General features: G+C 42.5%; 1 protein-coding gene and 2 pseudogenes across 1 annotated transcript; 1 reads left to right on the top strand and 2 right to left on the bottom strand.

The window, feature by feature from the left end:
* Positions 1 to 36,039: 36,039 nt before the first annotated feature.
* LOC147441666 (F-box/kelch-repeat protein At1g22040-like) lies at positions 36,040 to 37,442 on the bottom strand. Its single transcript, XM_086483774.1, has one exon. It carries the CDS (start codon positions 37,408 to 37,410, stop codon positions 36,166 to 36,168), a length of 1,245 nt encoding a protein of 414 aa, XP_086339900.1. The 5' UTR covers positions 37,411 to 37,442; the 3' UTR covers positions 36,040 to 36,165.
* A 25,490-nt stretch (positions 37,443 to 62,932) lies between these two features.
* Positions 62,933 to 64,170, bottom strand: LOC147441665 (histone H2B.6-like; annotated as a pseudogene).
* An 839-nt stretch (positions 64,171 to 65,009) lies between these two features.
* Positions 65,010 to 65,289, top strand: LOC147441664 (small ribosomal subunit protein uS11y pseudogene; annotated as a pseudogene).
* The last annotated feature ends 6,800 nt before the right edge of the window (positions 65,290 to 72,089 follow it).

Genomic DNA, 72,089 nt, shown 5'->3' with positions numbered 1-72,089 from the left:
TCCACTATCCTTATTTGATGATAGCCACTCTTAAGGTCAATCCTACTGAAGTAGGTAGAGCCTTGTAGCTTATCAAACAGATCTTCTACCCGAGGTACGGGAAATCTGTTTTTAATAGTGATATGGTTTAGTGCTCGATAGTCCACACACATAAGGTATGTACCATCTTTCTTTTGCACTAAAAGGACTGGAGAACAAAAGGGAGAGGAACTAGGCCTCACCATCCCTTTGTCTACCAGCTCTTGTACTTGCCTCATGATCTCCTCTTGTTGAGCTTGTGAGACTCGATAAGGAGGTTTGTTAGGCGGTGAGCTTCCTGGAAGGAGCTCAATACGATGGTCATCATCCCCTCGTTTTGGAGGTAGGTCCATAGGGATATCATCGATGAACACATCTTGGAATCCTTTTAGAAAAGTAGACAAGTCTAACTCTTCTTGATTCCTATCATTTTCATTTGATGAAACATTATTAGCTTTTAGAGACTCTTTGACATAAATCATGTACGCAGAAACTGAGCTCTTCATTGATTTATCAAAAGAAAGAGGATTTACAAGTGGAATAGTGCGACCACGCTCACTAGCATCTACATACATGTTCTTTCCCCTGTAGGTGAAGTAAATTCTCCTTTCAGGGAACTTCATGTTGGCAGCCATGCGATCAAACCATGGTGCCCCTAGGATAACATCGTGATGTTGGAGGGGAGAGATGAAGAAGTCTTCTTTGTCGACATAGCTTTGGACATGAAGCCTCAACTTCCCAATCAAGGGAGTAACGGAGGCTTGTTGTCCCTTGAAAGCTGCATCAGCTGTTACTATATCTCCCATCTCAAAAGCTTGAATGCCCAACTTGGTGGCCAACTCTATTGATATGAAGTTGAGAGTAGAGCCAGGGTCAAACAAGATGAAGGCATCATGCTCTCGTACCTTTCCCCAAGCATAGGAGAGTGATGATCCTTTGCAATGAGCATCCTCTTTTGGAGCTTCGATGGTGGAAGCCCTAGGAGTCTCATTGCGAGTATTCTTCTTGGGGCAAGAACGATAGCCATGTCCTTGCTCCCCACACTTGAAACACTTATGGTCCTTGCGAAAAGCTTCAAGCTCTTCAGGAGAGAGTTTGTTTTTACCTTTGTAAACTCCCTTCTCCTTGGACCGATTGTTGTTGTTGTTGTTGGAAGTGCCTTGGGAATTATTTTGAGCATTGAATTTCCCCTTTGCATCATTTTTATCTTTGTTTTCCATGGGCTTGACATTACGTCTAGCCCCTTGATGAAAATTGATGCGTGAAGCAACCATGGTGTGGTGGATTACTTCGGTAATAGTACCGGGCCGTTGAGAGTTGATATATTCAGCCATCTCTTCAGGTAATCCCGCACAGAATTGCTGTCTTTGCTTGGCAAAGTCTATCTTTTGAAAGACAGTAGCTTTGAGATGTAAATCCCAAAACTTATCTACATACTTGTTGATAGACTCATGAGAGAGGAGCTTCAAGCCGCGCCATTCGGTAAGAACTTTATCTTTAGTATCGCTTGGAAGAAATTGCTTCATGATGGAAACTCGTAGAGTTTTCCATGTCTTTGGGGCTTCTCCATTGCCACGAAGGCTAGCCCACCATTGACGAGCTGATTTTTGGAAGTGCATAGCTACATGGCGTAGCTTGGAGGACTCTGTGAAGCCCTCGTCCCCAAAGGCCGCATCAAATTGCTGGATGAAGGCCAACACTTTGTCGGTAGCACCAAAGGTGCCATCGTAGGTGAGAAAAGAGATACTCTTTCCTCCCTCCTTGAACTTCTTTAGCTTTTGTGACCTTCGCCATGCAGGAAATGATTTGCGATGCCCTCCCCTCTTGTATTCTCTAGGAGAATAGCCATAACTTTCATCGGCAGAGAAGGAAGGTGAAGAAGAAGGAGAAGAGGGTGACCTCTTCCTAGCCCTTTTCTTCCTTTGTTTCCTCTCTTGCCTTTGAGAGTGATGAGGAGAAGGACTATGGGTTGCTCTTTTCCTCTTGGGAGGAGTAGGCGATCGTCTAGACCGCCTTCTTCGTGGAGCCACATCTTCAGAAGAACTTAGACTTTCATTGCTTTCTTTCTCTTTGGATTCCTCCTCTCGAATGGGAGAGAGTCTTCTTTTGGGGGTCTCTTCAAGAGGCCTCCTAAGCTCTCTCTCCTCTTGGAGAGGAAGGGAAATTCCATAGGCACGAAGTTGTTGAGTAACTTCGGCTTGCAAGGTAGGGTTGCCCATAGCTTGTTGCAACCTAGTCACAAGATAATTCACAAACATGGGAGCATCATCATTAGCACCTTCATGTGAAAAATCAAAGCTATCAATGTTCATTCTACTCTCTTGATTATTGTCAGCCATGTTAACAAAATTTTATGTATGTACTTAGTGTATGCTTTGGCAATTCAAAACCTTAGTTGCCACTCCTCTTAGCCTTTGAAAATCGGCTCTTAAGTATCTACACCCACGGCTCAAAGTGGTTAATTATAGAGAGTAGAGGAGTAGGTCTAACATAGCAGAGTTGCCAAGGGCTAGCTCCTTTCGGACTTCTTATGGCTCAATAATGGTAAAGCCGTAGGCAAGTCTAAAAAGACTCCATTATTAAGTCCAAAGCTCTCGAGGTGTGCACCATCCCCCACATAGTGGGCTTAACAAAACCGGTATTAGATCCCAGTTCCACTTACTCTATTATAATTAACAACATCAACCATTTATAGGCTACTTAAGGACCTCTCTTCTTAAGCAAGAAAAGAGAAACCAAATGCTCTGATACCAATGTAATGGAATTTGCCTATTCAATTTGAGAATAGCGGAATTTAATGAGAGTACTTTCAAGAAATGATTTTGTGAGCATAGCGGGTAGACATAATTGAAGATAGCAACATAATCATAGCAATTAGTTAACTTGGCATAGACAATACTTTTGCAAGAGAGAGAGTTTAGAGAACATGACAACAATTGAGGACCGGATTTATGTGGAGCCGGTCCCCCCTCCAATAGGCATTTGTATTATGATTTCTCCCATAAAGAGAGACTTGTTACAATACAGTCTTTGTGTTCCTTGTGACCTAGGTGATGCCATGAAGATGGAAGGCTTCATGCACCACAAACATAACATAAACTTGAAGAAATATTTAACTATCCCAAGCCTCAGTCCCAAGACCTCAAACACCTTCGAAGGTGGAGAGAGCTAGCAGGGAATGAGGGTAGGGAAGAGGAAGAAGAAACATTTCGTAGGAGAAAGAATTAGTTCCTCACTTATCATACTCTTGTTGCTAGCATACATAATAGCATAGTAATGAAGAAGAAGGATATGGCAAGCTTAAGCATTGAAGCATGGCTCTAAGTTGGATTTGCACTCCATAGCCAAGAGTGTTGGTGTAGGCTCTCAACCTCTACTTGCTTGGAGAGGGAGCTCTTGCACTTTGCATATCACACAATGAGAGTGCTTGTGAGTGTGTGTGGGTGAGTATACCCCCTAGGCACCCCCCTAGCTTGCTTGGGTCGACCCCCCCTTGTAGCTCATGCCTGAAGCTCATTGGACCCCTCCAGGCCTAGCCAATCACAAGCAAGAGCCATTACAAGCAACATGGGTAGCCTTGGGACAAGTGTCCCCCTTTCACCTTTGAGAGAGAGGACTTGATAAATGCTAAAACAATTAGATAATTCATGTAATTTATCATTGGACCCCTTTGAAGCCTAGCCAATAGGCTTCAAGCAACACATGAAGGTAACATGGGTAGGGGCCTGACATGTGTCCTTGCTGCCTCTTCAAGTTGGGCTTCCCTTGTGTGTGTGAGTGGGTGTTCTCTCTCTAGCCCCTAGGAAAAGGGCTCGCCCCCCCTCTTGTAGGAATGCTTTTGACTTTTAGGTGATCAAGCACCTTACTCACCAAGCATGACAAAGCACTTGAACTAGGGGGTGTTCCCACAAGCATCGCAGGCAAGCTTCTCAAGGCACCTCAAGTACTTTAATCATGCAGCAAGTCAAGCACCTCAAGCATGGAGCCAGTCAAGCACCTCAAGCATCTTAATCAAGCACCTCAAGCATGAAAAACACCTCAAGCATGACAAGCACCTCGAGCTTGGGCCGGGTTCCCACCTCAAGCTCAGCCCTAGCTTACTTAAGGTCAAAGGACTTTTACACACATTTATTGGAGGTCTTCAATGAAGCTAACCCTAAGGTCTTATGCTCCATTGGTTAGCCTTGCTCTTTGATAGACCATCTCCCTTTTGGGCCCCTTTACCATTGGCCCCGTGTTGAGATAGATCTATAAGCACATACCTATATCTTAACACTTGTTCCCGTTTATTCTCCCACATTAAGTGATCAATTTAATATGAGAAAATCATTTGGGTTAGTTAGATATTAGATTTTATGACAAACCGAGCGGGAGACGAGGGCCCGTAAAGGTAAGGAGAAAGTGTACGAAGGCAAGGAGCAACCGGCAACTAGCAAGAAGAGGAGACATCGCAAAATCAAGCAAGCAGACTTTCAGCTAGGGCGCGGCTACCCCGAATACGACCTGGTAAGTGATGTTCAAAATCAAAAGGCTAACATTACCTTTGGTCAGTAGTTGGATTTAAATCCCAAGCTACGAAGACAATGGTCTACAAGTGTCAACACGAGGCTTCCAGAGGCTAAGGGAAATGTGCATGCAATATAAAACATGGCATTGAGAGTGGGTAGCCTGACGGATGTCCTTCCTCTAGTGGATGCGGTCATTGAAAAGAGGATGCAGGTTCAGGCCTATATAGATGGTGGAGCACAAGTTTGCGTCATGACGGAAGCTGCTATGAAGGAAACAGGGGTCAAAGCAGTAGCTAAATCAAATGTACGCATGAGGATGGCTAACCATACCAAAGCGAGGTGTTTGGACGTGGCTCAAGACGTAAGAGTGAAGGTGATGGGCATTGAGTGCCTAATTGATTTCTTTGTGATGAAGGCGGGTGACAATGCTTATCCAATAATATTGGGTAGGCCATGGCTACTTGCAATAGGGGCTAAGCAGGATTGGGAGAGCAGGGTGTTCACCTTGCCTGACAAGGAGAGAGGGAGACAGGTGGTGCTTGATTTGAAGACCAAAGAGAGCCGTTTTCACCCTATGGGCAGAAAAAGACAAAGATGATACAACAAGCTATGAGTATGAGACCGAGATGGCCTATGATGAGGGCTACACAGATACTGAGGAAGAGGAAAGTGAGGATGATATGCTAAAGATAGACGCCGACTTGTTTGGGTCACTATTGAAGGCTCCCATGCAAAAGGGGTGGTGCAGCCACCACAGGATCATGGCTAGGTGTGGAGGAGGTAACTGCTATGCTAAGCAAAGATTTGACCAAGAAAGAGAGAGAAGGTTATGTTGAGTTGTGTGCCTCTTTTCTGAATTTATTTGCGACAAAATACGAGGATTTACGAGGAGCGAAGGGTGCAGAGCACAAGATAGTTCTTAAAGAAGGGTGCAAACCAAAGGTGCAGAAGCTAAGGAGGTTAGGGGAGATTCAGAAGGAGGCTCTTTGGCAGGAGATTAACCAATAGTTAGATGTAGGTATCATATACCCCGTGAAGGAATCGGAGTGGGTTTCCCCAGTGGTTATCACCCCTAAGAAGAATGGAAAATGGCGGGTGTGCGTCGATTACAAGCCATTGAATGCAGAGACCAAGAGAAAACACTACCGGTTGCCGTTCCAAGATGAAATCTTAAAGCAGGTGGCAGGTCATGAGAGGTACTCTATTATGGATGGATTTTCAGGGTACTTTTAGATAGGGATTGCTCTTGAAGACCAGCTGAAGATGACATTTATCTCTCCATGGGGGTGCTTTGCCTATCGCAAGATGCCGTTTGGTTTAGTGAATGCCTACGCCACCTTCCAAGACTGGATGAATAGGGTGTTTGGTCCCTACTTGGGCAGATTCATTAGGGTTTTCATGGATGACATTGGGTGCTATAGCTCAAGGGAGGATCATTTGTCAAAGCTCCGGCTATGTTTTCAAAGGCTGGACGAAGAAGGAGGTTAATTAAACCCTAAGAAGTGCAAGCTAGCACAACCTCGAGCGCAATTGCTAGGTCATGTGGTGTCTCAGAATGGAATTGAGGTGGATCCGGAAAAGGTCAAGGTGCTAGTCTTGATGGAGCCTCCCTCTAGTGCCCAAGGCTTGGCGTCCTTTGTACATAAGCTAAAGTACTTGTCGCGTTTTTTCTGGATGCTGTCACAGTATGTGTATCCTCTCCAAAAAAAAGGTCAGCAGGTGCATGGATTTCAATGGGATGAAGATGCTCAAGAAGCTTTTGACAGGGTGAAAGAGATTTTGTGTCAGCTACCAACTGTGTGCCCTCCAAGCCAAGAGGATGATTTCTATGTGTCAATGATGGTAGGTACCGTGGCTATTGGGGTGGTGTTACTGCAGAAGGTAGGAAGGAGCTATAAGCCTATCTACTTTGAAAGCAGGGTGATAAGTCCTGGAGAAGTGGCTTACACTGAAGCGGAGTAGTGGGTCATGGCATTGGTTTTTGCTTGTAGAAAGTTCAAAGTGCACCTCATTGTGCGTAAGTTTTATGTGTTGACGGCTAACAATCTATTGCCGAAAATAGTGTTACACTTAAAACCAGGGAAGTGGATCATGAAGTGGGTGATAGAGTTGCAGGAATTTGAGTTTGAGTTCAAAATTGACCATACAGGTCGGTCCCATTTGGCGGACATTTTGGTTAGCAAGGCCATAGATTTGCCAATTTATCCAAGAGTGGTGCGAGATGAAGCCAAAGAGGAGCCCGACCTGATGGGAGATTTTACCATGTGGTTTGATGGTGCATATAGGAGGGTGATAAAGAAAGCTAAGGGAGGTGTGGTAAAGAAAGCTAAGAAAGACCTTGCAGGAGAGGCAGCCAGCAAAGGCTACGAAGGGAAAAAGCCGCTATCAAGACGAAGGCAGGGGTGATTTTTTTTGTCGAGGCGTGTGTCGATGGAGTCGAGCTTCGAGGGAGGTGTATTTCCCTCTATACGGATGGGTGATAGCCATGGTGTGGTCAAGAGCAGGCCATGTGGATCATGTACATGAGTTGTCTTTTTTGAAGGAGAAGCTATCATTGCCGTTTTTTGGCGTCGTCTCTTCCCCCTTTCTTCTTTTCTCATCTCCCAGGTGTGTGGTGCCGGTGTGTGTGAGCGTGTGCGCCCCCCGGGCCCCCTATGTGTGTGAGAGAGAAAGAGAGAGAGGTGTTGAATTGTGGAAGTGCAAGAAGTGGGCAAGATCGGTGTGGTAGCTGTCCGAGGATTGGGCAAAGTGTGTGTGCATTGGGCGAAGTGCAGGCGAGGCCATGCTAGTGTGAGTTGCTTATTTTGAAGGTGTTTTCGAGAGGACAGGGTGCTGTGAATACCCTGAGCTATATAGGGGTCATTGTGTGTGTGTCGGGTGTGTTCCCCATTCCCCCTCTCAAACGTGCTCAAACAGACACCAAACAAAATGTGCAAGCAATAAACAAATCCCTGCACGGGGAGTAAAACCGCTCTCAAAAGAGCTCAAGCACTATCAAAAGTGCCAAAACAATGACTCCCACTGAAATTTGTGTTGATGCTAAACACTACAACCTGTAAGAAACTTGGATGTCCTGTATGTATGCAAGAACCTGTGAGGAGATGGATGCTTGAAAAATGCGAGACAATGTCGATGCCGAAAGGTGCTCCTAATCAGCCCATAAACACTGTCTCAATAGCACATAATAGCCATAAAACGGCTATATACCATCCCAAATTAGTCTCTGAACAACCTACACCTGTGTCTTGTACCTGTACCTGTAGTTGTAGCAAAAGTGGAGTTGAAAAATACAACTCCTGAAGCGTAGCTTGGATGAAGATTTCGACTGCACGAACAACTTCAAAAGGGGGGTAAAACTGCAGGACACATGTTGAAAACGCTCTCGGAATGCTTATTTTGACGATGCTTAAATTGGGAACCTGTTTGCACTTTTGAAAGTACGGCTGCGCGGACGCAAAAATGGCAAGCACAAACCTTGCTCTGATACCAGTTGAAGGTGCCGTGGGAAGCGTGTGCGAGTGCAAGTGCAAGAGTAGAGAGAAAGATAGACCTGCTTTGGGTAGAGCGCACAGAGAAACGTTATCCTGTTGTATTAAAGAATAAGTGTATAATGGTTAAATTAGTAGATGGGTTAGTAGTAAGTGGGATGTTCGGCCAGTTGGCCTGAATCCCAACAGTCACCTTTGGTTAAACCTAAAATAGAGTTTGAGGGGTCAAATGGCTCTGTATTTATAATATCTGGAAGTGCCATTGCACCCCGGCTTCTGCTACTAGACTACCTACTTATTACAAATGATGTTTATGACCATAATTTGTAGCATTCCATAACTCTCAGACAATAAGGCTTTGTTGAGTTATGTCGTGTTGTTGACCCAACCGTCAATAGCTTGTCAAATGTGGATTCATAAACCCTATTGAGCACTCAGAATGGGTGTCTCCAATAGTTATTGTGCCAAAAAAGAATGGGAAACTCAAAGTGTGCATGGATCTCAAGAAGGTCAATGATGCCACTAGGAGAGACCATTACCCCTTGCCATGTATCAAAACATGTGCTTGAAAGAGTTGTAGCAGGGAAGGAAGCTTATAGCTTTTTGGATGGGTACTCTGGCTACAATCAAATCTCAATTACAGAGGACCAAGCTAAAACTGCTTTTATAACCAAATTGGGAGTGTTCGCATTTCGTGTTATGGCTTTTGGCTTAACCAATGCCCCTACTGCCTTCCAAATATTAATAAACATTGCTTTTAGGGGATATTTGAGGGAGTTTTGCGAAGCTTTCTTAGATGACCTTTGTGTTTATACTGCTTGGAAAGAACATCTATCATGTTTACAAAAAGTGTTTGAAAATTGCAAACTGTATCGCATTTCATTAAACCCTTTCAAATGCCAATTTTGGGTTAAACATGGAGTCATTTTAGGACAGATAGTGTCTAAAAATGAGATTTCTACAGATGAGAGAAAAATTAAAGACATTTCCAATTTTCCACCACCTACAGACTATAAAGGAGTTCAAAGGTTCATGGGTCATGTTGGCTATTACCCGCGGTTTATTTCTCGAGATAGCTCGCCTGCGCTGTTGTATCTAGTGAATAAACCTTGTTCCACAGGAAGAATTACGCGATGGTTATTAATTCTTCTTGAGTTTGATTTTACTGTTGTGGTGAGACCTGGTAAAAGAAATTTCATGGCGGATCATTTGTCTCGCATACCCAATGGTGAAGCCCCTACTAAAATCGATGATGAATTGCCTGATACTTTTCTGTTCCTAGTTGAGACCATGCCTGAATGGAGTGAGAAGATTGTGAACTTTTTAATGGTTTTCCACCCAAAGAGCTTCGTAAGGATATTGCTTGAAAACTATTAAAGGAATGTGAACCTTATTCTCTAATTGCAGGAACTCTCTACAAGCTAGGGAAGGATGATATTCTTAGATGTTGTGTTCGTGAGGATGAGTATTGACGTTTGCAATTGGTGTGTGTGCGTAGCCCGTCTCAAGAGCTTTTTGTAGAACCTAGATTATTAAAATTGGTGTATATTGGCATGTTCAATCAGCTTGGCAACCCCATTGCTTAATTCTTGGTTTTTTGCAGACCTGCAATTGAAGAAGAGTGTGTATGTGTGTGTGTGCGCACGCGCCTAAGGAGAATTCAATGCTCACCAACCCTCTGTAGAAAAACAAGCCCCTAAAAGCCTTCAAAGCTGGTCCCACCCATGGTGGAACACCTACTCTTACGGGTTTTGACCACCTTTTTTGAGGGGCCACACACAAGTGCTCAAGGTGGATTTCAATCGGGTGCCAAAGTGGATTTAATTGCAACTTCAGGTCCGACCTGTTGGTGCCTGCATTCCAATTTCCATCCAATAGCACAGCCGATGGTATTTGCTTACTTCAACCTGCCGACCCCGATACTACCGTGCCGCTTCCCCTGCTCCGACTACGGACCTCATCCGAGCACCGAGCTGCATTCTAGAATAGCCTTCGGCTCCACGCGAGCGGTTTCTCCCGTGCACTTTCCAGCTTTTTGTAGCCCGCCTCCACCTCATCAGTCCCCACAAGGGGGTGTTCCCACCCTATAGCATTAGCTCCAAGGAGCTCATAAGGCACTCCAAGCACCTACAAGGGCTTATTGGCGGCGTGTCACACTTGCAAAAGAAAGAAAGAATGCAAGGGCTTATTAGCGATGTGCCAATTATGTACACTTTACTGACGATTTTGAAACCTCATCAATTGCATAAGAAGCACTAGAGAAAAACTTTGGAACTAGAAAAAAGAAGAGCAAAGTGATCTTAAAGAAGGATTTATACAAATTGCAAATGGAACATAACAAAGATATTGCAAGCTTGGTCAATTGTCTCAAAAGCATGACCATGCAACTAGCTTATTGAAACAATGCAGTACTAGAGGAGGACAAAATCACAGTTCTTCTAGAAGCCTTACCACCTAGCTTTGACCAAATAATGGCCATCATTGAGGAGTAGGATCCAACACTAGATTTCCAAGATGTAATCAACTCTTCAATGTCAGAGAAGAAGAAGCAAGGGAGAAATGCTATTTCATGAGGAGAAGATTTTGCAATTAGCTCTAGTAACAAAACTTGTTTCAAGTGTGACAAAGAAGGGCACATAGCAAAGGACTGTCTAGCATCGAAAACTTGCAGCATTTGTGGGAAGAAGGGTCACCTTCCTTCCAAGTGTTTAATGATAGAGGCAGCACATGCAAAAATCTAAGGCCCAAAGTGTATCTGGCAGAAGAAGGCAAAGATGAAGATGAAGAAGAAGGCGACAATAGCCTTCTAGTCTACGATGACATTTTCTAGATCTTGTTTGGTCTTTCCCCTTCAGTTTTATTTGTTTGGAGATATCTTGGACTAGCTTAGTCTCAGTTTTATACATATGTTTGAGGGGAGATATTGAGTGTCTCTTGGATTAGAGATAGTTTGTCTCCTGGATTGGGGATGGTCTCCTGGACTGGAGATGTTCTTTTTTCTCCTAGATTGGAGTGTGCCAGAGATTTCAGTTTTCTTGATTTTCTTCCTAGTCCAAACCTCAAGGGAAGGATTGTAAAATGTGAGCTTTGTCCTAAAGTGTGATTCAAGGAGAGAAGATTGAAATTATCCCACATGCAGTGATGCAAGGCTGTAGAGCTACTTGAAGCTCATTTCATGAATGAATAAACACAAGTCTATTTTGCATTACGTCTCCCTTTTTTATGATGAGCTTGCGATGGATTAGCAAATACTCAAGATCGTGTTTATGAATCCAAGTTAATTGATCTTGGAACCTAATTTTCTTGAGTGATAATCTAGCCAACACATACTCACTTGTGTGCATGATGTTTCTCTTTCATCCACCATAGCTAGTACGATCCCATTCCCATCAATTCTTTGATAAAGAATTGATGCCAAATTCTCATGATTTTTCCAATTTTCGTAATACTAATTGGGTTAAGGAGCCACTATATCATTTTAGTTGTGGATTTCACCTTGTCTCACTGAAAATTCTATTCACATGTCTTTATTATAATATTATTTTTTGAAAATATAACGTGCAAAATGTGATCTCACGTCTTATGATCTATCATAATATTTTTGAATTTTTAAGGGTTTCTAACTTGTATTGTTTGATTTGGGTGGTTTTCTTCAGAGTTACTATTTTTTAATACACTTTGCATGATCAAACATAGCTTTTTAAAGTGGAAATGGTTATTAATCTATATAATCTTGCACAAGTTTTTGGTCTTTAGGTCATGGTTATGGTTTGTAGAACTAGTGTAAGAGTGCTGATGCACCCTAAAACTGTATTTGATATGTTGTTTTTTATTGTCCATTGCAAAAATGACACCAAAGAAAAAGAAAATTATTATGCGAGCCATTCAAAAAGAGTGTATATTGGCAATATCTTCATGTGAAAATGTCCGCATACAACAAATAAACAAAAGTGAAGTCTTTATTAAAGATCCGACTAGCGCTATTTGGGAGAACATAGAGTGAAAATTGCAAGCTGAAGGCCAGTATGAGTTGCTAATTCCTACATGAATAAAATAATTTGACCCCCCCCCCCCCCCCCCCCCAAGATCAGGATGGTGTTGGGAAATATGAAAGTGTGTTGCAGAGACTTGAAAGAAGATCTCCCTCCCACTTGCGATATGGCCAAAATAGAGTTATAAGATAAACAATGGGAGGAGGAGAAGATAAAGATGAAGCAGGTAAAAACTCAAGACCAATCCACCTTACCCAAGTGTCTAAAGATGGCCCAAGATACACAAGCGGCTGCAGATGGTTGATCAAATGCCAGTGGTACCGACAAAATCATGCGCACAGTGTTAAATGCCAAGTGCACACATTTGATTGACATTCCTCACAAAGCCCTAGTGGACGATGCAAGGATTGAAGCAGGCTCTTTTGGTGTATACATATTATACATTGTATACAAATTGAACACGTTGAATAAAAGCTCTTGAATTTCATAATTAAAATCTTTATTTACTATCAAGCTATGTTGAATCTGTGTAGTTGTTATCTTGTTTTGAGTCTGAGTATTGTGGGTCTTCCTGTAATTGAACTTCCACATCTATTGTCAGATTCTCTTTGATTTCATCTATAGCGCATTGAGATACACCAACATTGAACTCTTTTTCATCTTTGTTTTGACAATCATACACCCAAATAGGCATTTCTTCCTTGTAACCAACACTTTTGATGTGATGCAATATCTTTCCGCTGCAAAACATGTAAACTAATTTTTTTGTTTTGTCTGCTAATGGATTGTAAAGCTAAACTCCACATAATTTTTGCATTGCAAAATTAATTGAGAATATAGTACAAACTTTACAGCTCATTCGTCCCCTCAATCATAGGCACCATGTCATCAATTTCTTCGACATCTGAACATTCCGGATCAATATCTTTCGGATTCCATTCCATTTCATCATCAGAGTTGAGCTCATTTGCAACTGCTTTGTGTGTTTGGAAGCGCCCAAAGCTTTCTTCTGTAGCACGCGTGGCTAACTTCGCAGGCTTATGCATAAGTCGCATGTTACAAAAGACATACACCAAGTCCGCAGCTCGTTTAGGACTTAATCGATTTCGTTTTTTAGTATGCATGAAAGCGAATGAAGACCAGTTTCTTTCACAGCTACTACTCGAGGTGACAACAGACAATACTCTCATAGCCACATGTTGAAGTTCCACTTTTCTCCACCGCACTCTTTCTACCAAACAGGTGCGCTCATTGTCTTGATAGCATCTATATGCCAAGGATCCCCAAACGTTCCCTCTCTACTAGTATATGCCGTCTTCTGTGTGTATGCCACCTGTCCATCCACATTGCCTAATAGATAAGCACACACTTTCTTGAAATCACTGATCACTTCATTGTTCGAAGATTGCTCGTGCATCTGGAACTTGGGATCCAAGACAAAACCTGCTCCATGTAAAGAGTATGCAACTGCTCCCATCGTCTTTTGACAAATGTCATCATCATGGCTTTCTCTTTTTCTTGCATAAGATGTACTATCTTTTAACTTGCGAATCTGTTTCGAATAGTGCTATGGACATACTTGTACATACTCTAGTTTCTCTCCGAGCTTGAGTTTGTTGCACATTGTGCCATTACTTTCATTGCAAGAGGACGTAAGGTCGAGTAATGCTCTCCACCATTCATCATCCACCATTGCCATGCAGATTGCTCTTTTGCCATCAATTGTACAAAATCATTTGCAAAATTTCCTTCTTTCAGTCTAAATGCACTCATTTCTTTGATACAATCAATTTAATCCTAAACATTGGAGTAGAACATATTGACCACGTGATAGAAATCGCAACCATCTGTGTATTGGACATCAGATCTAAATTTCAATACTCTGGATCGAGCATGTAAGACACACTATGGAGTGGACTATGAGCGCTCTTCCACCTTGCATGAAAGTACTTGGCCAAAATGCTTTGTTGGTTTACAAAGAATGGTAGTCACCACTCCTTCTCTACTACAGATTCTTTTAACTCCTCAAGATTTTCCAAACTTTGTTAGACTGGCCACCAGGTCATTCACACTTTACCCATATTTGGCACCTTTTGATCAAGGTTACAAATCGCAAACATAACGGGCATCATTACATGGTATGCATCCATTACACTCCTCCACCAAGCAGGTTTGTTTATGGACCCATGTAGACATGTAATTTTCTCTTCACTTTTTTGATATGCTCAAGCTACTATTCATCAAAGGCCGTGTAGTTGAAAGTATCAATCACATCACATTTATTATGTAGGTGTGATTCCAATGTATAAAAGTGCGTTCAAAACCGAGTTTCAACAGGTAAAATTAACATAACTGACATGCGCATCTTGTAAAAATGGAGCACTCTTTGTCATTTCAAGATGAATTTCACAGCTTGTCACCCTATGTCAATTACTTTGGCAAACCATGTTGTTTCTTCACTAGTATACCAATCCTTTATAACCAAGTTTAAACTGTGTGTATTGCAACCATTGGTGAAGGTGTGTGTAAAGAATTTTATTATTAATTTGCTAGTATTTTTACTCTTCTTTGCATTATCCATAGCTATTTGAATGACATGTTCAACCCCAATTTATTTACTACATTAATCAAGATCTCAGCAATGTATTTGCCACTTTTAATTGCACCAGAATTGTCAATTGCCTTAATGCACATTTCTCCCCTTGGACAAACCATCATCACATTGATCAATTGGTCTTCTTTGAACATTAGACCAACCATCACTCACACTTGTGTATCCTGAAAGCGATCCATTCCCAAGTATTATTTTGGAAACACGCTCTTTGACTTTGATGTAACATTTGTTCAAGAGATCATTTCGTATCGTGTGATACAAAGGGGTTGAAAATCTTGGGCCGACCTCACCGATTTTCTTCCATGCATGTTTCCAATGATTGTCCTAAAGAAAAAATTTCCTTTGGCAAGTGCACTTTGTGCTTCTTCTAGTGATTGCATTTGAAATCTTTGATGCATTTGTCCAAGTCCACCTTCATTGTGGCGCTTAAAAGGAGCACTGCTTGGCGTTTCCTCTCCTTGTGCAAGCTATTCTTCAGGGTTGGTTGGTGTCATTGCAGGATTAGGAGAGTTGATATTTAACTCTGTCTGCTCTTGATGCAATTATGATAGATTTATGTACTCGATGTCTTTTGCCACGCTTTTTGATGGGCTCTTCTCTCAAAATCTTTGCAATTGGAGGCGCATGAGGATGATCACATTTCTTGCAATTCTTTGTAAGGTTACCCAAACAATGGTCCCTAATACATGGTGCACCACCTGATTTTGTGGTAAAACAAAATTTACATTGCATTCTATAGATGGACTGCATATGTTGTGAGCATATTCCCACTCTTTTCCATGGGATTTTTTATTCTTTGCCTTCTTCGTACCACTTGTGCCGACATTTTGCTCCATTGCTGGGAATTTAATGCTGGAGGCATTTCTTCTAGATGTTCAATTATAAAATGTTTTTCTACTTTTTAATATATATTTGAAAAAACTTCATTAAGAAGCAATCAAATCTACACAGTGTGCGATTTGCAATGTACTCTTGTCGATCCACATATCGACTACATATGTTGTGAGCAAATATACACATTGGAATGCACTCTCTATCTTGCATTATGCATACAACAACCTTATGAATTTGTCAAAAATTATAAATATGAGGATCAATTATATACCCTATACGATTTGCAAACAATAAGACACATCTATTTTCACATGCTACAAAGAATAATCAACTTGTACATTGAAATGATAATAATTATTTAAAAAACACAGACAAAAGCAATAATATCTATGATTGGTCATCTAGTGCACTAACAATCTTTTATAATATACAATGCACTCCCTATGTAAACCAATGCATAAAACAAGACAATGAAAGCTTCAATATAACTACACAATTAAGGACTATTTGTACCCAATCAAGGATTGTAGCCCCCTTATGCATCCAATCCAATATATAAAAGATAATTGCACCCAATTTAGGATTATAGCTCTCATATTGTGCAGTGACAATGTGTATCAGTTCAAATTTATGATGGTGTAAAATGCAAGACTTCAAGGATCTTTATATACCCAATACACTAGTACAGGGCATCCGTCCCTTGACTATCAATTTGTTATTTAAATATGCTCATGTTCTAAAGCCAGCTTTGACCCTTTTATGGACTAGTGGCTTTGTCTCAATGAGCATGACTCTCCAAAGATTCAATTGTTGTGGCTTTGGACCTTTGTTTTCAGTGAAGGATTTAAATATTTTTAGAAGTGGTTACCATATTCACAATCACGCTCAGCCCAAAAGAAGGACCTGTGACTCTATAACCTTAGGTCAATTCACAAGGAGCTAATTATACCTAGCACTCGGATGCACTCTTTAGGGATTTGCCTAGTCAAAATGCTCAAGTTAGAAGCGATTTTACTATATAAAATCTAGCCCGCTGGGCTTTTTCATTTTCTCGACATGTATCATTGTTTTCCCGGCGAGCCCGTCGAGAAAATGAAAAAGGCCCACGGGATTACCAGCTCTATTGGTTTTTATAGGTCACCATCAAAATCATGTTAATAATTAACGCGATCACATGTTCATTAGGAGATTTCTGAGGTCATTTGGAGGGCCTTCTAAAAAATTCTATTTCTCTCTCTAGAAAATGTTCTTAAAATATACTGGCACTTGTTGCGTACGTCCAAAAGGACAACTGAATAGTCTAAAAAGTGACCCTATCTTTTAAAAAATCCTTGAAAACGGTCACCTTTTCATTCAATGCGTGTGTTGTTTTCATGAAGTACACAACGCTCATTCAATACAGTTTTTGTCATCATTGAAATTAAAAAAATCACAAAATTATCAGTTGGTGTTAGAATTTAAAGTTTTTGATACTTCAATGCATCCAAAATGACCAAAAACTCAAAAAACATCTATCTACTTGCCTCAATCTGACAGCCAGAGAGGGAGAAATTGTCAAAATACCCCTAAAAAGGAGATTTTGCCTCACGGGCGCGGGGGGTCATTTGGAAAATCCAAATGGCCCTCCATGCACCGTGAGGCAAAAAATAAAAAAGTTGGATCATGGCGCGTAGAGGGTCATCTAGAATTGTCCAGATGGTCCCTCGCACGCCATGATCCAAAATCCCCTCTTTAGGGGTTTTTTTGCAATTTCTCCCTCTCCGGGTGTCAGATCGAGGCAAGTAGATAGGTGTTTTTTAAGTTTTTGGACATTCTGGACGCATTGGCGGTGTCAAAAGATTCAAATTCCAACACCAATTGACACTTTTGTGAATTTTTTAAATTTCAATGATGACGAAAGCCATATTAAATGAGCGTCGCCTACCTCATTGTGCGCATATGTCGCACGTGTCAATCCAAGGAACTTGCCGATACACTGTGTGCAAGCCACAAATGGCTCCAAGCACACAACAAGCCTAAACTAGTAAGCTCAAAGAAGGCGATGGTGTGTCACTCACCGCTCTACGCTTGCTTTCGTGGAGGATTCCTCGCGGAGAAGAAGATGGAACCATCGCTGCGCCGCGCTCAACCGCTTCACCGTAGCCATGCCATCCCCAACATCAGTATCCGCTTTACACGTGTAACAATACTGCAATGGGGCCGAGTGAACTGTGGTTTCAGATCTATGATCAATTATAAACCTGTTTCCTAGAGGATGTGCTCGACCAGTTACAAGATCCACTCGAATGGCAGAATCTTGGAATTGCAAGTAGACATGGTTTTTAGACGAGTCATGCACCATTTTGCTTCCCTCATGAAAGGACGTCCTAAGATCATCCCCGATGCCATAGTGTGTTTGGAGAAATCCATTACAATGAAGGTAATCCTTTTTTTATGTCCAAAGACCTTGATCTTGAGATCTTCTAGCATCCCAATAGGTTTAACAATAGACCCATTGGCCATCTTCGCTACTATGGTTGTGGTCGCAAGGTGAGGTCTTCCCATAGTTTCCCAACAATTTTTAGTCACAATGCTAACCCCAACGCCACCATCAATGATTCCCTTCACAGTTAATCCATTAGTAGTGATTAGTATGGTCGCATTGGTTTCATCACCCTCAAAGTATTGTCCCAACTTGTTAACAGATATTTCTATAACAAGGTTCTCATCTGGGTTGGGTTGTGGATCTAAGTGTTCCTCCTCTATGGGCATCTCCCCAGCTCCATCCATCTGTGCAAATTGTGGTAGCCCAAACTTTAGTTCTCCATTGAGGAAGGGTCGAAGAGCTGAGACTAGCTCACGGTCTTTATATAGTTTGGACATAATGGTGGTTCTAACTTCTGAAGACATAAAATCCATTAATTTGGCAATGTTTAACAACACCTTTTGGACTTCAGTCCCTTGACGTGGGGAATATGGGATCTCCATTTCTTTGATAGGATCAAGTAGTCCCTCTGTAAATATTCTTTCCATCAAGAAGTGAGTACGCCTACTTTCCCATGACTTTAAGTCACTTTCTTCTTGGATGACACCAGGTATGGCTAAGGGTGTATGGACTTGGTGAGGTTGTTGTTGCGTAGGGAACACGGTGTTTGTAATCTGGATCTGCCTAGGTGCTGGCTCTAGATCACGTTGGGTATCTTCTACCAAACTCCTTAATTGCTCGACTCGCTCAATCTCCTCTGTAGGGTTTGGATAAGTTCCTATCTTCTTCTTGAATCCTGGCCATTGTGGCTCATGAAGATCTTCCTTGTTGATTTCTATCTTAGTGGTCGTTTTGGTCTCCATGGTTTCACTTGAATCAGAATCCTCTTCAGCGTCATTCATATATACGGGGTCGTCACCAGTCCCTATGTTGGTCTTTGAACTGGGGTCTGACTTCGCTGCTTTTTGCGATCACTTCCTTCGTGTTTTCTTCTTTTTCTGAGATTGGGAAATTGATGCCGTGTCTCTTTCCTCAAAAATAGAATTTTGTTTTTGGAGCATCGATCGTGTGAGTACGTTTACTGGTACCACAGGTGTACTTGGTGATGGCTCCTCGGTAACTTCAATAAAGTTTAATGGCGTGATCTTCGGTGCATTTGCATTATTTGGACATTGGGTAATCAAATGATCTATGCCACATCGATTACACATGAATATTGGCATTGTAGACATGCTCGCTTGATTGGTTTGCATTAGTGTGGCGTTCTTTTGTAGCCTAATAGGACACTTGGCTACACGATGTGGACCTCCACACTCATAGCATTGAAGAGGTGGTCTCTTAGCAGTGTAATTGATATTTTGGCCTCTTGCCGCAAGAACAACTACTTGATATACAGGTTTGACTTGTCCCCAATAGTCCTCCATGTAGTATTGTGGACTTTCTTCAAGTACATCCATCCCATAGGCAATATTAGGGTCTATATCTTCCTCACAGCCTTCCAAACAAGCAATAGGTGACTCACAACCCACTTGATTCACTGAAGTGATTCTCGGATGTGGTGGTTGCGGTCCTAGCACTGGAGGTGGTAAGGGTGTTGTTTGAACAACATTTTGGGTCCTAGGGACCATGTGTTGTGCTTTTTGTTCAAGAGGTGGGGCCGACATCAATGCAGGCACTCGAGGTGTGTCTGTCCATGCTAAGGTTGGTCTATTGGCCATTGCGCGCTTAAATACTATGCAATCCTTAGCTTGATGACCATACCTCCCACAGGCATTGCAGTTCCCATTGAGTTTTACTGTAAAAGTAGGGCATCCACACTGGTACTATGCGTTCCATAGCATACTGAGCACCATTGTTGCTCCCTTCTTGGATACATATGATTGTTTTGCGGAGCACAATTGTCTCTAAGACTCTCTTGAATAGCCTTGGTGAGATCTGCTAAAGTCATCTCAGATATCTTTCGCTCCTTAGCAATAGGTTTTAGGGTCATTGGATGATGCCTTGATGCTTGCGAGCTAATAGATTTAGGCTCAACAGACACTCTTTCACCTTGAATCATTAAATTATCCTCCAATTGGATCGCATTGGTGGTGAGTGCTTCCCAAGTGGTGATACCTCTAATGACTAGGCCATTGTAGATATCCTCATGTCGTAACCCCCTAATGAATCTATCAAGAAATTGGTTATTATTGAAGCGCTCATTGGATTACAACAAGAATCCAAATGCTTCAAGCGACTAATAAAGTCTCTCACCGACTCTCCTTCCTCTCGTTGGGCTTTCTGGAGCTGAGAGGCTACACCCCAAAGCAATCCCTCTTGTATGTATTCTTTCAAGAACAATCTCCTAAGAGTAGGGTAAATCGTTTTTTCTTCCACCCTTAGGGTTCTATACCAATCCCCTGCCTTCCCACTTAAGGTTAGGCTTAAAGCATTACTCTTATGCAGATCATTGTGTTCTCCTAGAGAATCCCATTTTTGTTCAAACACTTCGATATGCTTTCTCACATCCCCATCTCTACTAAATTTTTGTGTGAGCTTGGCTATTTGTACTGCCTTACTTCTAGGCTCTCTATCAGGCGTGTTACGTATATTTCAACAATAGATCGACCGATAGCTTAAGCAAATGTTGCCAAGTCACCTAAGTGAGTAGGCACCATGGGTGAAGGTGCTCCAAAGACTACATGTGGAGTAGGTATTGGCATTGGGCTTGGCACATAGGAAGCCCTTGGCTTCCACGTTTGGTATGATGGTGTGCCATGTGGTGGTCCATAGTTCATATGTGTGGCATCAGGCATAGCAGACGTGGGATGTGACATGCTAATGCTAGCTGGTATAGTCCCATGCAAATAAGAGCTTGGGTGTTGTGGTTGTGGAGCATAGGTAGTTGAAACAATGGGAGGGGTAGGGACTACATGAGTACGAGGACCCATGGGTGTATACGATTGGTACACACTTGTAGGTACTGTTGCAGGCATTGAGCTACCATGTAGTGGTGCTTTACTAACAAATGAGGTCCATGGCACGGGGCCCATCATTGGGGTAGGCATGGTAGCCGTGGTGTCATCAAGGGAAAGATGAGCTAGACTTGGAAAGGTGAAGCTATCACTTGTGCGCTCAGATTGCACTAAGACCCCTGGAGAAACAACATATGGAGGATCCATCGGACTTACCGAGGGAGTCTCCATTTGTGATAAGGTTGGTTGTTTAGCCTTCCCTGTATCCAAGAATCTCATGAGACCCGTTAAAGGCATGTTGATCCCCTTGTTCTATCTCTCTAACTCAATGACCCTATGGATGACCTCACAAACTCTTTGTTGTTGATCCTCCACACTAGTAGCACCCATTGTGGATTGTAGGACATCTAACCAACCCACGTGATAGGTGTGACCTGTGTATATTCCTGTCAGAGTTTCCGTTTGTAGTTTGTACTCCCAGTTCTCATTTAAGAACGCTCCATCTAGGATTGAGGTGCTAGGGGTGTCCTTTGAGCTAGATGCAATGTTGCTTTCTAGGAGTTGGCCCTTAGCGGTTGCTAAGTCAGGAGCACTTGATTGCTCTCCTAGCAAAGATATTGACATAGGACCTTTCGATTTTAACTCTCTTCGTTGCTCCGCCTTGCGTAAGCTCTCAATTTCCTTTTCCCTCGCTGCAATGATATATCGCTCAACCTCTTGCACTTCGGCAAGGCTTCTACCATCGGGTAATATGACCTTGGAGGGGAATAACTCTGAAGAGTCAAGAGGTGCTGTGAATGAAGTATTCACGTGCACATTCTCTAAGGATATAGGGTCTACGTTGGTCATGAATGGAGAATTTCCTTCCCCACCCCCCTCATTTACATCATTAGCTCCATGTTCGGAGCAAGTGGCTCTACTAAAGGTTTCCTTCAAGCGGCTAAGCACGCTCGGCCCGGACCATGGACCCATGGCATGCATGTCTTGGCTTGAGCTATCGAGATTAGGCATTGGGAAACCCTCCATGACGTCATAGTCAGAGGAAGAGTCACTAGCCGCTATGTTTGGGTCTTGGGTTGTACTACCTTGGGTCCCTGCCGAGAGCCCGGAACCTAAAGTAGATGGATATTGAGAACTCACGTAAGTCAAAATTCTCTGTAGTCGCTCCATCTCTAGCACACGACCAGAGCGCAGATGCATGTGACAAGCGTTGGCGAATAACCTCGAAGGTTAACAGCTTACTTTTTTATGCGTCCGTTTTCACTCGCGTTTTTTATATTTTTTTATATTTTTGAATGATTTTTAAAAAAATTAAAGTGTGTGATAGCTCAAAACGTATCACTCAAAGGGTCGCGGTGTGCTTTACAGCACAACGTTCGGTCATCTGAAGCTCCGTTGGTCCTCAAAAAATCAATTTTTAGCAACGTGTGAAGCTAAAATTCATAATTTTAAAGGGCGATAGATGCCTAAGCCTGAGCGTGAGCTTGGGCTTGGGTCTGGGAGATATTCCCGATCCCGGTCCTACCTTTAAAATTTTTTAATTTTTTTTTAATAAAAAAAAAGATAAGGTCGCCGCGGCCTGCGCGAGAGCACACACACACTCTACCTACCTACTTCCAACTAATACACCTACTGTTACATACTAACACACTCTATTAGCTCTCACAGATCTACTTCCTACTTACTGTACATTACAGTACACAGAACTAACAACCTTAATACTAACACCTTACACAGAGAAAAAAACACAGTACCTTTGAAAACTCCATTAACAAAAAAATACACAGTAGTAACACAAAATCCTTCTTCTCAACACACACACCCTCCTTCCCTACCGTTCCTACAATTGAAATTGCACCACAAAAGAAGCACATAGTGCCATTCAAGGTTAGTGTATGGAATTCCCCGGCAGTGGCGCTAAAAATGTGCGCGTATGTCCCACGTGTCAATGCAAGGAACTTGCCAATACACTGTGTGCGAGCCACAAATGGCTCCAAGCACACAACAATCCTAAACTAGTAAGCTCAAAGAAGATGATGGTGTGTCACTCACTGCTCTATGCTTGCTTTTGTGGAGGATTCCTCGCCGCGAAGAAGAAGGAGCCGCCGCTGCGCCGCGCTCAACCGCTTCGTTGCCGTCGTGCTGTCGTCGCAATGCTCGATCGCACTCTCTCTCTCTCTCTCTCTCTCTCTCTCTTTCTCACGCATACACACACACACAAAGAGATGAAGAAGAAGAAGATGGAGATGGAGCAAGAGCACTGTTCTATTGCACAAATGAGAGAATCCGTGAATTTTAGGTTTAGTTGACTTTTATATGAGCCGCCCCATTCACACTTGGGCTCCCATGCTTAGCCAACTAATCCCTTGAAATGTTCCAATTAGAGTGCGACTCTCATCGACGATCACTCTTACCCTTTTCCTATTGGACCAACAAGCCCGGTACCTGCCTCTACCAAGTAAATAATACGTCCGTCGTAGGTTAAAATGCCCGTCGCAGGTGATAGGGTGTCCGTGAGCCGTGAGGGTTAACACTCATGAAAAAGACATTCGCATTGAATGAAAAGGCGCCCGTTTTCAAGGACCACTGATACCTTTTATATGATTTTTTTAATATAAATCTATTTTTTAACGTAATGTAAACTCTTCTTTCATCGAGGAGCGCTTTTTCCTCTCTCTTCTAAAAGGCCCTCCAAAAACCTCTGAAATCTCCTAATGTTTCATGTGTAATTACTTGTGTTATTAATGTAATCACATGATCATGATCACGTCAGTGAAATCCTTTCCCTTAAGGAGGGAAATCTTTTCTTAGAGGATCTCCTTCTCCTCCTTCCTTTGTCTTTCCTCCTTCGTGTTTTCATGAAGAAAAGCCGCTTTGGCCTTTATTCTTCCATCTATTTTGTCCATTCCTTTACTTCCTTCTCGATGTGGTAGAGAGACCTTGTTGATGGCATTGAATGTGGTTCTGCTTTTGGGTGAAGCCTTGCTTGCCACCGGTAAGTCCATGGAGTTTTCTTATGAGAGGAGAGTAGGGTGATCAATGAAGCTCTAAACTGGGGGGTTGGGGGTTATGTATATGTGGGCTAGTTGCAAGAAGGGATGTGTGTGTGTGTGTGTGTGTGTGTGTGTGTGTGTGTGTGTGTGAAAGGGCTTTCCCTAACCAAGTTGTACCCTTGCCCTAATCAACCAACCCCCCTGGAAACCCCCTAGCTTGGATAAAAATTGGGTTAGTGGGTTGCACCTTTGTGTATGGGCAACACATGGCAAATCAATGCAAGACACGTGCAAGAAAATGTGCGTAGAGTATAGGTGAGAGAGATATATAGATAGATAGATAGATTTTATTATCATCCTTGGAGGTCAAATATGACCTATGGGACCAAAGTTACAAGTGATGTAGTATGCGTATGGCTGATGAGTGACTCTCGATGATTAAAAATTGTGGTGATGGAAGTCGCAATGGAAAGCCCACACTTTGGCTGGGAGAGGAAAGTGTGTAGGTCTAAGTTATGGCTGAAAATGTGAGAGAAGCAAGTTCGAATGTGACCAAAAGCTGAGCAATCTAGTAGTGTGTGGTACTCAGACTCTCGAACTTGCAGTGAGCATAATGTGCACAATCGATTTGACTCTTCTCCATTGCCCAACGCCCTATCTCGCATCGAAGGAAATGGGAGCTAAGCCGAATGGCTGCGATAGTGTGTATCGCCGACAAGGGAATAGGCTCAAGCATGTAACTGTGAGTACGGTTTCCTCTTTCAGCGAAGAACATGGTTTTGTAGTTGGGGGCAATATGGGTGGTGTAATATATGAAGCGTGACCTACCGGATTTCTCCCAAGCCGTAATACATTTACGTTGTAGAAAAGCTTCATTCACTTGGGAGTTAATTGAAGCATCATGTACCAAGTGTAATGCATCCCATCTCCCAAACCACTTCTTTATGTCTTGCATCCATCCCGTGCTCAAGATCTTGCTTTTATGCATCTTTTGAACTTTTTTGCTTGATTCCCATGCAATTGTAGGAAGTCGATGTGAGGGGTTTTGACGCATCTTTATCATGTACTCCACAACCCTTTCCATGCCCATAACCTCAATTAAAAGACATCCCGGCTCAAGAAGTAGGAGCATATATGGTGTTTGTGTCTTCACTTGGACAAAGTTTGTGAGAAAACGCTTTTGAACATTCTCAAACTCTTTCCAAGTAGACTTTGAGATGCTCCCGCCCCACACTTCAACTCCATAAAGAAGAACCGGTGTCACTAATGCATCAAAAAGATACTTCTTGAGAACCCAACACTTGATGTTTCCCCCATAACACATGTTATCAAATGCATAATATGCTCTCTTTCCCGCTTCCAAACGACGCATGGCACATTCATGCCAATTGTGATTGGATGGAACCTCAAGGCCAAGGTACTTAAAGCTCTCAACAACTCCAAGTGTCTCATTGTTGTACACAATGCATGGCTTCTCCTTATGGTTGGTTTTCACAAGCATAACCTTTGTCTTGGATTCGTTCATAATCAGCCCACTATGCAAGCAAAAGTTCTTAAGGACAACCATAAGCTTTTGTGCATCTTGTAAAGTGTGTGCTAGAAGCATTACATCATCCGCATACAACAAAAGTATGATTACCGCATTGCAAATAGTGACCTCTTCAGTGCCTTCTTCTTGCATAAAGTCAATTACCATTTTTTCCAATTGATCGATGCATAGACCAAAGAGAGTTGGTGACAACGGACATCCTTGTTTAACCCCAATAGTTCTTACAAAAATTGATGAAATTTCTCTTTGGCATGCGCAATTGACAAATCACCTTCTCATAGATTCGAGAAACCGCAAGCATAAACTCACTTGGCACTTGGAGTTCTTCCATCCTTCTCCACAAATTGTTACATGAAATCATATCAAAGGCTTTTTTAAAGTCCACAAAACAACAATACAATCGCTTGCCTTTCAACCGACTTTCCTCCATGAGAACATGAAGAGTGACAAGATGATCAATGGTGCTATGGCATCGACAAAAGCCCGCTTGTCCCTTTGCACGCTTGTCATTATCTTCAGCCCAATCACTCAATTTCATCTCCATTATGCACCAAACAAATTTCCCATAAGAGACCCAATCATTATAGTCTGGTAGTTGTTTACATTCTTTACATCCCCTCCTTTATGCAAAGGCTTAACCCAATTAGTACTCCAATCATAAGGCATACCATGTTGAAGTGCAAGGTTGAACATATCACACATCCACTCATGGATAAAATCTCCCATCCATTTGATCATCTTCGGCTTGATACCTTGAAGATCTCCCGCTTTGCAAGTGGCCAAATTTTCAAGCCCACCGCATACATCCTCAATAGTAAAAAAAAAAGTCATACATGGGAGTGAACCATAAAATGGCATTTTTTCAGCATTTGCTTGCTCATATAACTGTCTACAATGTGTGTACATATCCACAAGACTCAAGTTACCAAAATTCTCAACCCGCTTGCCCCTCAAGTTTCTCCAAAATCTTCCACATGCATGTGCTTTTTCTTGGACTTGAAAAAGTTGTTGCTTTACTTCCCATCTTCTTCTCTTCTTTTGAATCAATGCCATGTATATATGCAAATGAATTTGATAGTTGTCTTTGTCCATAGTTGCATCAAGCTTTATCAAGGACTTTTGAACATCTTGACATTCTCTATCAAACCACCTTTTGCTTGATACCATGGAGATGATTTATAGAAAAGCATTCTTCGACACAAAAACAAATAACTTTCTTAAAAGCTTCCCATTTAGTTTCCAATGGTGCATCATATTGAATCTTCTTCATCCATAAATTTTGCTCAACCATTTCAATGTACATTGGTGCCCGTTTGAAATCCATACATATTGATAATTTCTCTTTCCTTTGGCTGAGATTATCATGCTTAGTTGCTTCTCCACATGAAAGGTCAATACACAAGGTGTGATGGTCGGATTCCGGGGTCCATTGGCCAAACATAAAACTCTTTATGCGATACATGATGGCTTCGGAGAGTAGCATATAGTCAATCACACTATCCCCATTATGTCTCCTACATGTAAATCCATTGTTCCACTCCACAAAGATACACCATTGGCAATGAGCATACCCATGCTATTACACATGTGTAAAAGTAACTTTCCATAGTGATCTGGCTCTTTCCCATCCATTGAAGAACGATCATACAAGTGAACTTCCTCCAACTCCCTTGAAATGTATGGCATATCAAATTGTTGAGTATCATGTTGCAATGTTTTTGTGCGAGCATTCATATCCCCAAATACAATAACATCACCTTCACCTTTGAAATAAGCAATGTCCTCTTCTAAATCAAAAAGTGGATGATCTCTATCTATGCAAGCATAAAAGGGAGAATCATGATGAGGAATGTAGCAACCGGCTACAAAAATGGGTGCTCTTTTTGGTGTCATAATTTTCAGCCATACATAACGTTTGTACTTGTCATCTTTCACAATTGATACAAGATCTTTCAATCCTTTCTTAACCATATTTATCGTGACATATACTTGAAATAGTGGGTGCCCGTGTCAGCCCTAGAGACTCATATTCTCCACAGAAATATGTCTCATGTAAGGGTGTCTCAAAAAAGAACATCCTTTAAGTACAAGATGTACTTGTGTGCGTGGAGGTAACTGCAAACATTCTACAATGGGAGTGAGAGGGAACCTCATTAGCCTTGCTCCACACTTGCTAAACCGAACTCCTTAAGTTCCTAGACCATGTTATATCGCATGTGACATGTGCCAAAATAAACCCTACAAGTGGGTCTATAACTGCATAATGCAAAAACTTATGTTGGACACTACAGTCCAAATTTCTTGACTCTCACCTGACCTTGTCATCTTTGGAGGTTGAACATAGTGTTCACTTATTTGTAGTAAAATGCAAGGAGTATTGCACATGTAACCTTGGGTGTTGCCTTTGCAATCCAAACCCCTCAATTAAAATCGACATTGTCAAACCGCATGGTTAGAATTTGCAGGAAAACTGCTCAACTAGCAACCGATAGTAATTGAAGTAAAATTTGGAAGTTGAAATTGTCCACTGCTCTTTGGCAGCTTGTGGACCTCTTTCCTTGAAAGTGCAAATGTGAAGGTTCCAAGAATTGATGATCATCACTTAATAAGTGATTTAGTAATCACGAGCTGGGTCTTTTTCCAAAACTATACTCGTACAGACACTCTTAGTGCTATAGATAAAATAGAAGATCCACTCAAGTTGGAATCGTATTCACAACGGGATGTTGTGTAGACCCAAAAATCCATAATCTAGGAGTTTTGTGAAAAGCCGTGCTGTCTGAATTGCTTGCTTCATCTATACACCTTGGTAGAGAGACACATTTATGAGTTTGAGACTTTCAAAAACTCAACTTGATCTTCACACTTAAAGTGTATAGTGCTAAAATAACACCCAAAAAATTAGTAATGGCAAGACACTTGCTTGTCCACCATTAATATCATTGGGTACTCCACTCAATGGATTTGTTCGATTTTGAAAGCAATCACTGATGGAGTACAAACAGATGGCGCTTAGCCATTCCAAAGAGGTGGAAATAGATGGTACTTAGCCCTTCAAGTTGGCTCTTAGCCGTTCCTATTACCGTATTGACATAGAAAGATGTCAATAATATCATGCCTAGTTTCACCTTTTCCGCATAGAAGTTGGAGAGAGAGAGAGAGAGAGAGAGAGAGAGAGAGAGAGAGAGAGAGAGAGAATGATGGGATGAGGAAAACTCCTTATTTGAATGTGTTGTATGCCCCTTGCATATGATCCAGTGAAGACCATGTATGTGTCTTAGCTTATCCTATAAGCGTATAATAGTGTACTTGTACCACACCCTCATAGAGAGAGGGACCATAAGTACATCTTGACCCACTTACCTTGTATGTGATTGTGACTGTATCAGGGTGCATGTATGGCACTTTGTCTGTGAATAAATATAAATACACAATGTTTTAAAATGTCAATAATTGAGCTCATCCTTGACAAAGTAGCGAGTGCGATAGCGGAAGCGTATGCAATGATGGGTGTTGTACGGCCATCGTACGAATAGAATAATAAGCCCTTGGTTTCATGAAAGTCTCAACCATGTGAGCCTCTGGTATACGTACGTGCCTTGTATGATTACACTTGCAGGATACATCACAGTGCATCGTAGCGTAAATTGTGAGCTTATATGCACGTAGTGCTAAAGATCTGTGCCATTATCGTTGATATAAAGTCAATCCATAATACATGTGCACATAAGAGAAGCTTTGCTTCTCATGAAATCTTGCAAAACACTTTGCTTTGTATAGCGGCTTCGTATGGAGTCTGCCCAAGCACTTTGCTTTGTAGAGCAGAGAGATATTTTGCAAAGTGAAAAGTTTAAAAAAAAGACAAAACAAACATAACTTGATATTTACTAACCTTGTCGCTCACTTGTGGCCAGGTTTATGGTAATTTTCTCGAATCTGGCTCATAGCCATATGTACTACTCATGTGAGTTAGCGCATGTATAATATACATCCTTGTGGGATGTAAAAACTTGCAAACATCTTGGCAAGTTTTCTCAAGTTTGTATGTTAAGAGCATATTCCAAAGTGTGGAAACCTCGATGCCAAATACCAAAAGGGAATCCTTGCTTCTCATAAGTACTCATGGAGTTTTGGTGCGCATAGCTAACATATACTCTTGCCAATTTACAATGGCATAGCAAAAGAAAGTCGACCGTGTCGAGCATTCACAGATAATTGACCTTGTCAAAAACAATTCTTGCAAAGTATGTACCTCATACTTGCTTGGCTTGATTATGTTGTTTGTGACTATATAGATTTGTCTCGATTGACGTAACCGTTGTAAAACTTTGCCTAGGAACGATGTCCTAGAAAAAATGCAAATCCAGAATGCGACATAGAGAAACTGCTATCGGCTTCTCAAGCTGATGAGTGAGTCGTACCCACTGGGCGTGTTGTCTTAAAACTTGAATGAAATTCAACGAAGAGAAAATCCTTGTAGAACCGTAGGTAATGGTTGGCCTTGCTGAGGTACCTGTGTCGCCTTCATCAAGGGTAGAAATAGGTCGTGCCAATCTCCATGAGATTCTCATGCAACACCATGCCCTGACCTTTACCAGTCATGGAAAAAAGCATGACTTTTAAAGGAGAACAATGCTCACTCAAGCCTTGTTGCATGATGAGTGTTTGTTAGGTACCGTGTGTTCGAAAAACAAAAATATCATGCTTTTGGTAATGCTCACAAGCCTTGTGTGTGCCTTGAGTGTTCAATTGCACAAGCATGAAATTTCTAAAGAGTCTTTTATTTAAAGACTCCACAAAGATTTATTTTATTAAATTATTAAATTGATTTATTATTCTCTAAGCTTATTAAATCTATATTTTTTAATGAAAGCATTAATATGTTCTTTGGTTTTAGCTTTTAGTGTGTTTTTTCTTTTATTGCTTCTATTTTATTTCCTTTTCAATTTTTTTTTTCAAGGAATAATGTGTAATGTGTATCTTTTACCTTTCAACCATGTGAAAGGCTATGCCCATTTCGAGGCTCTTAACTATCGCGATTAGATAGGTAGAGAGAGAAGAGCCAGCTCGTGAGCGGGCAAAAAGTAGGCTCGCTGGTACACACGACCAGTCTCTTGGCCTCTCACATGCTTCATTTCAATACTACAAAAACTAGACATGCAGCTTGAGAGAGAGAGAGAGAGAGAGAGAGAGAGAGAGAGAGAGAGAGAGAGAGAGAGAGAGAGAGAGGGAGGGAGAGAGAGAGATGTTTTTCTTCCTACTGATGTGGTTTGAAACCCGTTAATTCTGAGAACGACTAATCTAAAATCTCAGCTATTAAGTTTAGGGAAACCTTATCCAATCCAAACATTGTTGGCAACAAGTTGTCATGTTGCATAGCAAGTTAGGAGAGAGAGAGAGAGAGAGAGAGAGAGAGAGAGAGAGAGAGAGAGAGAGAAGGAGAAGAAGAAGAAGAAGATCACAAGAGACCTAAAAATTTTAGCCAATGAACGTTGATTCTTGAACTCAAGGGCTTGCATGCTCACATACTTATACAAGGAGAGGGGGACATACCTTTTAGTATCATAGAAACAATCGCAGTAACCTCAAAGGTTAACGAGAGAGAGAGAGAGAGAGAGAGAGAGAGAGAGAGAGAGAGAGAGAGAGAGAGAGAGAGAGATATTATCCTTAAAGGTCAGATTGAATAATGTGACCGAGTACAACATGTAACATGCTTGAAGACTATGGATATAAGGGTGCCCACTGACAAGTTGAATCCATGAGGTGGCTAGGAGAGAAAGGTATGTAGGCCATGGTATGGGCAAAAATGTGGGTAAAGCAAGTTTGATGTGATCAAAGCTAAGCACTCATGTAGGGTATATTGATCGTACTCTCGAATTGTAAAGGGATGTAATTCCCGTACAAAAAGAGACTCCCCTCCATGTAGTGTCTCAATGATTTGTCTCACATTTAAGGGAGTGGGAGCTAAGCCAAATGGTTGCTATGGTATAAAATATGGGTAAGGGCAAGCATGTGAAGGATTGAATGCATCCTGCTCTCTCAAAGAAGAACATGCATGTGTGTATGTGTGTGTGTGTGTGTGTGTGTGTGTGTGTATTTTGTAGCACGCCCTTTCTTTTAGCATGATGTCAGAAAGAGAAACAATTGAGTGAACTTTTCTGCTTTCATTGCCGTCACAATTTAAGGTGCCAATGGTGCCAAATGTACAATATGCGCCTTATATTACTAACTTGCTTATGATCAATTACAAGAGACCTCAACATCCATGCGATGAGTCTTGGTAGATGCAAGTGTACATGCTAGCTAGATTGAGTGCAATCCAACCTGTAATTTACCCACATATAGAGACAAAGTTGCTATAGCCATGCAATCACCCCTAGGTCACACACCCATCATAAATACTTCCTTTGAGAAGAAAATGACACACTACTCACCTAATCAGTTGTGCATACCAATGGCAAAGTTTCTTCTACTTCTATGTGGTGTAATGTTGGCATGTTGGGTCAAGGGTGGTACATGCATCCTAAGTGCCAACAAACAGCAGTTGATGATTTAGTTGACTGTGATGCCCCAAATGCAAGACCAAAACTACACGAGAGAAGCATGGGAGAGTTGCTATCATGACCAATGCCTTGCTTGGTAAGGATGGTGAGAGGGGATGCTAATGCATCTAAAGAGTTCGTCATTCAATGCAAACACTATATCCAAAGAAGGATACCAGCTCTCTATTAGTCTATTTAGAGGGCCACTACCACTCACTAGGGTCCCATATCAATTGTGTGATGGAGACATCTCTAGCCTAATCGAAAATTTGTTGCCTCCTTAGAGAGAAACATAGGATGCTAAGACAAGACATCATGCGAAGGGATCCCATTACTTTATTCATTCCCAAGAGAAATTGACCTAATAATTCTTGAACTTCACACACACACACACACACACACACACACACACACACACACACACACATAGATAAAGAGAAAGTGGGGGGGGGGGGGGGGGGGGGGGGGGGGGGGCACACTTTCCATGATTAGGAGGAGTATGTTGGAGCTTGGCATGATCAACTAGAAGGATATTTGTCCTTGGTCATCCACAAGAATGTGGAGAGTAACTATACTTCATTAGTTGTTCGATCTTACACTCGAAAAGGTAGACATAGTGTTGATCCAAAAGATAGATTTGTGCTTGGTTGATGTGAATGTGGAGGGCACTTAGACCTTGTGTGTTATCATACATTGTCATCTAGAAAGTAGTTATAGTGGTGGTTGATGCACAAGTGTATTAAAGAGCTATAAAAGCTCACATGAGAATCATAGACATTTTCCCACATTTGCCCTCCCTATGAAGGAAAGGAAAACATTGCTTCAATTGACACACATGTAGCCGCGGCAATGCGCGGGTCACATACTAGTATGAACAAAAGAAAAAAAACGATGGCGGCAATTGTGCAGGGCACTAAGTAGGAGGGAAGTGGCGATGGCACCTGCTACATGCGGCTTCTGCCCACGCTGCAGTGACAAAAAACGTTCACCAATCCAACGCGAGCTCAGCGAGCTCCTCAGCGCTCAATTGACCTTCTGCTCTCCTCCTGCGTAGCAGGCTTGCATGCGGGTCATGAGTGTCCCTGGGAGTGTGATAGCGCCCGTTCCCGTAGCCATCTCCATCCCACTTCGTCTCTGCAAGGGCGGTTTCCCATGGACCGACCTTCTCCCCTCCTTCTCCTCCTTAGGACGCCTACCCACGGCCTTCAAAGCTCCTCCCTTGCAAGGGGGCTTATCCACGACCCGAGAGAGAGAGAGAGAGAGAGAGAGAGAGAGAGAGAGAGAGAGAGAGAGAGAGAGAGAGAGAGAGCACATGCAACACCATACATTCCATGCAAAGTCTTCATCCCTCTTCCATAGCTCTCCCCTCCCTTGAGCTCTGATACCAGTGAAAGGTAGAGGGGATTGGAACATACTAATCTCCCATGCTCTATATAGGCCCTTGGCCTGCTAAACATAGAAACCCCCTTGACTGCATGTCCGTCCTGGCCCTTGGCCCTGCCCGGTCTTACCCTTGGCATGACATGTAGCCACAAATATAAAATCAAAAACTAAACCTAGACACGCACTAAACCTATACAGCGTGGGCAAGCATGCTAACTTACAATATAATGTTGTAAAAACGATTTGCATATGTGGATGAGGTGGTTAGCATATGTGACCCTAAACTCGGTCTGCGAGGTCACGGGTTCAAATCTCCTTGGCGTGCCTTGTTTTTACCGCTGGCCAGGTTTAATGCGCCTTGCCTTAAACCTCTAAGTGTTTGTGTGTTTGTGTGTAGCAGCAAGTCTCTTAAGGCTTTTGAAAGTGATTATGGCTCGTCTTTCATGGGTGCAAGGGTGTGCAAGCATGAGGCACACGCTGCTAATGGTGCTCTTAGTGGGAGGTGTCAGAGCTCAGCAAGGGTGGTAGGCAACAAGGGTACTGCCAGTACATGGTGAGGGCGATAGGGAGCAGGCTCCTTGTCTATCCTGATTGGCGCACAAGGGAGCATAGAGTTGGTGCGCGCGTGGGCGGGGGGGGGGCTAGTTTTGACTGGGAAGAGGGGGGGATCTCATGAAGATTCCCCCTAATTCTACCCCTAGGCCCAACAGTAAGTAGTACACGTCTTCGCATAAACATGTAGCCTTGGCATAAGCTACTGCTCTTTTGCTACTACAGTTACTACTTGAACTAATTGTTTGTACTCAATTGAACCATTAAAACCAATTACTCTCTATTTAACCTCTTATCCCCACCCATATAAACTCTATTCTAACTAATAGACTATATGATTGAGAGCTAACCTTTTCAATGTCATTTTTCCCAATATACTTTGGCGATAAAATCCAATAAGCCCTACACATTGACCCTTCCTATTTTGACCTTGATAGCCATTCTTGCAAGTTGTTAGTAACCACAACCACTCTCTTATATTGTGTGTTCATCCCATAAAATGAAGCTTGAGAAGGACAATGATACTCCCAAAAACCTTGTTAAAAGTCTCCTAGAGTTTTCAAGAAGAGTTGTAGTTCTTGAATAATTGTTTTTCCTTGTAAAACCCATATTTTCCATACCTATAACATTGAGGTTATCTAAAGACAAGCTATGATTAGATATAACAAAGCAATGTCTTCATGGATGTAACTACAAGAAGTGGATCAAGCGAAGGTGCTTTTCAATTGAACAAAAGGTATTGAACCCTTGCCAAATTTATCTAGCACTTGTGTGAAGATACAAGAACATTGAAAAAGATAAGAAGAAAAGAGACTCTATTATGGTCAGTAGGTGTTGGCCTTTATGCATCGGATCAAGGCAACTACAATCTTGTGCATCATAGCTTACTCTAGTGAGCTTACTCTAGTGAGCTCTAGAAAGCTTGCATCCCCCAATGTGAAGCAGTTTATCTAGGTGCTATTTGAACAATGTGATAAGAGTTGAGGTTGATGGAAGAAAAGTTTTTGGGGGATAGTAGAAGTTGAAAATTGAAGTCTTGGAGTAGGATGTCCAATGTGTTGAAAGTATTGGCCATTGATTTAGTGAACTCTAGCTCAAACTCAAGGGATTGTGCCCAATCTCTCAGCCAAAGGCCGAGTCTCATGTCTCGGGATAGAGATTCGTGAAAAACACTTTGGGAGTAAATAACCATATGTTCAAAAAAAGTAAGAAATAAGGGGATGGGGTTGACACCTCTGGATAAAATAAGCATTCTAGATGCATGCTAGCATATACAACTCGATGCTAAGTCTAATATTTGTACTTTTGGCAAGCAATGAGTCTATGGATAATTATAAGCATGTTATGGGCATGCATTATTCTACTATACTTGTGGGCATCCAATGTTTTTTGCAACGAACCTATGTATACAAATGGGGATTTAAGTTAGGACTATGCACGCACAATGGTTAATTTAAAACACTAGTGAGTGAGATGATGAGGTGACATCATCACATCATCACCCTTAGTAGGTAGACCAAGTTAACAACAGCTTATCTATATATCATTGGAAAGGACTCTGCTACCATTTGCTATTGATCTGCAGGAAGTCATTGAAACAAACTGTGTTGAGCTGAATATCTCAACACTCCGCAACACCATCCATCTTCTACATCAAGCATCGCTTGCTTCGATGACCTTTGTGAGCATGTCCAAAAGTTGCTAACCTAATCGTTTACACACAAGGCTGTTCTAGCAAAGCAAAGGCCCTCATGTGCTTCATCCTTGAATGGAAATACCACATACTATGTGAATTGCATTCAACCACCTCTATCTTTGTATCCCCAAATTGAAGAAATTTCCTGAAGAGTTTGAGCACTGTCATATATCTTAAATTTAGCACAAAAAAGATTTCAGAAGCAAGAAAGTGGAGTCTTTCTCAAGTTTTTCATGTGGTGTTTAACACCATGAACTTCCATTTGGGAGGCTAAGCTAGGTGAGGCAGGAGACTGCCGCACCCCCAGCGCCCACTAGGCCAGCAACCCCTCACCCCCAACCCCTCAAGAAGCTTGCTACATTGATTACAAGTAATGCCGAAAAGTATAGGTACCTTTGGCCCAACACTTTAAAAATGGGCAATTTACTTGACAAAATGGATATTCCCATCCAAGAGTGAATGCATGGTCTTTTTGTCATCCTTATTATTGATCATTTGTACATAATCAATGGCATCAAAGCACCCTACACAGCATAAAACAGTTAACCACCACCTTTCTCAGGAGCAATTAACCTATTTCACACATGTAACTCACCAACCATATGGCCTGCATACATGGGAAGGGGGCTCTTGCCAGTGCGACGGAAAGTCCTCCAAAACAGAGGCCGAGGAAGGGTAGGTTTTGTTGCCACACAAACATGAGCCCACCAATGAAACACCCATAGTTCTTCCCCTATCTTTAACAGATGCACAAAAACAGGATCATGTATGTCTATACCATTATAAGAGACGTCATCAGGGACATCTAATGGAACAAACCCCAGGGACATCCATGCCTTGAAAGCACTTTCATAGTACATGAGCTCCTCTGACAGCCCCGCTCGCCGCAATGCATACAGTCTATCCCCCAATGCAACTACTCTCGTTCGAGCTCTGATAATGAAAACCTTGTCAGGCCATAGCTCCGGTAGCAAGCTCCATTCTCGCGTTGCTGGATCCCATATCTCTCCAGACTGCTGTGGCTTATATGTGTACGTGCTACCAGACTCCTGCTTACCAGTGCCGCCAATTATATAAAAGAGTCCTCCCATCACGACTCCTACAGCTGCTATCCGCTTTACATACGGATCTGGCAATGCCTCCCACATCTTTGTCTTGATGTCTAACCTTCCTGCTCCTTCCATATAATCATCTCCACGCTGGCCATAGCCGCCTGCCACATACAGATAGCCCCCATTCATGTCCACGGCAATGGCGCTTGTCTGCTTCAAGGTTGGGGTTAATGTGGTGGGTAGAGATGAGTACAATGCATCCTCCCACTTCATACTCAAGCCATCAAAGCTATACACACCTTGCATCAGCTGAAGCTGCGTTTCATCCTTGGCCGTATCCAGTACGACTGAAATCAAGACCTTACTCCCTACAGTACCCATCACAGAGAAATGAAAATAACGATGCATGTGTTGAGGAAACTGACAAGGTACGGGTATGATGCACCTCAGGCACCCAATAGGGTCTACTATGGTGAACAGAGACCTGCTTTGTTTGTATGGAAAATCCCTGCGGGTGACAAAAACTGGCCATGCCTCAGAGATGTTGAGAGATTTTCTGATAGAAGTCATGCGTGCAGGTTCCATGGCGTCCTTCCATGAATGACAGACAAGTCTCTGGCGGTTCTGGAGAGAGCGCGGTTGTCTATGCAAAATATAGAGGGCTAAATCGTCGGGCAGGCACGGAATGATGCTGCCGCCATCCTGCTCATGGGATACAGAGGCCGATGCAGCGACCCGTGTCCTTTTACTACCTCCACCGTCGGGCGCCATAGCTGTGGAATAGAAGAAGAAGAAGAAGAAGAAGAAGAGAGTTTTAACGTCGTACGAAAAATATCCCAAGAGACCTTAAAAATATAGCCGACGAGGAGAGTTGAACTCAAGACCTGATCTTCAAGACGGTAATGATCTACGTTGACGAGGAGAGCCGAACTCAAGACTTGTTATTCAAGAGGGAAATGATCTACCAGATAGAAAGGTTATTCCCCACGAATACAGATGGATGCTTATATGGCCAGCTTGTGTGCGCACTACCAAAAAACATACAAAAAGTAACTAGGGTGTTGCTATAAAACCTAAGAGGACATACGCATAATGACATCAAGCATCTGGCATTGAAGTAAACGAAGTACAAACCGCATTATATGATGACTAATTACCTCTATAGCTGTCTTTAAAATGTTCCAATTTCACGGCTTAGTGCTTGGAATCTATTTGTTCGGAGTGTACAAAAAGCTATTAAAACTTCGGGTCCTCGGGTTAAAAAAGCCAATGAGGCACATATCAAACATCTGACAGAGGAGGTAGTGCAATTAGCCTCTAGGAAGGCTGCCGGACTGGCTACCGAGGATGAGCACAAGCGATGGCTTGAAGCTAAATCTCATCTGGCCAACGAAAAGCTGGAGGAAATCAAGAAGGCGAGATTGCTCTCTAGGGAAACTTTCCTTCAACCAGAGCCTTCTAACCAAGCACATTTTTTTAGGGCTCTGAAAGTGAGAAAGAGTCGAGGCCGCGTGCAAGTGCTTGAGGATGAGAAAGGGAATGCAATTCAAAACCAAGATGAGATGGCTGGACTTATGCTCAATTATCTCAGCCAGATTATCGGCCAACCAGAGACCCAATCTCACGAAGTGGAAGAAGCCCGAGCGTCTTTACTTGGGAGTGTTGAAAAGAAAGTTCCCCAGGAGGAAGCCAACCGCATGGAAATGGCCTTCTCTGAGGAGGAATGGTCAGTGGCACTAAAAGCTCTTGGCAATGAAAAGTCCCCCGGTTGGGATGGACTGACGGCTGAATTCTTCAGGGAATTTTGGGATGATCTCAAGGGTCCAGTCACACAGATGGCCAATCAAGCTGTTTTCGAAGAGTCGTTGGATGCAAGTGTTAAGAGAGGGCTTATCAAGCCCATCCCCAAACAGATCTGCTGCTCTCAACTTAAACATTAGCGTCCCATTACGATGATGTCAGTAGCATACAAAATTATTGCCAAAGTGATAGCTCTCAGACTTTCCCCCCTCCTGAGTCGGATCATTTCTCCACATCAACACGGGTTCATTAAAGGGAGAGACACCTGGGAGCCCCCGTAGGGGTGGACGTAACCCACATGCAAAGATTTCAATGGGTCCTTGAAAAAATAAACTAAAAAATGAGAAGATGGGAGTTTGTTCTCCTTCCCTTCAAAAGCCAGATTAGAGTGATTTACGCTTTATGATCCCGTATATTGCTTTCCTCAGCCCCGTGCTCAAGATGGCGAAGTGTAATTGGAAAGAATTCTTAAAACCAGTGAAAAGGTTTCTTTGGAAGAACAACATGAAAACCTCCCGGCCATGGCAGTGGGTTAGATGGGAGGTAGTTGCTCGCCCGGTAGACCAAGGAGGGCTCGGTATTCTTAACCCTGTATCCCATGCTGAGGCCCTTTGTGCAAAATTTGTGGTCTCACTGGCTAAACATGACCAAGCTTGGGCTATCATGACCAAGGAAATGCTTGATGCAGTAAAACTGGGATTGAAAGGGGGAAAGTGGAAGGGGGTTGTGATGCATGACAAACTTCTCGCCCCGAAGTGGTCTTATCTTAGATCTGGTGGACTCTCAAGGGAACTGATGAGGAAGTGCAAAAGAGCAGTTGAGGTTTTGGAATGGGGGGAAGCAACCATATACTTTAAGAACTCCATTCTGCACTGGTCCCCTTGGATCTCTAAAATATTGGGGCTGCCGCAAAGCCCCTATTGGATAGAAATGACTAGGAATGTGAATAATAAGGGGCTCGTTCGACTAGAGCAATTCTGGGATGGCAACACTAAGTGCTGGAAAACTGCTGACTCTTTAGCCACCCAATTTCAACTAAATGGTTTTGAGATATTACTAGTCTACAGGGTGATGAAAGAGCTTGATAAGGTGGTGATGCTAATTTGTGAATCCAACTTTGAATGGGACGCTTGGAGATGGCCCGGGAGTAGCCTCTTTTGGAAACCACATTCTAAAGGCATTTACCATGCATTAATGCACGAGGCTAATTGGTGTAGGCCCCTCAACAAATTATGGAAGAGGCAATGGACGGAAAAATGGTGGGAGGGAGTCATGGAGAACATCTGGAAGCCAAGGTGGCTCAGTATATGAAGACATTTCTGTGGAAGGTGATGTGGGGTGCTCTACCGACGGGCGTAAAAATACAAGAAAGAGGAATCGGGTCCGATCGTTGCTCAGGGTGCAGAATAGCTAAGACCTTGCCCACTTCACGGGATGCCAGGCAATCAGTGGCCTGGCTGGGAAATTATGCAAGTGGATTCAAAGGACATGGCAAATTAAGTTTTTCAAGACTGATCTGTTCTTTGGTAGTAACAGGTTGGGAAGTCCTACTCTTCTTGTCTGCACTCAAATAATCAGGTACTACTTCTTTCATCAGATTTGGCAAGCAAGGAACCGCCGCGTGTTTGAGGGGAATTTGGTTGTGGCAAGCTTTTGTGAAATCATACAAGAGAGCAGAGTGACAATCCATATGATCGGAGGGAAACAAGCCTCAGAGGACTGGTCTAGAACAATACATGTCATGATGACATCTTATAATAAGTAAAGGCTAGGAGTAGTTGTAGTTTCTCTGTCAAGCAAAAAATTTGTAATCCTTTGACCTTCAAGGCTCGGTCTGAGCTCAAGGTTGGTGTATATTTTTGTTGGTCTTAATACTATCCACTCACAATTGTGATTTTTGCAAAAAAAAAAAAAAAGCATTCTAAAACAATAGAATGCAAAAAAAAAAAAAAAAACCCGTGTGTGTGTGTAAAATTTACTAAAATTATGCAAGGTGAAGCTTTACTTTAGCATTCTAAAACAATAGAATGCAAGAAAAGTAAAACATGTCAGAGTGTGAAATGAAAGTAAGTCTCCATCATGCACTAAAAACAATGAAAGTCTCCCTAGCCCAACACAACACTAAGGGTTTCTTTTAAAAAGACAAAAAGGTGGTTGGAAATTGTGTACAAGAAGGCTATAGATATAGAAGTAGAATAAGCCATGGGAGTGTGCCCCATAGCTTGCTAGGAGGAATGCTCTCTTTGTGAAGAAGTGTGGCAGCTTAATAGCCATGAAAGTGCTAGGGGCTTTTCCCGCGTGGTGCCACAAGCGTGGGCTTACCCTAACAATCGCCCCCTTAAGCCAAAGCTTGGGGTAAAATACAAGTAGTTTTGTTTTTGTCATGTAACACTCCTAGGTTTATAGGATTCAGCTACCCTGATTAAACACGTTGGTTCTCATTGGATTTAACACTTCACGGTTCCCAATTGGATACATCGTGGCGATTCTCAGTGGATTCAACAACCATGGTTCAATGCCTTATGACACATCATAGCGGTTCTCTACTGGATTCATCACTATGGTTCACAAAAGAGACTTAAGATAGGTTCTCTAATGACCTAGGGTGATACAAAATTCATTCATGGGTTTTAGTTTGAAGGATTGTCGATATCACCCCCTTCACCGTCTTCGTCTTCATGTTGAGAGCTTCGTCGTGTGTCGATGTCTTCTTCATGATCTTCATGTTGATATAGATCTTGATCTTCATTGGTCCATCTTGTCAAGGGTATGGCCTGTTTCACTCCCTTGCCCAAGTTGTAGAGGATGCCGCTAAATGTAAAACACTGTCAATGGCAAAAAACATAGAAATCCTCAAATTCTGATGAGTCATTGCAGCAATCTGAGGGCCACAAGTTGGTTGGAGCACAGGTTAGCATACTGTATGCAGAGGGCCGGGGTAATATCAATATTTTTGGCAAATAAAAGAGAACCCTTGACGATCGATTGCAAATTTACCATCAATTGAGGAAGTTCAAAAAACAACATCAACGAAGCGCATCGACTTTATGATTAAAAACTGGTAAATAAAGTCATAAAGTTTTAAATACTTGTACTCAAGGAGTCTAGAGACTGCTTGAGAGAGTCTCTCAAGTAAGACCGCTCCACACAATGAGCACCAAGAATCTGGACAAGTTCAATGGCCAGAACTTTCACACCTGGCAAGTTAAAATTAAAGGGTACTTGATGAAAAAGAACCTATGGGCTGTTGTAAATCCAATTGGGGAAGGGGAGAGTATCATGACATGAGGCGCACATGCATAATCCGTGTCAAAAGATGAGCAATCCCTAGGCATTATTAACACTGCATTATATGATAATTATGTTCATTACATAGATGAATGCGACACTTCATTAGAAGCATGGGAAACCGTGGCACAAATGTTTGGTGCAAAGGCTAAACACTCCAAAATTAGCCTAAAAATGCAACTTTATGGACTCATGATGGACGCTAATGAAGATTTAGCTAGCCTTATCAATAGGCTTCAATCCATTTGCACTCAATTAGCATTTTTAGATGCTAAAGTAGATGATGAGGACAAAATTGCAATCTTGCTCAAAGCACTTCCGCTCAAGTATGATCACATAGTCACAGTAATTAAAGAAAAGGAACTTGTACCTAGGTTTGAAGATGTGGTCAATTCACTTCAGGATGAAGAAAAGAAGCACTCTAACGACAACTCTACGTCAAACGGAGCTTATGTTATCCAGAAGGCTAAGTGCAAGCATTGTGGCAAGCGCAATCACAAATCAAGTGATTGTTTCAAAGTCAAAGCATGCACCCTATTTAGAAATCTTGGTCATACACCCTCAAGATGTTTCAAGAAAACTCAAAACAAGGATAAAGGCAACGTCAACCTCACATCTGATGGAGAAGGAGAAGAGGAGCCATCATAAGCCCTTTTCATCACTGATGTACTGTAAAGGTTTGCAAATACCCTCTAAGTGTACACGATTACTAGATCAATAGTGCATTTCAATTTTTAGTTTGCTCATGCTTTTTTTTAAAAGTTTGTCGATGCTTCCTTAAGTTTAGTTTACTCACATGTTTTCCTCACTAGTGCATGCTCAATTTTAATCATTGAATCTATACATCAAATAGACACGTACTTCTTTTCTCATAGTTCGGCAATTCAAGTTATGTATTATAGTACTAAATGCCCTCTGCACATGTTTACTTTATTCCTAGGTGGTTGATGTGAATCTACATACATCCTTGTTTGACAATGCATCTTATATATTGTAGCCCGACTTTCTCCTTTGCATAACCGTTCTCTAGCACGAGGACAACCCTTTGTCCTAGAGTTTTCCTCCTCATATATGTTTTGCACTAGGTTGTGTGATCGACAGCCAAGATGCTTTGCTGCCTCCGACTGCAACAACATCTCTCTCTCTCTCTCTCTCTCTCTCTCTCTCTCTCTCTCTCTCTCTCTCTCCTTCCTTTTGCAACCTTCAATCATGAGCAAACAAAATGGCAAGGATGACCCTATGGAGGATTCCATTCAAAGGTGCAAAGAAGAAATGAGCGAGCACTTGAAGATCGTGTGAAGGCCCAAGATGAGGAAATCGCACTACTCAAGAAAGATCTTGTAGAGGTGCGATCACAAAATGTCCTCCAAGAGGGAGAGCTTCAACCCTCAGTAATTGAAGAGCTTAACACGATTAAAGAACAAGTGCGGGCCATCAAAGAAAGTGAGGAGCAACAAAAAGAAATGACGACCTCGTGGGTATCTATCATCACAAAGACCCAACAAAAAGCAGAAGAGGCCGATAAATGGATCGAGATTGTCAAGAAAGGAAAGGGCAAGGAAATAACCCCCACACCAACCATCATCAATCGGATACTAGAAGAGGAGCAAAGGAGACGTGTGCAAGCCTTACACCCTAGGGGATTCACCATGGAAAACTTACCGCACCACGTAAGTGCAGGGGAGGGAAGCGTATAAGTTAGGGGCATGACCCAATAATTTTTCTCCCAAGCTTAGAAATAAGGGAGGGGGTATCATATTTATGGAGTAAGGAAGGGAAAAATGAGAGGAAGTTTTTGTTTTTCAAAATCATGGATTCCCAAAAGAGCCTTCCCTCAAACTTGTGAGTCAATAGCTACAAAGATACATGTAAGAACTAACACTGCTTTGTATCAATTGCTTGTTTTGTGATTATAGTTCATTTGTTGAGGGATGAAAGCCATAAAGAGTTTGTATAGATGCAAATTTACACAGAGAACCTAAGACAACTTAATAGCCATGTTTTTTGAGTAATTTAGATGGGTCCAAATTGGACAAGTAGCTAGAGTGCAGGCTGAGCATGCACATAGTTTGAAAGTCAAACTAAGACACATATAAAATTTAGGTCTCAAAGAAGTGGTTCCTTTGTACATTGCCAATCACTATGCTACATGCTCTTTGACTAGTTTTACTCAGTTAGATCATGTGAGACCTAAATTTTATATGTAAGATAGAGGTATGCTAGTTTTTTGTATCGATTATCGTATAAGAGTAGAAAGGGGGGTCATATTCCCTAATATGAGTCGTATATAGGGGTTTTATCAAAGTTGTCCGCTCGCAGGTGGCGTCCCATTTTGTATATAGAGTGAATCCCCCGGGCCTTACACGTAAGGATATGTGGCCTCAAAGACCAAGATAATGCGGATGAGAAGGTGAAAGAACTCGTGACTCTGGTGGGGGTTAATGGGCAGACACATACGAGGGCTTGGAGAGTGGGTAGTAAGAAAAGTGGGAGCAATGGGGAAACCTCGAAGGAAAGGATATTAACCAACCCAAATGATTTTCTCATATTAAACTGATCATTTAATATGGGATAATAAACGGGAACAAGGGTTAGAATATAGACATGTGCTTACGGATCTATCTCAACACGGGGCCAATGGTAAAGGGGCCCAAATGAGAGATGGTCTGTCAAAGAGCAAGGTTAACTAATGAAGCTTAAAAGACCTTAGGGTTAGATTCATTAAAGACCTCCAATGGTTAGAGTTAAAAGTCCTTTGACCTTAAGCAAGCTAGAGCTGATCTTGAGGTGGGAACCCGACCTAAACTTAAGCAAGCTAGGGTTGTGCTTGAGGTGGGAACCCGACCTAAACTTAAACAAGCTAGGGCTGTGCTTGAGGTGGGAACTCCACCTAAGGTGCTTGTCATGCTTGATGACTAAGATACTTGTCACATTTTATGAGGAAGTTTCTTGAGAAGCTTATGGGGGGTAAGATGCTTGAGTCAAAAAGAGAACCTACACACTTAATGAGGAAGTTGCTTGAGAAACTTCCTATGCATAAAAATCTCAAAGTTAGGGGAATTCTAAAAGAGCACATGGGACACATGTCAGACTCTCACTAAGCTTAACCACATGGTGTGCTTGAATGCTATTGGTTGGGCTAAAGAGGGGTCCAATGAGATTCTACTTCCATCTAACAAATATCTAGATATTTTCAAGTTCTCTCTCTCTAAGGGGTAAGGAGGACACTTCTCAAAAGACTACCCATGTGCTTGACTGCATGCGGCATGCGATTGGCTAAGGGGAGAGGGGTCCAATGAGCTTGCAACATGAACAAATTTCGCCCAAATCAAGGAAGGGGGGTATACTCCACACACAACTCATTTGGAAGGCCATTCTCACTTGGTGAAAGTTAAGGAACACCACCTCCTTCTCCAAGCTTGTGAGAGTGAAAGCCTACACCAACACTCATGGCTATGGAATGCAAATCCAACCAAGAGTCATGCTTCAATGCTTAAGCTTTCCATCTTCTCCATCTCCATTACTATGCTATTATGTATGCTAGCAAGAAGAGTAATGATAAGTGAGGAACTACTTATTTCTCTATGGAATGTTTATTCTTCCTCTTCCCTATCCTCATTCCCCGCTAGGTATCTCCACCTTCGAGGTTTTTGAGGCCTTGGGACTGAGGCTTGGGATAGTTAATGCTTTCTACAAGTTTATGTTATGCTTGTGATGCATGAAGCTTTCCATCTTCATTGCATCATGTAGGTCACAAGGAGCACAAAGATTGTATTGTACCAAGTCTCTCTTGATAGGAGAAACTATAATACAAATGCCTACAAGTTTATTTTATGATTGTGATGCATGAAGATTTCCATCTTCATTGCATCACATAGGTCACAAGGAACACAAAGATTGTATTGTACCAAGTCTCTCTTGATGGGAGAAACTATAATACAAATGCCTATTGGAGGGGGGATCGGCTCCATATGAATCCGGTCCTCAACTATTGTCATGTTCTCTAAACTCTCTCTCTTGCAAAAGTATTGGTCATGCCAAGTTAACTAAGTACCATGTTTATGTTGCTACCATCAATTAAGTTCACCCGCTATGCTCACAAAGTAATCTCTCAAAAGTGCTCCACGTAATTTCCTAATTCCGCTACTCTCAAAGTTCATAGGCCATTTCCATTACATCAAATGTCATCCAATTGTGCAAGCCGGAGGACAGTGTTTGGATCAAACTACATAAAAGCAATGTGAATAATTAAACAATTTTTTTTTGCAGTTAGGCACAAAGTGAAAATACTAAATATACAATGCTCGTCATGCAAAAGTGCCATACGAAAGTATGCTGGAGAGTTGGTACTGTGGTCTCCATAAATTATAAGAAACAGAAGTCATGCCCTGCCCCGTAGCATTTATGTGTTGCACCAAGCAAACTTATAGGTGTAGAAAATTGGATACAAATAACGGACCTTGCAATGTTGTCGAGCTAGAGTTGTGCTTGTTTAGTCAAAACATCCATTGTTGTGAATATATGTCCTCTCTGTTAGACACAAAACATGAGTCAAGATAATTACAAAAGATACAGGATATTGATTAAGCTTAAAGAGAAGCAGTAATAACTTTATATTGTATGCCACAAACGGTGTATGGTTTATTATAGTGATGAGTTCTCAGTTCAAAATCCCCAATGGAACCTAATGAAGCACACTTCTACCATGAGCCATCTTATAAATTGCAAAGTTTACATATCTCGATCATTAGCAGTTGTCTTCTTTTGAAAGCATAGCTACTATCAAAAAGGTGAAGGGTGTTGGACCTATCCAAATTAGGTGGGCAAGTGCAGTGGTTTTGAGCGCTTTGGTAGCACCTCCACCATGCTCATCGTCTCCTTTCGGACGAGGTTTAAATCTTTCTACCAATTGTCATAGGTTGTACCATAGGTGGTGGAGGCAAGGTGGGTCCTATAGATCCCAATTGCAGTTGGTAAGAGGATCCCATAGACATCGGTGGCATCATTCAACAGAATCAAGTGTGTCTTCTTGTATATCTGTACAAAGATATATAGCACATGGCTTTTATATGGTGCACCAGTTCTCACTTGTTGGCAGCCAGATCGTATGGAGAGCCATCAGACGGCCATGGCATGGATGCAAGGGTAAAACAATAGCCCGGATCTGCTTGGCACCGCTAGTAAGTCTCTTCTAGATCGCCTGCAATCTCCTCCCTTGAGATAGAGATAGGCACCGACTACTCCAATTTGCAATTTAGAAACACAAAATCTACAACACACCATTGTTGTGCACTAGAATGAGGTTGAGCCAACCTCCTTGTAGCCCATGACCACGAGAGCTGCTCGTGAAGATTGGGTCCAGTTGAGCCTTTGCTCCACCATGGAAGTCCGTAAGTCACCACGACAATTCCTGTTTTCAAACACTACTATTTGGGTGTGTTGAGACATGATTTTGGTGACTTATTAAAGGAAGTCTTGTAATCCATTAAAAAAATGCGCTTCAAGACAATGGATCTATCCTTGGGGTTGCTGATGGTGATTTTCTATGCCATATGGCTAATTCAAGAAAGTGTTAAAAATGTAGCTCTTTTCACCCAAAGTATAAAGATGAAAATCTTTCCAAAATGAAGGGTGTCGTTATTAAATATATATTTTTCATGGTTTGCTTGAAAGATAACTTTGTTCAAAAAGTTTTTCTAAGGGAACATGAAGACTCTGATCTTGTACTAAAAGGATGGATCCATTGCTTTACTACTAGCATCTGTTTTCAACACAAATGGACTGTCCGAATCCACAATGTTGTTGGCATAAATTGTATGCTTGGGAAGCAAGTAAAAGACTTGCTCGGGGGGTGCACTATGTAATCATGTTAATGTATATCGTGAGTTCGAAAGGAGGGGGTTTTGAAATGCAAAAACTTTAGGCAATTTAATAGAGATACATTAAAATAAGGGGTTTTCATATTCAATTTTGAAAAAAAAAACATAAAATAAGAGGTCAGTTTATTCATTCAAACTTGTTAAAAGAGGGGGTTTTTAATATCCTGCACGACAAACGCACGTTATATAGGGGGGTACTGAATGGTGAACCCATCGAGAAGACTTGGTGAAACAGTGTAAGGGCCCCTCCTCAATAACATTGTAGAAGAATATCATCAAGGAAACCTATTACATTTTTTCTAAGATACAATTAAAAAACACTATACGTAACTGTTATAAAAGTGGTTGGATCATTAGTCAAACCAAATGGGTAGCAAGCTACAAATCAATTCCGGTACTAAGTAACGAGTCCCAAAGAGTTGGCGAAACAATCGATATGAGGGAGTGGATACTCGTCCTACCAAAATCCTGATTTAAGACTCTTTAATTCACACACGTACATGGATCCATATTTCTTTGTCATTGATAAAATTGGTGATGCCCATGGTGGCAAAGCACATGCATTAATGTTTTTTGGATTGGAGCTAAGTCAATTAATTGGTGCTCAATCACTTCGTTATGACTTAGCCTATATGGTAGTTACTAAGACATTTAATTCCTAGTGCAACATCAATATCTTGCTCTAGTGGATCTTCTGATCATAAACCTAAAGGCAAGTCATTAGGAAACAATCATGATATTTGTGCTAAAGCTCCTATAGATTATGTTGCATTTGAATAGTAGAGATCTTATCACAAGGGAGAGAGACAAGAAGAGAGAGAAGCGTGCATTGTTCAAGGATGTACACCTATAGATGTAGAGTGTAGAGAAGAGTTTGTGTCATTAGATGAGATGAGTTTGGAAATTGAGATAATTAAACATGAGACAAGGAGTAACAAAAATAGATGTGTTCTATTGATTTATTGTGCTACAATTAAATAACTTTTATAGAGTTTAGTAGAGGAGATGTTGCCTTAGTAGTGCATTTCACTTAGATGTTGCTTTGCTTAGCCCTCATAATACATTCACTGTTTTAGATTTACTAAATGTTTGCTACCATAGCCAATGTTTTAAGTTATCATAGGCAATATGGTTCCTAGCCGATAGATCGGCTTCCTTTTACTCCATCATCATGGATATGATGCTCAATTATGTCTTCTTAACATATAGTTATTTGCAATAATTACTTTTTTTAGGGTTGGAAAAGGCTTTGGTCTCTTTAACCTATTTTTGTTTCTCCTATTGATGGTGGGAAATTGCAGCCCAAAGGGGGCGGCCTCTACACATCCAGAGATAGTGACCCTCCATCACCTTGGGGAATGATGGGAAAACCAATCATCACAAAGAAACATAACAGAGAAGGGAGGGGGATCATCTATCAATGAACGTAGCAACGCCGCGAATACAGACTGCCTAGAGCCATCAAAATGACTAGATAACCATTAGGAAGAGGATGGGGTCTAGGAGGGTCGGTTATTTTCCATGAGCTTATGAAGGTGATTAACACTTTGACGAATAGATATACGCCATGTGTGCAAGAATGGTGGGTGTGTAAGAGATGCGTAAGAGTGGTCAAAGGAAACACCAAGAAGGTGGAAAATTTTATGATTTTTGGCCTTCCATTACTCTCACATATGATCTCTGATTTGAGTGGAGATCATAGCCGATTTGCAATTTACGCGTTGAGATCTTTCCATAGATATGCTACATGATATAGTTTTACTCGTTATATTTTAAATTCCATTTTTGGCGGAAATTTGAATTCAAATAAACTAGCGGTTTAGCCTGTTTGAATTCAAAAGCTATCATTTGATTACTTTCTTAATACTAAAGGTTTAACTTCTTAAGCCAACATGGCAGTGGTGCAGCCAAAGTTGGTCGGTGCTAGGAGAAAGCACAAGCAGGTATGTACGAGCTAGCAAGTGCATGGCAAAGGGCTAAAGCAAGTGTGAAGACCTAGGCAAGCAAGGGGAAACAGAAAAAGGATGCGGTTTTATAGGCCTAAAGGGCTCCAAAATGGGACAAATGGGATGGCAAGGAAGGATGTCTTAAGGGCTGGTTTTTTGCATGGGAATGTACTACTTAAAGTACTCTAGAAGTTGGTACAAACGGCTCCTCAAACAGAGCCCCGATGTAAAAGTTATTGAAGTTCAAAGATGGAGTGCATTGCACATTCTAGACGGACAGGGTAGAGGGAGACAGGTGGTTAGGTTTTAGCAAATAGATGCAAAGTGTTTGAGTTCTTTCAAATTGTCAATCGAAGCTCTAGAATGAAAGTTATGGCCAGTCGAGGGTCGGGTGTGCGCCAAGTTGACTGCATTGGTAGTTGTGCCATCTGGTGTTTTTTTGCACCCTTGGTTTGCAAGCCCGCAAAGTTCACATGCGACGAGAATTGTGGAGTTGGGAGTACGCGTTGGCGGCTGTCGATAGCACTTTGCGGGTTGGGGAGCGGATCACCGTGCAGAGGGTTGCAAGACTCTAAAGTTGGAGGGAGAAAAAAGCTGTTTTAACATGTGTTGCTTATGAAATTATGGAGCTTTTAGGTTGGGACACCTAGGCAAGGCACGTGACGCCCTCTTAAAACCCACACGTGCAATCCTAAATGGGGAACAAAGGCTATATAGTTTAAAGGGGTTCCCACTAGTGGTGCATCCAAGAGAGAGAGTTCTGAGCGATCGCTGTTGTGGCGAAAACATGGGTGTGCGACGGCCAATTTTGGTGGACTAAATGGCGATGGCAATGGGGCGGCACCATTGGACAGTGGTCGAGCGGCAGTCCGCCGCCGGTGGTGATGACGTGGTGCCTGTAAGCGGCTTGTCCCACGCTCGTAAGGGGCCTAAATTTTTAAGTGAAGGCCCTTGGGTGCGCCCTTCCCTTGGTGGCACAGAGGCAGAGAGAGAGAGAGAGAGAGAGAGAGAGAGAGAGAGAGAGAGAGAGAGAGAGAGAGAGAGAGAGAGAGAGAGAGAGAGAGAGAGAGAGAGAGAGAGAGAGAGAGAGAGAGAGAGATCGGCAAAGCCCACCAAGAGGGGGTCTCGCATGCAGACTTACCAAATCGAGCGCACAAGTGTTCGATTGTCCGTATCTTGCTAAAATCAATTGGGGGCCTCTATTAAAAAACATTTTTGGGTCATTTGAGGGGTCTTTTTCCAAACCAAGGGGCAGTTTTTCCAGGGTCTGCAAGGCCAATGTTTTTGAGTGTGGCTTCCATGGATGTGTGTTCCTGTGGAGCCTATCGATCTTTTTGAGTGTTGTGCTTTGCCAAGTCGACCATAATGGCGCTCATGGTGATGTATAGAGTTTTTTGGTGTTGATTGAAGAGAATTCCCGACGGTTTGTCTATGACCCCCGTGTTACCATATACATGTGTTAGTGATGTGTGTGAACACGCTTAGGACTCTCGTGGCATTTGTCCCTCACTGGGAGGTTTTCCCCCCCGTGCCTTGTATATACACCCATCACTTTAGGGCTAACTTATCTTTCCATTGCACACTAAGTAATACTATTCTCTATTGTGCTCCTTGAGCCTCCTTCACCTTCTCCAAGTTGTGTGTGTTTCCCTGTAACCCTATTTCCAACAATTGGTATCAGACCAAGGTTGCATCCTCTCGGGCTTAGTCGACAGCATCGCCAGCACACGCTTGCTCACTTTCTTAAATTTCAGTGAGATTTGGTGAGCATCAATAACATGTCAATAAATAATTTGGAAAGGCTTGTAAATCTCAATCTACTCAGATTTTTCATTCGGGCTCATTTCGGCCTCCGTTTCCACTATAGGCAGTGTTACGCAAGCAATTTTGTCATTTTGTGCAAAATTTTTGTCAATGTTATTTTTTGCATAACATGTCCCTTACAGTCTTCCACGGGTTGTGTTATATAGCACGTGTCAATCTCCCTTCGTTTCTCCTCTTTTCAGGCAGTTTTCACATCAGGGGCAACCATTCACCATGGCTGACAACAACACATATGTGTTCAAGATGTTTGCTGTATGGAATTTGCCTATTAACTTGAGAGTAGCGGAAATTAATGAGAATACTTTTAAGAAATTACTTTGTGAGCATAGCGGGTGAACATAGTTGAAGATAACAACATAAACATAGCAATTAGTTAACTTGGCACGAACAATGCTTTTGCAAGAGAGAGAATTTAGAGAACATGACAACAATTGAGGACCGGATATAGGTGGAGCCGGTCCCCCCTCCAATAGGCAATTGCCTAATTGTATTATGATTTCTCCCATTAAGAGAGACTAGCTACAATACGATCTTTGTGTTCCTTGGGACCTAGGCGATGCAATGAAGATGGAATGCTTCATGCATCACAAGCATAACATAAACTTTGAAGAAAGCTTTAACTATCCCAAGCCTCAGTCCCAAGAACTCAAACACCTTCGAAGGTGGAGAGAGCTAGTAGGGAATGAGGGTAGGGAAGAGGAAGAAGAAACATTTCATAGGAGAAAGAATTAGCTCCTCACTTATCATAACTCTTCTTGCTAGCATACATAATAGCATAGGAATGAAGAAGGAGAAGATGTCAAGATTAAGCATTGAAGCATGGCTCTTGGTTGGATTTGCACTCCATAGCCAAGAGTGTTGGTGTAGGCTCTCAACCTCTACTTGCTTGGAGAAGGAGAGGGAGATCTTGCACTTTGCACATTGCATAATGAGAGTGTGTGTGGGAGAGTATACCCCCTAAGCAACCCCCTAGCTTGCTTTGGTCGAAACCCCCTTGTAGATCATGCTTGAAGCTCATTGGACCCCTCTAGGCCTATAGTCAATCATAAGCAGGAGTTATACCAAGCAACAAGGGTAGCCTTGGGAAAAGTGTCCCCCTTTCCCCTTTGAGAGAGGGGACTTGATAAATGCAAATTCAATTAATTAAATCTCCTAAATTATCATTGGACCCCTTTTAAGCCTAGCCAATAGGATTCAAGCACCTCGTGAAGGTAGCATGGGGGGTAGGACCTTGACATGTGTCCTTGCTGCCTCTTAAGGCTTGGGGTTACCTTGAGTGTGTGTGTGTGTGTGTTCTCTCACTAGCCCCTACAATATGGGCTCGCCCCCTCTTATGTAGGGATCACTTTGACTTTTGGTGCTCAAGCACCTGACTCATCAAGCATGACAAAGCACTTTCAGCGTGGGGGTGTTCCCACAAGCATCTCAAGCAAGCACAACAAAGTACCTCAAGCACCTTAGTCATCTGGCAGGACAAGCACCTCAAGTATCTCAATCATCAAGCATCTCAAGCACGTCAATCATTATGCACCTCAGGCACCTCAAGCACCTTAAGCACCTTAAGCTTAGGCCGGGTTCCCACCTCAAGCTTACCTAAGGTCAAAGGACTTTTACACTAACTATTGGAGGTCTTCCATGAAGCTAACCATAAGGTCTTCTAAGCTCCATTGGTAACCTTGCTACTTGATAGACCATCTCTCATTTGGGCCCCTTTACCATTGGCCTTGTGTTGAGATAGATCCATAAGCACATGTGTATATCTTAACCCTTGTTCCCGTTTATTCTCCCACATTAAGTGATCAGTTTAATATGAGAAAATCATTTGGGTTGGTTAGATATTAGATTTTATGAAATTGTCTACTAAGGATAGAATGGATGGGGACAATTACCGAATGTGGGCTTACATGATGCAACATGTTCTTGTGTCAAAGGGTGTCTGGAATACTCTGCATGGAATTGATGTACGTCTTGGTTCTATGGATACATGCAATGTTCAGGATGTTGCTTGTTTTGGTGGCAAGATTGATGTTGTTAGACATATTTTGACTATATCTAAGCATGCTCATTGGGATGTAAGAGATATGCATGCTCATGCATTGATTGCATTATCTGTGAAGCACACTATTACTCCTTACATTCGTTTAGCTAAATCTGCAAAAGAGGTTTGGGATGTTCTGACTGGGGTCTTTATGCAAGTCGCAACAATGAGGCTAAAATTTCATTGCTCCGTAAAGAGATAGAGTCCAAGATTATGCATGAGGAAGATGAAATGGACATTGTCCTTACTAGTGTCAAGCATATAAATGAGCAACTTATTTCTGCACGTGAAGTCATTTCTGACAGTTCCCTTGTGCAGACTATTCTTGATGCTTTGCTAGATTCTTACCAGACTTTTGCTAGTACTTGGAGACTTATGACCCAAAGAAATCATGAGGTTGTCAAGTTTGATGCATTAAGCACATTTCTATTGCAAGAGACACTTTCTAGAAAAAACAGGGCTAAACAGTGTGCAGTTGAGTAGGCCTTTATTGTTGCTCAAAGAAAAAGTGGTAACACCAATGTGGCCACTTCTCATGGTTCTTATGCGAGTGGAAAGGAACCTATTCCTAATGCTTTTGCTGGCATCACTTCATTTGAAATTTTGGTGACAAGGACAAAAAGAAGATGCGTTGCCATTATTGTAAAGCTAATGATCACTTGATCAAGCAGTGTCCAAAATTGAAGACAAAAGAGGCTGAGAAGAAAGAGGTTGGTTCCACTACAAGTGCAACTATTGTCAAGTCTTCTATGAAAGGAGATTGTGATGTTGATGTAGATGTAGAATGGGCTTTTAGTACAGAGTGCACTTTTGATCCTTCTGTCCATGATGCATGTATGTTAGTTGTTGTAGATGCTCGTGTGTGGTACTTTGATAGTGGTGCTACAAAGCACATTACATCTCATCTTGTGACTTGTTTACTTCTCTCGAGGATGCCCCTCATGGAAATAGAGTCACTTATGCAAACAATGCCTCTTATCCAGCCAAGGGAGTTGCAAAGATTGTGCTAACTGCTACGAATGGCAGTTCTTTCACACTTATGCAAACAATGTGTCAGACAAGTTACATTGAGACAATGCTATGTAAGTTTGGACTTGTGGATTGCAAATCATTGCCACTTCCATGGAAACAAGTTTGAAATAGAGTCTTCATGATGTTGATGATCCTGTGGATCGATGTCACTCTTTATCAAACTATTGTTGGCTGCCTTATTTATGTATGCAAGAGGTCGGATATTCAGTTTGCAGTCTCACAGGTCAGCAGATTTATGCATAGCATAGGGTCCAAGCATTGGCAAGATTTCAAGAAGGTTTTTTCACTACTTGAGTGGCACTTTACATCTTGGCTTGTTTGATCCCAAGGGGGGATCATTGCCGCCAGATTTGAATGCTTTTTTGAACTTTGATTGGGCTAGTTGTTTTGACATGCAAGTGTCCAAGTGGTTTTTTTCATTCTCGGCAGTCCATGTATCTCATGGTTGATAAAAAATAAAACTACTATGGCCACTTCCAATTGTGAGACTGTGTACATGGAAATCTTCACAACTACGATTGAATGTGTATGGCTCAGACGCCTTATGGCATATTCGGGTGCTGGACAGAACACTGCCAACACCATCTACACTATCAGTCAGAGCGCATTGTCAATTGTGAGGAACCCAATTTTTTCATGCTCAAAGAAAATATAGGTGCCTTACCACTATGATTGCACAAAGCACATTGAGGTGCATTACCACTATGTCAGTAAGAGGCTCTCAGAAGGAGAGATTAGCTTGGCTTATGTGCCAACGCAGGACAACCTTGCAGATCTTTTCACAAAGGCATTGTCTCGTGAGAAGTTCAAAGATTTTTGCAAAGCTTTAGGCTTACTCCCCTTTGTGGATTGATCATGTCCTCAGGGCATGGCACTTCCATATACTCTATGTGCCAGCTCTTGTTCACTGCATCACTCACAGGGGGGATTTGTTACCATATACATGTGGTAGTGATTTGGTGTGAACAACTTAGGACCGTCGAGGCTTTTTTCCCCTCACGAGGAGGTTTTTCCCCCTGTGCATTGTATTTACACCCATCACTCTAGGGCTAACTTATCTTTCCATTTCACACTAAGTAATACTACTCTTTGTTGTGTGTCTTGAGCTTCCTTCATCTTCTCCAAGATATGTGTGTTTCCCTGCAACCCTATTTCCAACACCCCACCCCCTAATCTTTTTCTACCGTGTTTCTTTGTGTGAGTGTTGGTGCCAGAGGATGTGCGTGCCTGCCGACCTTTTGATGCGGTGCAAAGAGAGAGAGAGAGAGAGAGAGAGAGAGAGAGAGAGAGAGAGAGAGAGAGAGAGAGAGAGAGAGAGAGAGAGAGAGAGAGTTTTTGTGTGAATCGATGGCTTGACAGAAATTGTGCATATGTTGTGAGTGCGTGTGTGTTTGGTCTTGGCAAGCGCGTTGGCACGCTGATTTGGATGAAAACGGTAGTTTTCTTGTGCGAGTGTGTTGTTTGAAGGTGTTTTTTGAGTGGATTGGGGTGTATTGGATACCATGAGTCATAGAGAGACATTTTTCTTATGTGATGGGTGTGTTCCCCATTCCCACTCTCCATCTTCTGGTACCCCCAATGAGGAGCACATTGGTGCTCTTGTTTGAAGTTGATGCAACGGTTTAATCGATGTCGAAGATACAAGTTTTAAAGAGCAATTTTTTCTAGGGATGGCATGGTCCAATTTCTCCATTTTCATTGGGGTCGAAGATGCGGAGACCTGGCTCCAAGATTACGGATTTTTTTTGCTAGAAAGCAGTGTGGAGAGTGAAGAAGGTGTGGTGCGAGTTTTCCCACTCCTCGTTCGAGGAAAGCAAAGCAGTGGTTTGGTGGGCTATGCAAAGAAGAAAAGATGGATTGTGAAACCCTAGAAGTGGATTTTTGAAGCAAATTTGTAGCAGGTGGGCAACTAGATGAAGTGAAGCAAAAGCTTGACGATTTAAAGAAAAGCTTGGAAGGGGATTTTCAAGCATTCGAGCGCAAACATTCAAGCGGGATTTTTAAGGCCTTTGGGGAAATTTGGTCGCTAAAAATGTTGGTTTTCTTAAATTGAGCAAGTTTATGGACTGCTTGCATGAGGAGGCGCGAGACAAAGTGGAGATAGATGGCCCAATGTCATATGAGAGAGTGGTGGCTCTAGCAAAAGGGTGGACCAAGAAGATATTGTGACATGCAAGGCAAGGATTGCAAAGTGTTGTGATGCGAAAGCAGTGTGATGCGATGTAAGTCAAGATAAAGACGATGCAAAGGGATGTGCCCTTGCAAGAACAACCAAGGGTTCTATGGATGCAAAAGATCAAGTGGTTTCTATGCCGAGGATGACATCAAGAGAGGCTCCAATTGTGAAAGAAATGAAGATGGTTCCAGATCAAGCAAGAGATGTGCTGCCAAATCAAGGTACATTTGTTCAGACTCCTTTGAAGTGTCATAGAGATCAAAAGGTGCGGTTTGCAGAGGAGGTTGAAGCAGTGAACCTTGAGGAGATTCTTGAGCTTGAGACAAAAGAGGAGATTGAGCCGAGTGATACCAGTTCTATGGATGCAGATACAATTTGGGAAACTAAGTCGTCTCAATCGAGGTCTGAAGAGTTTGATCTCTTGCACATGAGCAAAGATGCAGTGAAAGTGTGTAAAGAGAAGGGAGCATAGTAAGCCGAGGTGCTTGATGGAGATCGATGAAGGAATCCTGGCCTACAGGTGGTGACATGCATGTAAAAATGATATGTGGGGCTTTTCTAATGGCCATGCTAGTGAAAGTGATAGTGGAGTGTGTTATGATGGCACATCAAGTACAAGATTTTTCCAAAAGGGGTGAGGTAGCCTTGCCTATGGAAGAAGACCAAGATGATGCGGTGTGGGGAGAGTTTCTTTCTTCTTTGGCGGAGCATGATGTAGTGGTAGAAGAGGTGGTTGAGGAGCAGGTAATTGAAGCTGACAAGCAAGAGGTGTTGATCAACCTTGAAGGGCCAATTGAAGAAGAAGGGCTTGATGATGCTGAGATTGAATGCATTGCTAGTGAAGAGGAGGGCATGGGACCAAAGATAGAGGAGCTTCGAGTACAACATATGTATTCCATGGTAGCAATGAAGTGAAATTCCAGGTTGGGGCTAAGGTTTAAATGGAGGCGTGCAAGTCCTGGTTGAAGGGTATGCTGGTAAATGCTGCTGTGCAGTGGGTGATCAAGCAAGTACAGAGTCTGCTTGGAGAGGACCTTGATTTACATGGATGGGAATGAGGGTCATGTACGTCTATTTTAAGTGATGGTATATTTGGTGATGCTTGGCATGGGCTAAACAAAACTGGCACCACAACAACTAGAATTTCCCATTCAACACAAAACACACACTAAAAACCTAGCCACCCCATGCATTGTCTTAAGGCCAAGGGAGCCCGCTCCACCTTTCAATCCTCTTACGATGGCTTACTCGAGGCAAGGGCTACACACGCAAACATCAATCAAACAACTAAAAAAACAATAGGACACTTGAAACACTTACACTTGTGCAGATTTCATGATGTTTAGCAAGCATAGTACGAAGAAAAACCATCAAGACGCGGAGCCCAAAACCACCTCTTCTTTGATGAGACCACCAAAGAGCATACAATTATAGAAGCAACCTCTAATTCCACTCCTCTCTTCTCTTTGATATACACTATGCAAAGCACTTTGCATTCGTGGATTTAGCAAGCATTAGGCCAAGGGTATGGCTATTTGCACTCACAAGCTAGCATAGCATAATGCAAGGCTTCTTGCGCAAAGTTTGTAGCCTCTCTTGCACTCTCCTTCTCTAGACTTATCACTTGTTCTTCTCATGTACATCTTTATTACAAAGAGAGGCCCTCCCTTTACAGGTTTTTGGAGGGATTATAGTTCTCATGATCACTTTTAATAACACATAACAAAGCTTTTCTTAGAAGTAATTTGATATAGGTGAGGAGATAGGTGGTAGGGCTAGATTTAAGGTTAGCAGGTTAGAACTCTAGTTAGTATTTTTACATAATAGAAAATGGAAATATACAGTGGTAGGTTGTGTAAAATGAGAAATTAGCAAGATATCTGGTAGGATTACAATCTCTCTTGTCCGTAGTGTTGAGGAAATGAAGAATGACCGCCCTCATCTTTTATATCCGGTGCTTGGAATCCAATTGAATTGGTTTCTCTCCCACTAATTGCATACTTTTGTCCACTTTGTCATAGGTGGAATAAATTAGAAGATTATGGAGCATTGGAGATGCATGAGAAGGAGAAAAGGAAAAAAGATGACTAATGGTTACTTCAAATGATCTTCTACATGCTAGATTTTCCCCATGCTACTAATGGTGGTGTGTGTGTGATGAGAGTGTGTAAGGATTTAAAAATGTGTAAAAAGAGAATGTGCTATTTGAAAGTGCATAAATGTATATTAAAACCCTAGAGAGGCCCAAAAAAGCCCTCAAGGTCATGGTCATTGGTCCTTGGGTCCTTTCTTGATGTGTGAGAGAGAGAGAGAGAGAGGGAATAAGGAAAGAAAGTGAAATTTAAGCTAGGGTTTTGTGGAAAAGTGTAGAAGCTGCACACATGTCACCAAACTCTTGAAAAGATCTTACATGTCCACTTGTTTATGTATACCTTTGTCCACATGTCCACCATGACTTTGCATAAAACCTATGTCTATCCTCTTGTATAGGCTTGTATGTTGTTGAACTGCATAACTTATCTTTGAAATAGAATGTGGAGCCAACGCTTCATGTCTTTTGCATTCAAGTCTCCTTAACTTCCTAGAAATGAATATATATGTCCTCTTGAGAAAAGTCCTCCCAAAGCTATTTTTCCATGTAGAGATATTACCAACCTTATTTATTATTGTATGGATATATACAAGGAGTAGCATAGAAAGCTATATGGATAAGCTAAAATAAAAAGGTATAAGTGAAAATATTTTTATTTATTTATTTTAAACCCTCAATTATAGTATACATATGGAAACTCACATTTTTTAATAACGCACATCTAAAGTTAATATAAAGCAAAAGGTGGGGTTCCCATGAGAAAGATTGACGACGGATATTTTTCCCACCATTTCACCTAGACATAGATAGCTTATAAGCATTATGTACATATATACATATTTGGTTTATTATGGCTATGTGCGGCATTTTTTGCTATTTCTTTTCTTATGATAGTTGGACCAAAAAACAACTATCATTTAGCCCCCCCCTTTAGTTGATGGTTCGTTCATGTACCATCAACTAGATCGCATTGGAATGAAAATTGTGGGTAATCTTGTAGGGGAATTTCAAACTCCGAGCAAACTTTTCCGAGCAATCATAAATACGAGCAAACCCCATCAAGACTCCATATAGAACATAAACAATAATAGGAAACATTTAGCATCAAATTACATATCATCTATTTATCATTGTCCCTAAACACCTCAAGCATTGCACATGGAGACTTCAATCATCCACCCTTATATTAACTCCTTAATAGGAAACATTTAGCATTAGAATACATATTATCTATCTACCATTGTCTCTAAACACCTCAAGCATTCCTCATGGAAACTTCAATCCACTCTTATATTAACTCCTTGATTATCCAAGGCTATGCTCCCTCCTTCGAAGTACGGCGCATGGTCATAGATAGTCAGACCATGGTAAATGCTTAGACAAGTGTGTGTGTGTGTGCTCTCTCTCTCTCTCTCTCTTGTGGAATGAAGAGAGGGGTTTCTCAATACATAATCTTATGGCAAGTGCTTGTAGGGAGAGAGACTTGTTTATTTTTTCAATATTGTCAAGAAATGCTTAGAGGGTGAAAGCATGTTAACCTGTCATGCTTTTTCATGTCCCGGACAATGCTAACTAGCACAATTTTGACATATGCTAACTAGTACAATAACTTGAGCTACATCTCTAAGATCTATGACATATGATATATCAATAGAAAGCACTTTAAACAAGGAATCCAAATGTACAACCTCCGACAAATTTTGATATTATTTGTAAAAAATTTACTGGACGCCCAACTTTTTGAAGATGTGCTAACTTGAAACTGCTAACTAGCACAAAAAGCGCGACAGGTTTACATGCTTTCACTAAAGTTTAGGGAATTGATTGAAGAAGTAGGTTTGGTAGAGTTTATTGGCAAGTTGGAGTTAATATGAACAATGTGTATTTGCAATCTTCTAAATTGTATCTTATTGAAATTGGAGATAAATCATTTTCGGTGGGTAGCTTTATTTTTTCTAGCTCCCAAAAAAGATGTTTCTGCTTACAATCATGACACTTGTCAAACCAAGAGGAAAATGAAAATATCCTCCACACTCTTGAAAAGAATATCGTGAAAGCATTAAAGAAACCCTTAAATTTCAAGTCTGAAGAAATATTTTTTTGTTGAACACTTAGTTGCAGTCAAACTCCTTTTGATTAGATGCAATAGTAGCCAAAAGGCATATACACTTCTGCAAAGAACCTCACAAATCTAAGTACACGTAGGTAAAGTGATTGTTTCCTATATAGCCGATAAAGTGATTGTTTCCTATATAGCCAAAATAGAATGTAATAATGACATGATGCAAAATTTCACGACGTTGGTTACATTTTTTAGCTCTCTTGTGCTTGTTCTTATAATTATAACATTTAAACATTGCTCTCTCTCTCTCCAATCATGCTTCGATTAATTTAAAATAAACTATCCTAATGTAAGGTGACTGCCACATCATTCCATCTGCCCCAGTGCACGTAGTCATCATCGGCCCAGGCTGAAGGAATGGAAGAGCGCCACATGTATTTTTAATACCACGTGAAGATTTTGATATACTACAAAGAAGAACGAAGAGGCTCTCCTTCAAAAGTATCACCAATTGCACATGTAGTGCATGTGATCAAGAGGTTCCAAGAGCTGGATGCAGGAGCATTCACAGTAATTCGATCGATAGATTCACCATCGTCAACATCTTACCTTTTCGATCATAGGATAATCTGCCATGCACAGAGGGCTTCAACATCTTCCCCTCCCTTCTTGTGAGACTCTTATAAGATTGCCACATTGTAGGCAATGACTTTGTTTCGCTCCTACGGATTTCTTTTGACATGTCCATTGTGCAATCATGTTGGAGCCTCTCCACTACCTTGTGAAGTTGTCCCACCCCTAGTAGTTGCAGCTATGTTTTGCAGAATCTGAACAAAGTGAAATCCCACCATGCATCTATATGAGCACTTACCCTAGAGGGTACCCCCCTCCAAGGGCTCAATAGGTTTTATTTGTTGTTAAACTTTAACACAATGGTGTTGGCTAGGAATGGAAAATATGAGGGTCCATATTCTTTTAAGCTTGTTAAAGGCACACAAGGTGAGGCAAGAAGGTCAGCCGTCTTCATTTTGACTAGTGGCCAAATATAAACAAAGCCCCTTAAAGAATCTATGAGTGAGTTGGCACTGACACAGACTCTTTTTGAGAATTTCCAGAGGACTGCGGAGTCTCTTTTTTAGTTTTCAGGGCGAGCCACAAAAGAGGAGACCCTTATTAAGGAGGATTTTATGGGCAAGGACGAATGAGGTGATGAAGATCATGGAGGAATTGCCCACATGAAGGGTAAAGATAAGGTTCGTCTTCCACAACTGCATATTCACAAAAGGCAATCCATCCCCCTTCTCCTCCTGCTTATGGGATGGAGCATAGTTGACTCTTTTACCGAGAAAGATAAACCAGTGATGCATTTTGGGTCCCGGCTCCGCCTGGATATGGGGTGGAAAGGTGTAGGAATAGCAAGCAAGGGAGCTGGCTTGGTATTAGTTAATGTAGAGGGGTTTTCACACTTTGATGCTCCTTTGATGCCCTTGTTTACCTAGCAACCTCTTCACCTCCAACAACATCGGAGACTCAGCGCCTCTCTTTGTTGTTAAGTGAGTTACTCAAGCCAATCGATGGCTATATGTGTGTTAAAAACCACAATGGCATAATCATGTTGACCTTTGGTGTTTCCTTAGTGCTGTTTCCTCTTGCTACCTTCTATTTGCTACTTTTTCTCTTCCAAAACCACCAATGCTATTGCACCTGCAGATGGTGCCAACAACATGAGGAGTGCACTATTTTTCTTTTGCTTGTTGTTCCTTCTTTGCAGACGATGCAACAACATGAGGAGTGCACTATTTTTATTTTGCTTATTTTGGATGACAGAGACGAGTCTTCCCCGTATGCAGCTATGCTTGCTTCTCAGGAGTGCAAGGAGTTGCGGATAACAGCTCTGCACATCAAGCTGAGGGCAACTGGCTGGAACAAGACCAAGACACCTGGGCCTGGTGCACAGTCAGCATTGAGAGCACTTGCTCGTTCTAGCATGTGGATCGGACGAATTGAGGATGTCCCTTCTTTGCAGATGGTGCTCTCTGTGCTGATGGTTGTCCACTGGCTCCAATTGCTCGTTGTCAGACTCTACCCTCTCTACAACGAGCTCATCGGTAGCTTTCTTGAAAGTGCTCGCCTCTCTCTCTCTCTCTCTCTCTCTCTCAGGGGAACTCATAGAAACTAGTTTTGCACTTGACCTTCCCGGTTTGAAAGGTGTGGTACATAGAAGCCTTGATACCTTCAGAGACTGCATGCTTTGCAAGCTCACCAAGTACGAGAAGCCGCACTGTAGTTTGAATCTCCCTGCTAGTGATGGTGGGCTTCTTGTTGTAGCGAGCAAGGCGGGCTGCCTCTTGTGGGATCTTCTCAAAAATGTCATTGATGAAGGAATTTATGATGCCCATGGCCTTAGAGGAAATACCTTTGTCGGGATGTACCTGCTTGAGAACTTTGAAGATGTAAATCTTGTAGGTCTCGGTGCTCCTGGCCTTCTTCTTCTTCTTCTTGTCACTGCCTTCCTTAGCAGTAGCAGGTTTCTTCCAGCCGGTTTCTTAATTGCCTTGAGACCCTTCTGTGCCTTCTGCTCAGCTTCTGCAGCGGGGGTAGCGCTTTCCTTGGATTTGGGCTGCCATAATTAGAACTCAGCAAAATAGAACACCATCAGTCGATGAAGATGCGGAGTGGTCTTCTGACACCGTAGCCGGCGTTCAAACTATCAGAGACACACTTTTTTGTATTTACCCTTGTCTAGTACCTCTGAAAGCCCTCTCTCTCTCTCTCTCTCTCTCTCTCTCACACACACACACACACACACACACACACACAAAATGGATACTTCACGTGCTACAGACGAGGCAACCCGCGCAATACTGTGGAAGATGGCGCGCGTGCACGCACACACACACAAGAAGTTTCCCCCTTTTGCTCACGTTGACTCTCTCTCACTCTAACTTCTCTCTCTCTCTCTCTCTCTCTCACACACACACACACACACACACACTCTGTCACACATGCATTTCACTGGCCAGTATGAGAGTGTGTTGGGCTTTGTCTATCTGCACCACAGACGACGGACCTAACAGCCTTGCAACAGCGTGAAGGAGCTCTTTCTATACAGTGCTCATACAGAAAAGCGATATAGGTAGATGATTGACAGCTAGGAGAATGAGTTTCATATGCCAAACTTCTCTCTCTCTCTCTCTCTCTCTCTCTCTCTCTCTCTTTTACACAGGGCGCTGATCTCAATATAGAGGAGCATGGCACCTCTCAACTCACGCTGTCATGCAACAGGTTCAACCCCCTTGTGCCGGCCAGCTACGCGACGTCGTCCCCACTGAGAAAAATGCAGTGGGGAGATGGATATAAGGGTTGGCAAGGTATCATTAACAGAGTTCCTCATGCCGAGCCGCACCCACCAACACAATATCATGGGAAACGGAGCCTCTCTCTAAAAACTATCTGAAAGAGCGCACGCCGACGCGCGCTCTTTCAGATAGTTTTTAGAGAGAGAGAACGCTGTCATGCAGGAGGTTCAGCCCCCTCGCGCCGGCCAGCTACGCGAAGTCGTCCCCACTGAGAAAAATGCAGTGCGGAGATGGATATAAGGGTTGTCAAGGTATCATTAACAAAGTTCCTCATGTGGAGCCACACCCACCAGCACAATATCATCGGAAACGGACCGGCGCGCACTCTTTCAGATAGTTTTTAGAGAGAGAGAGAGAGAGAGAGAGAGAGAGAGAGAGAGAACGCTGTCATGCAGGAGGTTCAGCCCCTTGTGCCGGCCAGCTAGGCGATGTCGTCCCCACTGAGAAAAATGCAGTGCGGAGATGGATATAAGGGCTTTCAAGGTATCATTAACAGAGTTCCTCATGCGGAGCCGCACCCACCAACACAATATCATCGGAAACGGACCCTCTCTCTCTCTCTCTCTCTAAAAACTATCTGAAAGAGCCGCACCCACCAGCACAATATCATCGAAAACGGACCGTCTCTCTCTCTCTAAAAACTATCTGAACGAGCGCGCGCCGGCGCGCGCTCTTTCAGATAGTTTTTAGAGAGAGAAAGAGAGAGAGAGAGAGAGATCTTTCTCTCTGAGGTTCCCGAACAGGTGCCCATGATGAACCTGGTGCCCGTGATGGCGAGCATGTGTTTGGAGTTGCTCTTATCTTTGCCTCATTCAATGAAACCTAATTTGTGCATGTCACTAATCTGTTTGGCAAAGAGACACTTGCTCGTGTTATGGGTGGCATGAAGGTGAAAATTGATAGAGACGAGTCTTCCTCGTATGCAGCCATGCTTGCTTCTCAGGAGTGCAAGGAGTTGCGGATAATAGCTCTGCACATCAAGCTGAGGGCAACTGGCTGGAACAAGACCAAGACACCCGGGCCTGGTGCACAGTCAGCATTGAGAGCACTTGCTCGTTCTGGCATGTGGATCGGACGAATTGAGGATGTCACCCCTATTCCGACGTATAGACAGCGCACAAAGGAGAGGTGGTCGGAGAGGTCGCAGGCTGTAAGGCACAGGACTATTTGGACGTCAACAAAGCGAGGAAAGATGTGGATGTTCTAGCTCCAATGGTGTGCCTTGTCACTATTATTATTGGATTATTGAAATTGCAAGTTTTCTTTGTGTTGTGGCTCAGGAGCTTTGTTGGGTTAGGTTCTAAATTAGTCACTGTTTTAAAAAAAGAGAGAGGGAGAGAGGGAGAGAGAGAGAGAGAAGGTTTACATGCTTCAAGTTTCAATCAGTGTGCCAACGTTTAAAAAAAAAAAGCAACATGAGAATCTTTGACAAGTGCCGATTGTGGAGCTAGAAAGAAAAAGGAATGAAGCACAGCTTGCAGGTGTCACATGAGGAGAGGGAGGCGAGGGGAGAGACCAACAGATCGCACGAGCCGAGGAAGTATCAAGAACGGTCTTGCAAGGTGGGGGCAAGACCAACAGAGGCTAGTGCTTTGGAGCACATATGGAGCTGGCAGGTGTAGAGAAGTTTTTTTAAAGTTTATGGTTCGCTATGCAACACAGCTTGATGCGTCAGCTGATGTGGTTAAATAGTGAGGTTGCGACTATATACTCTTAGGGGTACGAGATCAAATCCTAGTCCTGAACTTTTGGAGCGTAACACAAAGGGTAAGGTTGGAAGGGTTGGATCCAAGAGGAATCTACCGTAGAAATGAATATAATTTAATTAGAATGAATTAGTAGTGATTCTGAGTCGAGAAAATCAATTTCACAAGTATACAAAATCCCCTATACGGTAGATCCAAAGAGGAAATTTTTCAACATAACCGCCATTCTTTTCAATTTAACTCTCATCCTTTATTCCCTCTAGTCAACACACTCAGCATTCAGGATTCTAGGTCGAGAAAATCAACGTCACAAATATACAAAATCCCCTATACGGTAGATTCAAAGAGGAAATTTTTCAAAATAACCACCATTCTTTTCAATTTAACTCTAATCCCTCTTTCCCTCCAGTCAACACAATGTTTTGATTTTTCAACAGGCTCAATTCTAAGATGAGGCACACTTTCCCCAAGAAGTGGATTCAATGGTTGCCAATTTGTGCATAACCTATAACCAGCCATGCTACCTTCTTGTGAGAACTACGAGCAATTGTGTAATTAATTAGATATAGGACTTAAATTTTATGAGAGCTTGAAAAAAGTACATCACAAGTGTCACTTTCTTTGTCGTGATCTACCATTCCCAATGCCTAGGAGCAGGAAGGGCACGCCTGGTTGCCAACTAGTTGCACCCTTTCTTTTTCCATCACAAGTGTCACATTGATTATCGTGGTTTGTCGTTTCCAACTTGCTCCACCCTTGCGCCTCGGAGCAGGGAGGGTGCAACTGGCTGCCAACTAGTTGTGCCCCTTTCTTTTTTCAGTTTCTCATGACTTGGCCTAGAGAACTGTGAAAACTCAAAGAGCCCTCTCTAAAAACAACTCATTGAATGAGTTCAGACTGGCTCAGATTCTTTCAGAAATGCTTTTTTAGAGAGAGAGAGAGAGAGAGAGAGAGAGAGAGAGAGAGAGAGAGAAAGAGATCTTGGAAGTAGTCTGTTTGTTTTCATGTATTGGCGTGGTTTTCATGAGGGCTAAGACTGAAGTGGGAGAATGCACAAGCTGAACATAAAGAGAAGAAAGAATAGGGAAAGATTGAAGTAGACTTTTTTAGCTTTGGTTTCTTAGAGTGCAAAGAATTTTTCTTGGAGATTCTCTAGGCTCGACATTTTGTTGTAAAGACGTTTTGTATCTGCTGAAAACAAATGTCTTATTGTCCCGGTGATAGTGATAATGTTCCTCATTTTTTAGAGAGAGAGAGAGAGAGAGAGAGAGAGAGAGAGAGAGAGAGAGAGAGAGAGAGATAGATAGATTTTATTATCGTCCTCGGAGGTCAAATATGACCTATGGGACCAAAGTTACATGTGATGTACTATGTGTATGGCTGATGAGTGACTCTCGATGCTCCAAAACTGTAGTGATGAGAGTCGCAATGGAGAGCCCACACTTTGGCTGGGAGAGGAAAGTGTGTAGGTCTAAGTTATGGCTGAAAATGTGAGAGAAGCAAGTTCGGATGTGATCAAAAGCTGAGCACTCTAGTAGTGTGTGGTACTCAGACTCTCGAACTTGCAGTGAGCATAATGTGCACAATTGATTTGACTCTTCTCCATTGCCCCAACGCCCTATGTTAAGCCTCACGGCACACGGACACCCTATGATCTATAAACGTTGTATTGTTTAGAGTCAGGTACCGGGCTTGTCGGACCAATAGGAACAGGGTAAGGGTGATCGTCGATGACAGGCGCACTCTAACTGGAATATTCAAGGAGTTAGTGGGCTAAGTATGGGCGCCCAAGTGTGAATGGGGTGAGCTCATATAAAAGCCACTAAACCTAAATTTTACTCATTCTCTCATTTGTGCAATAGAAGAGTGCTCTTGCTCCATCTCCATCTCCATTTTCTTCTTCTTCACCTCCTCGTGTGTGTGTGTATGTGTGTGTGTGTGTGTGTGTGTGAGAGAGAGAGAGAGAGAGAGAGAGAGAGAGAGAGAGAGAGAGAGAGAGAGAGAGGGAGAGTGTGTGTGCGATCGAGCATTACGAAGGCACGACGGCGGAGAAGCGGTTGAGCGCGGCACGACTGCAGCTTCTTCTTCATCGCGGCGAGGAATCCTCCACGGCAGGAGCATAGAGCGGTGAGTGACACACCATTGCCCTCTTTTGAGCTTGCTAGATTAGTCTTGTTGTGTGCTTGGATCCATTTGTGGCTCGCACACGGTGTATCGGCAAGTCCCTTGCTTCGACAGTGCGGCAAGGAGCGCACATTTTTGGCGCCGTTGCCGGGGAATTGCCCTGCACTAAGCCGAAGAGGCACTTTGTGCTTCTCCTATGAGTTGTTTGTAGTAGGAAAGAAGAGGAAGAGGAAGAGGAATGAGTTGTTTTTCTGTATGTTGTTAATTTTTGTGTTGTCTGCAAGTTCTGTGATTTTTGCATAATGTTGTGTTTTCTATTTGCACACAGTCTTTGCACAATTAGTAGTCGTTAGCTTGTCTGCAGTGAATGAACAAGTAGGAAGGCAGTTAGCAATTTCTGTTTGCACACAGTTCTGCACACAGTTTTCTGTCAAGGTTTGGCTGCACACAGTGTTTGCACAGCAGGTAGTGAGAGAGGAAGTAGGTGGACAGTTAGCTCACTGTCAGCAAGCAGTTAACAAATTAGTTAGTAGATTAGTTAGTGGTTAGCAGCACTGTTAGTAAGTAGATAAGGTAGTGAGCTGTCTGTGAGCTGTTGACTAGGAGGTTAGGTAGGTGACAGTGTGTGTGGCCAAGGAAGGGTCACCAAATCCGCGCGCGGTCGTCGCCCAAAAAAAAGTAAAAAAAAAAATTAATTAAAAAAAAAAACGAAAATATTTAAGCGTGAGTGACTGGGGGGCCACACTCAGGATCGGGATCATTTCCCCAAGCCCAAGCCCAAGCCTCAGTCCTCAGTCTTATGATATATACTAGACTCACTCTTATATATATACCCTACTCCCTCCAGAGCGAATGAGAGCATGTGGGGCAAGTCCTCCACTCTCCTCCCTTCTCTTCCCACTTGCACCCTTAGACTTTCTAATTCGGGCCTAGTTCCCTACTAGAAATTGACGGTTTTAGGGATTTCGAGGGCATAAAGTGACCAAACGGAGGGCTGTAAAGAACGGCACGTCCCTCTGACTGAAACGCTCGGTTTGAGCTATCATACGTTCTATTCTATAGCTGGGTCAGAAAAAAAGGACCAAAAAATCAAAAAATAAGAAAAGACTTGGGTTGCAAAACACCCAAAATTACTAGGCGAGCAGCCTTCACGGGCCCTCACTGACACTTCTAGGGGATCCAAGTCATATGAACCTACGCTCTGGACGAGTGTTAGAGCACGAGCATATTGGTAGTGCCTCCATTTACGCGGGCACCCATTATTCCTCCACCCTAGGTTCTGGACCTTCGGCCGGGACTCAAGGTAGCGCGACCCAAGATCCTCATATCGCGTCTAGTGATTCTTCCTCTGACTACGAAGTCATGGAGGGGTATCCTACACCAAACCCTGATAGTTCAAGTCAAGACATGCATGCCATGGGCCCACGGCCCGGGTCCAGCGTGTTTAGCCGCTTAAAAGAGACCTTTAGTAGAGCTACTCGCTCCGAACATGCGGTTAATGAAATAAATGAAGGGAGTGGGGAAGTAAATTCGTCATTCATGCCTAAAATGGACCCTATGCTTCTTGAGAGTGTGCATGTGAATGTTCCATCCACTGCACCTTCTGATCCTTTAGGACTATCTCCCTCTGAGGTTTTACTACCCGATGGTAGGAGTCATGCCGACGTGCAAGAGATCGAACGCTATATGCAAGCAACAAGGGAGAGGGAAATTGAGAACCTACGAGGGCTAGAAAAAATTCGAGCCCTGAAAGCAAAGGCTCCTATGACAACAATCATTTCCAGCACGCCAGGCCTAGGTGGGATATTCCTAAACAAAAATTGGGAGTATGACCTACAAGCAGAAGCTTTAACTGATCGGTACACAGAACACACCTATCATGTGGGTTGGTTAGATGTTCTACAATCCACATCGGGTGCTACTAGCATAGATGAGCAACAACAGAAAGTCTGTGATGTCCTCCATAGGATTGTCGAGTTAGAAAGACAGAACACAGGGATCAACATGCCTTCAACAGGCCTAATGAGATTCTTGGATACGGGAAAGGCCAACCAACCAACCCTATCACAAATGGAGACTCCCTCAGTGAGCCCCATTGATCCTCCATATGTTGTTTCGCCAGGAGCCTCAGTACAATCTGAGCCCACAAGTGGCAGCTTTACCTTCCCGGATCTAGCTCATCTTTCTCTTAATGACACTACGGCTACCATGCATATCCCAGTGGTGAGCATGATAAGAAGTACACCATGGAGTTCATTTGTTAACACTGCGCCGATGCCTAGTAGCACAGTGCCCCCAACTATACTTACATGTATGTATCAATCATGTGCACCTGTCGTACCTCAGCCTCATGTAGCTCCTACACCTCCGATTATTCCAAAAGCTTACAATCCACAATGGAATTATCCAAGCTCTTATACAAGTGGAGCCATGCCATTTAATAATAACATGCCATATCAGGCACCCCCTATGCCTAGGACCAAGCCTGTAAACTTTGGACCACCGTCTGGTACACCACCATATGAAATATGGGACCCAAGAGCCGTGCGTATGCCAAGGCCAAGGCCAACTCCCATCTCACATGTGGTTCCAGGAGCACATACACCCATTATACCTGCTCAAATAGGAGATTTGGCAGCATTTGCTCAAACTATCGGTCGCTCTATTGCGGAAAACATGCGTAGTGCACCTGATAGAGAGCCTAGGAGCAAGGCAGTTCAAGTAGCTAAGCTCACACAGAAATTCAATGAAGACGGAGATGCTAGAAGGCATATGGAAGTCTTTGAACATGTGTGCGATTCCTTGGAAGAGCACAATGAGCTACATAAGTGTAAGGCTTTGAGTTTGACCCTAAGCGGAAAGGCTGGAGATTGGTATAGAACCTTAAGAGTAGAAGAAAAAACGATCTACTCTACTCTTAGGAGACTGTTCTTAAAAGAATACATACGAGAGGGAGTACTTTGGGGTGTAGCCTCTCAGCTCCAGAAAGCCCAACGAGAAGAAGGTGAATCCGTGACAGACTTCATTAGTCGCCTAAAGAATTTGAATTCTCGATGCAATCCAAACGAGCGATTCAACAACAACCAATTGCTCGATAGATTCATTAGGGGACTATGACATGAAAGTATCTATAATGGCCTAGTCATTAGAGGTATCACTACTTGGGAAGCAGTCACCATGAATGCAATCCAATTGGAGGATAATTTAATGATTGCAGGAGAAAGAGTGTCTGCCGAGCCGAAGTCAAGTAGCTCGCAAGCATCAGGGCATGAGCCAATGAAGATAAAGCCAATCGTGAAAGAGCAAACGATATCTGAGATGACTTTGGCAGATCTCACCAAGGCCATCCAAGAAAGCCTTAGGGGTAATCGTGCTCCACAAAACACTCATATGTATCCAAGAAGGGAGCAACAATGGTGCTCAATTTGCTTGGGCCCACATACTACGAATGAATGCCCTACTTTCAGAGTAAAGTTTAACGGGACTTGTAACGCGTGTGGTAGGTATGGCCATCAAGCGAAGGATTGCCTAATGCTTAAACGCATCATGGAAAATAGACCGCCTATAGCTTGGGCAGACTCACCTCGAGTTCCTGCATTGATGCCTACCCCACCCATGGAGCAATAGTTGCCATTACAGCACATGGTCCCTAGAACCCAAAATGTGGTCCAAACCACACCGATGCCACCTCTAGTGCTAGGACCGCAACCCCCTCATCCAAGAGTTACACCTATGAACCAAATAGGTTGCGAGTCATCTAGTACTTATGTAGATTGCGAAGCGGACATAGACTCTAGTATCACCTATGGAGTCGACATGCTTGAGGAGTGTCCCATGTACTATATGGAAGACCATTGGGGACAAATCAAACCGGTATATCAAGCTACTGCGCTAGCAGCAAGAGGCCAAAACATTAATAGTTTTGCCAGGAGACCACCTCTTCAGTGCTACGAATGTGGTGGACCACATCGAGTAGCTGAGTGCCCCATTAGAATACAAAATAATTCCGCACTAATGCAAACAAGTCAAGGGAGTGCATTGGCAATGCCAATTCTCACTTGTAATCGTTGTGGCATAGATCATTTGATCGCACAGTGTCCTAACAATCCAAACGCACTGAAAAT

Source organism: Adiantum capillus-veneris, chromosome 15 (assembly GCF_014529385.1).
Source record: "Adiantum capillus-veneris isolate H3 chromosome 15, ASM1452938v2, whole genome shotgun sequence".
Taxonomy (NCBI): Eukaryota; Viridiplantae; Streptophyta; class Polypodiopsida; order Polypodiales; family Pteridaceae; genus Adiantum; species Adiantum capillus-veneris.
This window is presented reverse-complemented; position numbering and strand designations above follow the sequence as displayed.

Bases quoted from the DNA above. Each gene is read 5' to 3' on its own strand.
- LOC147441666 (XM_086483774.1), bottom strand. From the start codon at position 37,410: ATGGCGCCCGACGGTGGAGGTAGTAAAAGGACACGGGTCGCTGCATCG.